This window comes from Saccostrea echinata, unplaced genomic scaffold, assembly GCF_033153115.1.
Source record: "Saccostrea echinata isolate AGI-Se365-2 ecotype Australia unplaced genomic scaffold, CSIRO_AGI_Sech_v1 ptg000049l, whole genome shotgun sequence".
Taxonomy (NCBI): domain Eukaryota; kingdom Metazoa; phylum Mollusca; class Bivalvia; order Ostreida; family Ostreidae; genus Saccostrea; species Saccostrea echinata.
This window is the reverse complement of record NW_026889798.1, coordinates 863,577-935,665: the sequence shown is the minus strand read 5'-3', so window position 1 is coordinate 935,665 and position 72,089 is coordinate 863,577. Positions and strand designations below refer to the sequence as shown.

The window sequence follows — 72,089 nt, the reverse complement described above, 5'->3', positions numbered from 1 at the left end:
CTTGACTTTCATTTCTTTCACACAGTCTAACTCAACGTTAATAGTTTGCACATTTTTTTCTAGATCATCTAGCCTGTTCTCAATTACACTAAGCTTATCTAGCTTTCGGTCCATTGTCTCTAATTGTTCTCTAATATCTTCCACATTTCAGAACGGATTTTGTTCAAATTTTCAGAGTTTGTGTATTTTTCTAAACTCTTTCAAAGTTATTCAACACATTACAAACCTTCTCTTCTGCTTACGAGTTATTCCCCTTTGATTGAAATTTTAGTGGCTTTGATTTCCAGACAAAGGCTCAGAAACTTTAAAAGCTGGAGCTCAAATACTATTGAATTTGAAAAGTAGAAACATTGTAGTTGTGCACATCGGTTTTTTTTTCTGATTTTGCATTCAAAATGGCGTAAGAGAGGGGTCAAAATTTAAAATGCAAAAAAGTCATATTTTTAAACATATTTTCCTTTATATCTTTAAAATTAAAAATATTTTCTTAAAACATGTAGAATGAAAGTTGTGCATATTTGCAAGAGCTTTCATTTGATATCACTCAAAAGGGCCGGCCCCTAAAATTTAATAATTTTCATCTGTAAAAGAAGTAGTGCTATCAAAAAATATTTTTATTATGCCTTTGAAAAAAATATTAAATTAAATTAGGTCTCGTGTCGGGGTAGGTGCTGGCATGAAAAGGATCCGTGGCTCCTGATTCCACCTCTGATTTTAAAAGGTCCGTGTTTGCACTGCTCCTGATTTGTATTGTTTGAATGGTCTTTTGAGTTTCAATATTGATCATTTTCTCCGTATTTACAATTTCACCCCTTATTGTTCAAAGGTCCTAAGTACCATGTACATTGTACATGTATAAATTTTCAGCCCTTCACCATTTATATCCTATTAAAATTTTAATTCCATCTTTTTTGTTAACATTAAATTGCTGGAAATATAGTCCAAAAAATCCGGAATGAAAAAAATGTTAGAAATGAAATTATTAATTGAAAATGCAATGCAAAATGCCGGAAATCAAATGAAGCGAAACTGGTACCACCCCCCCCCCCCCCCCCCCCCCCCAGCCACCCAAAGAAACTAAAAGTACACACTTCGACGCTCAATTGATCACTCCAATGAACAAATAAAATCGTTACTTTTTTTTAAGTTTTAGAAATAAAACGAAAGACCTTAAAAATCTTATAAAATAGGAATGCTTAGTCACGGATATTAATCGTTGCAGACCTTGTTTTTCATTTATTTGACGATTCGCGAATAAAAAATGTCGCGTATGATTATTGGTTTAAATCAAAATAGGTTGTGGATTTCTCTTGCAATTCTATACCAGCCCTCACCTACATGTATACGTACCTAAACAAACCAACCGATTGACATTCTCGACTCTAAAAGAAAACATTGTAGGGATGTGCGATTTTATCGGTATACCGGTATATCGTGATTTTTGATTGCGTGATACAGAGATTAAAATACCTGTATTTAGGTACACACTTAATAAGTCCAGAAAATTATTTATTTGTTTAAACTTTCAAATTACAATTACAAATTACAATTACAAAATGTTGAAAACGGTAAAAGAAAAGCATCCTAGCATACAAACAAGTTTTATGTAAATAAAAAATGAAAAAAAGGAAGTTACGTTTCTTAAGCATATTTATAGGAAAAATTAAGGATATTCATTTAAAAACATTTTAAAAATTGCGTGTAGAAATATCATGATATCAGCTTGATATTCTGGGAAAAATCATGATATATCGCGATACGAAATTTTTGGCGATACCCATCCCTAAAACATTATATTCATTTTAAACACCCAATTTTACGTTAACGTCTCCAAAATCTACCTGATTCAAGATCAATTATATACCGCCTTCTGATTTGATTGACAGGCCAGCTACCTGTGCGACCTGATAATCCGAGTTTGCATGTTTGGAAGACAATTGCCTGGTCACGCGTCAAACGCTTTCATGTACCGCGTAAATAGTCGCTTTGCATACACTCTGGTTAAAAAATCAAGACACTGATTAGTGTTGGTAATTTTATTTCAAAAAATAATTGAGAGAAGATAATTAAACCTTGCCTCTATAATTTTTTTTTTCAATTTCCACTTGTAAGCGATATGACGTCCAAGATATCTATAGAATTTTAAAACAAAGAAAATCTAGCGGCTCTTCAAAAGAGCCTTTTTTTCTTCAATGACGGGGATTGGGTTGTATTTAATGCTAATTTTCTTCTAAGTAAGGTTGCAAACGTGTTTTGTGGTTCACTAATAAATTATTTAATACAACTAGTCTTTCTTTTTCTTTTTTTCTTATTTAAGTTAAAGTTAAAGTTAACAGGTCTTCAAAAAAAAAAAAAAAAAAAACATTAAATGTATCTTCCTTCGTTTATTATTAGAACAAACTATAAGTACTTTTAAACTTTAAGCATCGAATAATTAACGATCATTAACTGTACACATTTTACGTTCTCCATGTTCACCTCGATGTTTACAGTTTTGTAACCCAACCCGTGATCCCACGTTGCCGAGGTCACCAGTGTACCAGCCACCTGCGGTCATAAACAAAACAAACATCTGAGATCACGATTTAAATCAATTGTGTATAAACAACGATAAATGGAAAATTATGCTTTTAATTTATATCGAATCTTTAAGATTACTTCATTTCATCTTTGATTAAATCTTAATTCCAAACTCATAAAATCATTTCGAATTTTAATCGCTTTCATTGGCCTGTTTATTGTCGACACAACCATACAATTACACTTGTTTCTTCATTTATTTTTCCATTTAATATTAGATAAACAATATACATAAAATAATAGTTTTAAGTATACAATAATTCACGCCTTCTTACAGCACACAATTTACATTCAGCTCTGTCCCTTTGTGTTTAAGATTTTGTAACCCAATCCTCGTTCACACATGGCCGCGAAGATCAGCGAGCCGCGGTCATATCGGTGTTACATGTAAAACGCATTGTGTGCTCATAGCGATTAATGGAAAATTGGGTTTGAAATCATTTCAAATCTTTCATATTATTTTATTTCACTCTATTTCACGCTTGTTTTAATCAATCCTGTGCATCTGTTCATTTCAAGTTTATATGAACCTACCCTCCCTGCACAAATTGTCGTCCACAGGTACGTATTTATTGATACCTGCGTCAATATGTGCCCAGGCGAGATTTTCTCTTTCTAACTTATACATGTTCTTTTTAAAAATTATATGCTAAGAAGATAGACGTATTTGGCGTTTAATCTGCTAGAATCAAATGTACGAATCATTCTTAGTATAAATGTCCAATTTAAGCAGACTTCTTGGTCGGAAGACTATACGACAACTAAGAAGAAAGGGAAATGTTACCTTACATTGAAATACTAGTACATTGTCAAAAATGAAATATTAAGTGTATCAGTCTTAACAGTTACAATAACATATGTAACATATCACTTAATTAATGAACAGCATTCAAGTTATAGAATAAAAGCAAATGTAAATAATCTAAGTGGATCAGAAAACATGTAATTGCTTTTGATTGCAACCGAGTCAAAATTTTACTTTATTTTATAATTCTAAAAAATAATCAGTGTCAAATAAAATCAAACTGACACATGAGTAGACTGTTTGTTTGAAAATAATAATACACGTCCCCGAGGATCGCACCAAAACATATGGACTCCTCATTGTCAATGACAGGTAGCGCACACCACTGTGTTATCACCGCTTCATACTGTTACTGGGTTTTGAAACGACAATGAAGCACAGCATTTACACAACTTGATTTTTTTTTTTGGGGGGGGGTTACGTTTTTATGGTCTGAGTCTTCTCTCCATTTTTTACAAATGTTCGTTCGTTTCTTAGAGTGAAAAATGCAAACAAATAACGTTTTAAAATAGTGGAGCGATAACCCAGGAATGGTTTTTTTTTTTTCAAAAAAACTGAGTCAAAAATATAGTAATTTGTACTAAATAACTCATCTAGCCGTATTTTAAAACATATTTTAGAAAATCAAGACAAATATCGGAAAAAATTCTTTTCCTACGAGGGGCATTCAATAAATAATGTCTCAATCAGATTCCATAATCCCTGGGTTCAATTGAAGATTTTTTTTACTCATATTTTAATTCAAAATTTATTAATGACCGTTTACCTGACCAGGTTTCATCATCGAATACTCCACTGAGAAACTTGGCATATAACCCCTATTCGAGACACTGTATGAAAACATGAATGGTAAGTCATCTTCCAATAAGACTAAAATTAGAAGCTACATCAAAGCGTGTGTCAGACTGGATAAAGACTCAAGACATTTCAAAAAGTTATGTGATGTGCATGGCAACATGTGCATGTCATTAAGACAAGTTTACAGATAGTTGAACAAATTCAAAAATGGACGAACAGACGTTAATAATAAGCTACGACCTGGACTTTCTCGAACGGCTTCGACTTATGCAATACTTGCCAAGGTAACCAAAATCGTCACTATTGATGGTCGATTGACTATTAAACAGATAGCAAAGTTAGGAGGTATTTCATCGGGGACAGGGTGTTTTTTTTTTTTTTTTTTTTTTTTTTTTTTTTTACACAATTTTGAAGAAATACTTGGCCTCAAAGGTTAGTGAGTGATGGATGCCCCATCTTTTAACAGAAAAATAAAAATGCTTGCGTCTTGAAATGTGTACGAAATTTCTTAAAATGTTGAAATATGGATACATCATCTTGAACCTCAGAGAAAAATTTATAATACATGTATGATATGGTTAACTGAAAAGGCAAAACGCCCTGTTACAGTGCAGGGAACTAATTTTGTTACATAAACCAGCATCAGCGTAAGCATTAGTAGCATCAGGATCGAGCTAGCATCAGCATCAGCATTTAAAAAACAGCATTACCAGGATCAACATCAGCAAGCAAAGGATAAAACAAGCATTGGCCTACATAAAATCAGCATTATCCTACTAGCATCAGAAAATCAATGAGTTTTAATTCAGTAAAAAATTAAAAAAGAAAGAAAGAATATTGGTTAAAGTATTCACATTATTAATAGATAGTGAGTTAATATGATCAAATAATTGTAAAAGGCACTTTTATTGCTTTAAACGGCAATGCTGAAATTCATTATCTACTTCCGGTAGCATGATGCTACTTCCGGTAACATTGACCTAATTATAAAACAGCATCAAGATAAGGATAACTAGCATTAAATCAGCAAGCAAAGGAAGCATTCAAATCAGCAAGCAAAGGAAGCATTCAAATCAGCATTGATGCTGTAACAAAATTAGTTTCCTGCACTGTATCGCAAAAAGATATGAAAGTACAAAAAAGAGTTTTATACGCAATTTTCTTTAACAAAGAAGGCCCTGTAGTTCAGATCGCTATTCTAATAGGCTGATCAATTACTGGACATAAAAACTATGTGCCGAAAAAAGTTAAGAAACATTACGAAAAGAAAGACCAAAGTCTGGAATCCGTTACATTCGAATTCTTCATGACAACTCCCCAGCACATGAATACTAAATCGTAAGATCATTTCTGGAAAAAAGAAGTTTCATGTTTTACCTTAATCTCCCTACTTACCAGAATTGTCTTCCTATGTCTTTTTATCTTTTCCCCAATTTGAAAAAAATCCTTGCCAGGAAGAAGAAATGATTTAATGAATGCATTGGGTTCTGCCATATATCAGTTCATGAATACCATACCCAGAAAACACTATATGAATGCATTCAAAGCATAGATAAAACGATTGAAATTATGTGTGTTTGTCAGAGGAGAGCATTTTGGAGGAAATCTTCGAATTTTTTTCAAACCGTCAGGGTAGCTCAGTCGGAAGAGCGCTAGCTCCGTGATCGGAAGTTCGTGTGTTAGAAACACGGCCGCGACTGACCTAAGTCGATAAAAAAAATAGGTAGCAACTGTTCTTTCCCTAAGTGCTCGACACTTTGAAGTGAGAGTTGAGGGTCATTTGGATGCGACCTTAAAAATCGAGGCTCCGTGTCACGGTAGGCGTTGGCACGAAAAAGATCCTCACTGTTCAATAGCCCTGAGTGCCGAGTAAAGGTCTAAATTTGAAGCTCTTCACCGGTGATGTGATGTAACATTTATGTCATTATTTATTGAACGCCCCTCGTATATCACAAGAAACCAAATTATCACCAGAATGCTAAAATACCATATACGTTCACTTTTCAAACGCGCCCAGATTCCTGCCGAATCCTAATCAAAAGCGCCCTCGTTCTTTCTGATTGCTCTTTACAGTTACGGAGGAAGATTGCGCAAAATTTTGAATGCGCTAATTTATGTACATTGACAGTATGTGCTGCGAATGTTTACACTCTTTGTCATCAGAACATTTTTTGATTATGTTTTACTCGGGAGAGAGAGAGAGAGAGAGCAATAGCAATTTTTCTCATAATAAGTCTCGTTATTTTTTGTATTTAATTGCACAATTCTCCATCTTCACAGTCTCACTGATAAAATTTAAAATTAAGCATTTTATTGAAGCTGCTTTATTGAAGCTTGAAAAAGGACAATTATGCGTTCAAATCGATTAATCTATATTTTAGTGAACATCTAATTTCATAAAATCGTCATTTCAATCATCAATATTGTTTTATTCACATTTCCGCTTTGTCTTACTGAACGACTGAATTGAAATTGTGTTGAATACATTATTTAACTTGTGCGCTTCATGACATGCATACTAAACAATTTTGTATTATTTACACATCAATAACATTTAAAAAAAACAAAAAGTAAACGTTCCTTAGGTAAGCCATAACTGTTGGACGATAATATGTGCAGTGGGGGTAGGAACATATTGCTGCCGATGTAAAAATGTACACATTTGTTTTTCAGCTGAGGAGAATATGCGAACGACAATATATGCAGTGAGGGAAGATGCAAGTTGTCTCCAACCGCAATATGTACAGAATGACAATATGAACCGTCACAAGGGACAATTGCATACTACATTTTCAGCAAAGCTCTATATTCAAGAAAGGCCCTCTCATCCATCTCCGGTATTAAGTGGGTTTCTCTCTTTCTACCTCATCTTTTACCACAAGTTGGGAGGTACATATGTACAAATTTTTATGACACTTAAAAGTCAGAAGACCCACTGATTCACAGTTAAATTGCTTCAAAAATAAATATTTATGCATATTGTATCGGGAAAAGCTATAAAATTACATGTACGAAAATGCAATAGAACATTCTTCACATTCAGTATCAAAAGGAAGTTTAAATCTACTAATATTGATTGATTGTTTATTGTTTAGCACCGAGTCGGCAATTTTTCGGTCATATTTCGGCGGAACTGTTCTTAAAAATGTAACTGTTGATATAACTCTTAAAAATGGGCTTCTAATTACATGTACATGTGCGTTATTGATACAAAGTCAATTCATTTTGGTAAAAAAATATCCACTCATACTCATCACAATTCTGTTTTCTAAGTAGAAGTCCTTAACAAATGAATAACACGATGATCATGATTTTTTTCGATGTAGATACAAGGTTGAGTGCTCGTAACAATCATGCAATCAGTTTGACTGCTAGATAAACATACGTAAAGAAGAGGTTTTTTAAAAAATGAAAACGGTGAAGATGAGGAACATGTGTAGTGATCAATATCAACAAAATCTACAAACAATACACTGTGGGACGTGGAGACCGGTCCTTCAAATGAGATCATATAAACAGAGGTCCCGTGTCGCAGTAGGTGTTAGCACGAAACGATCCCTCACTGCTCAATGGCTCTGAATGATGAGTATAGATCAAAATTTGCATCTCTCCACCGGCAACTGGTGGCGACTCCATATGAGTGAAAAATTCTAGAGAGGGACGTTAAACAACACACAAACAAACAAACAATACAAATTCATAAAACACGGACCCTGAAAAATTCCAGAGGTGGGATTAGGTGCCTATAGGAGGAGTTAACATCCCCTGTCGACCGGTCACACCTGTTGTGAGCGCTATGCATATTTATAAACAGTTTTACTTATCTCCACTTTGGAGTCTGGACACTGAACCGTCTTTTCATTTTACATCTTGTATATCATCATAAGACAAGTTAAACAGTCTATTTAAAAAGAAAACAGAAACATTCTCATTTACATGAATAACATATACAATATCTATATAGAAGATCAACATATATAAGAGCATGCAAATATTAACAATGTAAGCAACTGAAGACAGAACAAAAAATAATGAATATAAATGGAAAATTATAGTGTCTTTCTTGAAATTGTATATGATCTAAAAACTATCTAAAAAGCTGACATAGAAATAAATTACCTCACCTCATGTAAAAGTGTGCTCAATCTTATCATTGTCGCTTCCTGAATCTTGTGATGTGGTTTTTGCTGTAACGAATTTTGATAAGCCTCTAGAGACCCAAAGACATCCCCACAGATTTGTTGGCAAATTCCAATTATTTGCCATGATATATCTCTTAGAAAAATGGGTATATAAACCCCATCATCAAAGAACATCAGAGTTTGTAGATCCCGTAGATATTGCCGAGATCTGACTGTGTCACCAAGTTTGTGGTAACTCAGTATCAATAACATGTGTAACATTACTAGGGGTGGGATATCTAAATAAAATATGGTATTCCTTTTACTTATATTCTGCTCTAATACTAGTTCATCAATGTAAGTGTACACGCAGAGTAACCTAGTACATACTACTTGAATTTTTAATTTGTTATGCAATGATATCCCAAACATGTAGTGTCTGTACACATTTTCATTAACTGCACCAGTATGTATATTATAAGCCAATTGTATTGTACTCTGTGCTGTATTGAGTGAATTGAGTGAATGTTCATATCTACGTGTTCTGTACAAGTACATAGCAAGATACAGAATGTCTGACACGGTACCTGATGAACATGACAGCTTCAGCAATACATTTGCATTAGTTGATGCTCTGTAATACATCTTATTACAATGTTTATTCGGATATATAAATCTCTGTATCAAGTTGGTAGTGCCCCGTAACACCACTGATGTCATATTTTGCAATACAGCAACTTTATATTTTGTCAACATTCCGCTCATAAAACTCTCTATTTGTTTCATGTAAACGTAGAACTCCTCAATACAAGAAATACACAGGCTCAAGTCAAAATCATGAAAAAACCTACTATCTAAGTCAGTGCTAGATATGATACTGCTTTCCTCTATACGGACTGCCAATTCTCTGTTTAATATGGCTTTACAAAGGTAAGGTCTCAAGGTTTGACCTAATAGCAGACATGATATCCCCTTAAAATACAAATCATATAACTTATTGAACAATGAAGTTTGGACAAAACCAATGACTTTCAGTCGAAACATATTGTTCTGAGGAATAAAAAAGTTTGGACATTCTCCAATGTGTACCCAGTATATCAAAAGTTTAAAGCATTCCCAGAAACAAGGCAACAAGTTAGCTGGTGTCCAAGTCAAAACATTCTTATTCTGAATCCCCCAAAATAGACTTGTTTTTATGAAATATGAAGAAAGAACTGGTGTATTGTTCTGAAAATTAATTACCTCTTTAAGGAAAATTTTAAAGAACCATAGCACAAAATCTGATAATGATTCATTGAATAAACAAGCTTTTGTTCTGCTAGCGAGAATGAGATTCTCCATTCTTCTCCGTTTTCAGGTGTTCTACCGATGGGAACAACATGGAATCCTCCGCTCAATATATCCGATACAACATTCTCGGATGGCCAACCTTGTTGTCGACATCGCTGTATCCATGGTAGAGCTCCTGTCGGCCATTGCTGTGACTGCAAACAGTATGCATTGTCTACTTCTTTTTCGTGTTGAAGGATAACCGTAGAACAAGGTCCATGGGGGAAACGAGAGGCCCAGCCGTGGAATTGGGAATGGATTAAACGCAAATGGTTCTCGCGAAATAATATACTAGATATATAAACTTCGTTCATGCTCATTATACAGGAGGATATGACTTCTGGACTAGTTGATGGCGTCATTAGATTAAGTCTGGTAAATCCTGGTGGTAAATCCTCACACTCCATTAGAATCACGGTGTGCCGTGGGACACGATAGAAACTGATCTGTGAGAGATCACATATAACCTGGTGGACTGAATACCAATGCATGAAATCTGTATCTGAAGTAGGTAGTCTGAATCCTTCACGCCTGCTCCCACTCGTCATTTCGTCAAATCCCCTCATGATGTACACAGGTTTACACACCATCTCCTCAGTGTCCATCTTTTCCCTCCTGAACTTCACTTCTGTTGGACTCCCTACTTCACGACACAGCCCTACGTAAATCGATTCTGAGAGTCGAGGTATATGATGCATTCCGATGTATCATAAATTAGTTGAATAGCAGAAATCTGAAACGCAAACATTCCTTAATTTGGTTTACTTGTTTACACTGTATTAAATAAAATATCAATGTTTACTGAATATTTTTAGCGTTTTTTTTTCATTAATTAAGGCCACCATAAATAATAAATGTCAATCTGCGAAGGACTTCTTATGATAAACGTACTTTATATGCTCATATTTCTTCCTAGACATTATAAAAATCGTTTTCTATTAATAAATTCTGTAGCCCTTGCTCTTGGTCAAGAGTAATATCCTTTTGACGGCAGTTACGTAATAAACCGTGTATAAAAACCGGGTTCAAATAGCCAAGTGTGATTTCCTGGAAGATATCCTCAACGTAATAAAACGTATATAAAATTCCACTTTCATATAGCCAAAGGTGTTTTACCGTAGAACGGGCAGGATTTTGCAAAATATCTTACTATTCAATTACGTTTTTAGAATTATAAAAAATAACATAATTGAAAAATCAATTGATTTTTCTCGCAAATTTACATGGACGCAATGCTTATTAAAAAGAACAGATTTACATAGATTAATTTTCTTTAAAAAGTACGTACACTTATTGCAGTGCGGTATTTATTGAGAAAATTATAGCATTTGTCCACAAACTTAATGGAAAACCCCCGTACATTAAAAATTGCATAACCGATATTTTGCAAATATTTAGAAAACAGCATATTGCATAATCCAAAAAAAAAAAAAAAACAAACCTTTTTGATAACAAGTATGTTTATCTTCTTTTTTTAAAAAATCTCGATCCCTTATGTAACACACTAAGCTAATCGAAACAAGTTCAATCTATTCAAACATTATGTCACATGTATGTATTACGGAACACTATATCAAGAGAGAATATTATGTGACGTGTAACCGAGTGTTAGAAAAATATTTACAAGAAAAAAAATGTCATCCTCAATTTAAACTGAGCTACTTGCTCAAAAAGTGATTCGTGGGAAATTAGCTCAGATAGCTTCTGAGAACCTAACAACGAGAAGTTATCTACAAAAACTTTGGGACGGGGTAAAAATTTAAGTCTCAATTTAGCCCTATTTAGTTGTCTCAATTATGTCTCACTGCTGACGTACTTATTTATACTTACACTAAGTTTTACTTTAATCATTAAAAGTTTTACTTAATGTAAATAGGTAAGGAAAGACTTGCTCAGTCAAGGCTAATCCCTGTCTCACCTCATCCTAAGTTTACTTTAGCAGCTCAACTTCTATTGACCTGTCTGGCTGTGTGCTGACCATGTGTTACTGCACTGAGAAGACAGTGCTTTTATACTATCCAAATTAGCATACTTGATTCTCATTGGCTGATGGCTAAAAGTTATTTTCTCTCTACTGGAGAGTTCATAATTTCTAACAAGAGTTATCTCATCACAATTACGCAAGAATACGGTATCGTTTTTCTTTCTGTAACAGGGGTTTGTGTAAATAAACAAGCACGCCTCTGTCAGGTTCAGGTCTATTTTATTGACACAGTGAGCAGTATATATTAACATAGCCCTGAAATATAATAAAACAACAATATTATATCACATCAAATCAATCCTATTAATGCATCATTTATACATACATCTAGCTCTCATAGATAACATATTGATAATCATATATTATAGACAAGATGTATCTTTATGTACATTGACTCTCAATTAAGGGAGATAACTCTGACATCTGATACATAGACATTACATATTTTCTTCCATAAAAAGGCATAAAAAATATTACTAATTAAAATAAATAGTTCCTCACCATTCTGTGGGAAAAGGCTTTAATTACCACATGAATGTATGATGTCATAAACATGTATATGGATTCTGTAATTTAATACAGTATTCATTAAAATATATATTCCACTAAAATAAAAAAAATCATCTGTTCATTTTGAACAAAGTAACCAAATATCTTGGTCATAAAATATATAGTGTAATTTGAACATAACAATTTACACTTTCAATATATAACATTACTGATCTTCAAAATCAATAATTCCAATCATAAAAATAAATATCTTTCTCTCATGATCATTCATTCTATTAATATAAAGTGTAGATGGGATTTATTATAATTGCATATTTACAGACTACACAAGTTAATTAACTATTAGCAAAAAAGAAAAGTTAGTACTTACCAAAAAGTGGAAAAAGTCAGTCTCCAAGTCAAGGTCATGAGAGAGTCCATAAAATGAAGTCTTGGTAATCTCTCAACAAGACAAAGAATGAATATTTTGGCGGTAAAACCAATGACCAAAAGAATAAAACCAATGAGATCCAACTTTATAAACAAACTACCAATAAAAACCAAGAAAACACCAAAACCTCTGACCTGCCCTAAGGTAACTAATTATCTATATACAGGTGTACAAGTTTACAGGTAGGGCTAGGGAAATAAAGGGTAGGATCCAACATTTTATCTATTATGGTAGTTTAATTTATTTACATTTAATTTAAAACATTTATTAAATAAATATATTCCACACTACTACATTTCAATAACCAAAAAATGCGCTTAAATATGTCAGAGCTGTTTTTACAATTTTTCATAAGCGTACTGAAACGTAATTTAATTAATAGTTGACATGTGATTAATACGTCAGAATACATTAGAGCCGTTTTTCATGACTTTTCATTTCTATACCGTAGTGCACTTAAACGTTATCATTTAGAAAAAAATCTATCGACTCTAGAACATCTGTATTTATGCGTAAAATTATGAAAAGTTTATATGGAATATATAATGAAGTGAAAATATATAACTCGTTTTACGCCGTTGATATATATATATATATTTATAGATCCGGTTTATTAAGTTGCAGTTGTCCTCTTGGAAAACACCCTTGGCTATATATGAACCCGGAATTTTATACACGTTTTATTACGTTTATATAACGTTACGGCCGTGCGGTTCTAGAAGTGTCTGGACGTCGAAATGATAAATGAAACATTGTACTGTTAATAATAAAAAAAAGTAAATCTCGAAAAAAATTGTTATTTGGGGGGGGGGGGGGGAGGGGGGATTAAACATGTTAAATGCTATGAATGCTAGAAAAGTCAACAATTACACTTATGTTAAGGTAAAGACGGATAGCAATCACGTGATAGATAGAATCCGCATATTAGCACGTGCTGTTTTTCCGGATTCCGCAACGCCGCCAAATAATAATCTTCATTTACACATTATTGTCTATGCTACAAGATGGCCGACGAAGCAGTCGAGAAAATTTCCTCGTTTAAAAGACAAAGTTTCCATACATATTTAATCTTGACGGTCCTCGAAATTGAAGCACCTTAATAAGAATCGAAATAAAAATGAGACTGAAACCGACCATGAACATAATTTTGGTGAAACTACTCCTTGTCGACTGCAGCACCACGTGGGTGCCGGTATCTGATGTGGTTTTGAATATAGACATAAGCTGATTAAAGGCCATGACCCTGCAGATGTTAATTGGTATGATGGAGAAGTAAAAATTTTGCAGAACAAATGTTTTGTTTGCAGTGTCCGTTTCAGATACATCAGGTGAATATTACGACTATGGTGCATGTTTGTTTAACAGTTTAACGTACAGGTCTGGTACAATCACTAGATTTAGCTACGTAGCTTGAATTACCTACATAGGTTTATTTACCTAACTAAAGTAGTTTTATTTAGCTGCAAAGTCAAACTTATTTTATGACCAGACTCTTACTTCTTGAATGAAATAACAAGACCAGACATTTCTGGTGAACATGATAAAGGCCGGATTGGTAATTATTTAGCACAATGTGAAGTAATCATACTTTTCTGTGCCTAAACGCACACCAGGCTGTGTATAGTTACTCAAACAATAGAAATACATATTTTGCTTAAAGTGTTAAAACGCAGAAATGTGTAAACTTTCTCAGCTTTGGATCGCTTTTTAAATATTAATCCCTTGTATAAGTAATTGTGGATATTTACTTGCAATTCTAGATCTTTTGTCTTTTTGAAATAAAAAGCAAATTTGTAAAAAGTTGCATTGAAATAGCTAAATAAAGCTACCCAAAGTAGCTAAATAAAGTTACAGTAGCCGTCTGTAGGTAATTCAACCTATGCAGATAAATGTACTGATTGACTGGACCTGTTTAATACTTAACATTGTATATTATTTAAGTACATGTATTTTACATGTTATCTTATGAACAAAAATTTAATATGAAAAGTGTATTTGGATATGAAAAAGACAAACCTATTTGATAAAATATCTGTCTCTGATTGAAATTCCCTTCCCACGTGACATAAGATTTGTAAATAGTCAATTATACATTTCCACTTGAAAGACCAGTCAATTTCCTTATCATGGTAGAAGATTTGTAAATAAGGATTAGGTCCTATTCACATCACACTTTGATGGCTTATCATTCTCAAAATGTATTGTACATATTAAAACAAACTTACTGTATTCTTTCATTAAATACAGTGCAAAGATGAACTGATGAGGAATTGTTGGTGGATCCTCTTGCTAAAATGTACCAAGTCGTTTTATACCCACCCACCCCCCTCCCCATACACACATCTGTGAAGCGTGCCAAACGGGTACAGGGGTTAATGACTGTGTTAAAGTGGGAACTTCTTTATTTTCAGTATTTCATTGACTTTTGACCAAAAATATTAGTTATCCTATAATCCTGATGACAAATAAAATGAGAATATATTGATATCTTAAGTTTTAACCCAAGTACTTTTTACAGCACAAATGGGGACCTCATTGATATTCAAAGACCAGTACTTGATTTATCGAATCTAAGCGGGGACGTTCTTAAGAATAAGAATATATTTTAAAAAATCTCTTATGTGCTTTTTATTCACTAAATAAAACCGTTCTCATCAGTGATTAGGGTCGCTGTCTCTAAAGGCACTTGATTGTTTTATAATTTAAAGTGTATACATATCCTACACAAGAGTGGAACGTTTATCAATCGAGAATACGTGCGTTTGAATCATCACTATACAAATCAGGGGACATTGTGTGTATTAATTATCATAATACAATAACATTAATCTGTGTGTAAATAATTAGATTTGTTCAATACAGTTATTATATAGGGCATCTTGGTATAATCATCGTAAAACAGTAGGGACATTCATGTATTCATTATTATAATAAACTAGATGTCATATGGATAAAGAATATTAATAATCCATAGGGACATTATTAGATGAAATATAGAGATAACGACACTAGTCGACAAAAGTACATGTATATTGAATAAATACAGATCGGGAGCGTAGCAAACACAGACCTCTAAAAGCATCAGAGGTGGGATCAGGTGCCAGGGAGAGTAAGCATGTCGCATGCTCCTTGTAATAATCGGGCAAGGGAGAAATAATTCAGTGTATAAAAATAGCCTATAAATCAGTATGAAAAACTCTTGTCAGCATGCGACTCAATAATACATTGTATTTGCTGACAAGATCATTGTATCGACAATAGAATTTGTGGAATGTTGACTTCGAACGAGACTGTTGATATCCTTGTTTCAACTTGTTTGTCAATAGCTTGCCTCTTAGAAATGGTTTGAGAATAATAATAAACACCCCAGCGAAGATCGAACGAAAACATATCGACTCCTCGTCGTCATGGACAGGTAGCGTAAACCACTATGCAATCATCGTTACCTACTGTTACTGGGTTTTGAAAAGACAATGAAGCACAGCATTTACACAATGATATATATATATATATATATATATATATATATATATATATATATATATATATATATATATATATATATATATATATATATATATATATATATATATATATATATATATATATATATAAATTGTAACGTGATAATGTCCATGAATAAGGCAGATGTTCTATTTACAGTTTATTTACATATTTACACAATATTACACACAACACTTATGTTGTATAACATCATATACTCAATACATCAGTCCATCTGCTTAAACATTGATAAAGTGCAGAACTGACATCCGTCTGCGTTAAACTCTAATGCAGAACTCCCTTCTCATTTAATTCAAGGTTCCCAGCCAAAATCATAAAGCACCGATAGTGACCAACCTTAATCAGGAATATAAACAATGAACCCCCATATTCCTATGAGAACATCAGCGACCAGGCAGATCTGGACGCTGACAGACATATCCTGTTACCCATTAGAATAACAGCGTAGAGCAATAAATGCTCAGTATGCATGATTTAAAGATAACACAAATAAATCGAATTAGTGAAACTCTAAATTATGACAATATATATATGACTGCCGTCATGAAAAAAAGTGCCCTTAAGGTCCAAATTTCACAAATTGACTTTTTGTTAAATTTTGATAGCCTGACTCTTTCTGAATGCAAATATACATCAATTTTTAAAATATCTCACTTTTTCAGTATTTTATGAGCATTTTAGTAAGGCTGCTTCAAAACAATGTTGACGTTACTTACTGAAACGTAATGACGTCGCGTGCGTCAAATTCAGTTTCCAAACATTCTTTTAAAAACTACACTTTTTAAATAACCTTAATCGTTTTGACTCATATAAACTTGAGAATCTTTTTTTTTTCCTTCCAAGCAACTAGTATGTAATTATTCATGAGGGAAGTCGCATACTATTTTCATACTATATTAGAGCAAGTCTAGTAATTTCGTAAAGGGTGGGGTGGGGGTCTAGACAGGATATAGGAACGGTTTTTATTCAGTCGAAAAATTAAAACTTGTTGAATTTCACATCATAAGGTATTCTTTTTAAAATTCCTACTCTAGCTCAATTTATAAAAGATAAAAAGCACTTGTAATATTAAAATATGAAAAAATCTATATAGATGTTCCAGAAGGGCACTGTAGCAACCTCTAATGATAAAACGCCGCTTAATGATACCAAATGCAGAGCAACACCGACGCTTAATGAAACAAGCAAATGTCTACATAATCAACGGTTAATGATACACACTAGTAAATCATTAAGCGTTGCAGTCGCACCCTTTAATAATATAAAATTTAGAAATGGCTGTCAATAACTAAGAAAAACATACATCCACCTTTCCTTCCATCACTTGAAAAAACTTTTAATAATGCCCTTGTGCTATAGAATATAGTAATTATTGGAGTTTTTCCATGTTATCTAGTCAAGGGAACTTCTTCAAGCTCCGGATATCCAAATTTACATCTGCTACACAGGGTTCTAAATTAAGTGTTTCCACGCAAATGTAAATTAGCTGAATCTGATTCATTGAGAAACATTTGATAAAAACACTATATTCCAATGAGTGATTAAACCATGCCCATCCAATGCAACAGAATGTAGCAACAGTTAGCATTAAAAATGATGAGTCAGGTTCCCAAAAATTGCTGACTGCATGGAATCTATAAGCATGTATAATTATATTTCATGAACCATTCAGTAAAATACCCGGGTATAACAAATATTTTGGTCTTTCAGTTGAGAGTTGTATTGAAAAATTTCACCCTTCAAAAACCATTGTTAAGACTGGCTGAGCCTTGATTGGTGGTGGTTCTCTTGGGCTCAAAAGTCATAATGTTTGCCCTCAGAAATAGACAATAATTGTAAAATTTTAATACATTAAATGAAATAAATGTTTAATGATACAGGTCCATAGCAAGAGATATAGTTCGTCTTTTGGATGAAGATGGGATAAAGAGAAGGAAGCAGAGAAGACTGAGAAGAAGGCAATACTTTAGTAAGGTATAGACTAAAGACTGAAAGAAAATTTTTGAAACATTGATCATCTCAGTATTTATTAATGTATTAATTTCATAAATGTGACAAAATTCAACACTTCAAAGCTTGAAAAATAATTATGCAAGAAAAAAAGTGAAATATACCTTGTAAATGTACTGTACTGCAGGTTAAAATCGCAATTTTTTAAATTTGTAGTAAATCGGGGTTGTTTGAATTTGCAGAAAGGAAATGTTATTAATTCAGCACTGCAAGTATTTTCCTTGCGTATTATGTCATGTCGTTTCTGAACCCGATTAAATATAACGAAATATCAGATTAATACCAATTTGAAGTCAAAGCGTTGTCACGCATCCTGATGATTTTAATTTTTTCCCTTGTTTTTTTTTCCTTTCCCTTCTATTAGTAGTTATGTTGAACTGTTAGTATAACTAAATAAATGTGTAACCTTTGTTTTTACTACGTAAGTGCCTCGATTAAAGGTAATAAGAATAAGTAATAAGCACATGTAAAGGTTAACTCTGTGTGTTTCGTGGATAATTACCTTGCACGTCTTTTGGGTGGCACTATTAAATATAAGTTATAGAATTATATTTATTAATTAATTATTAATTAAATTAAGCTTCAAAATCACGAACAACTACATGTAAGTGATTAAATTGATCCATAAACCTTCATTATTAGCAAGACGGTCTACATCAGTTTCTCCGCTATATTACTTACTGCTTTTATGTTTGCAATGAAACACAGAGAGAATTAAAGAATCTAACCACAGATAATGGTAATATTTCAATTTATCATTTTTTTTTAAAGAATTATTCACTATATGATATTGAAGGGTTCTTATTTCTGCGAATATTATTTCCGCGAGCTAATTTCCTGCTGTACAGAATATGAAAGTCAGGGACAATTATTTATACCATATTTGTACAATGTGTATTTATAGGGTCCAAATTTTGTTTGGCATTTGGGTAAGTGTAATATTGCCTTCTTTTGGCTCATGAATGAAGAGTCAAAATCAATCCTGTTATTTATTTATTTATGTAACTTTTACAATTTGATAAGATGAAAAGTAGGTTGTGTAATTTATTTTTAGCTCACTCCGATGATGTCGAGATGAGCTTATGCTATACTGTTGGTGTGGGTGTTAGCGTCACATCCCTGTAAAAGTGTTTGAAATAGGTTTGAAATGCTTTAAAATTAAACAAATATATCAAATGTCTTAACTTCTTATGAGACACCTGCAAGCAGAAATTAAACTGTAATTCCAAACATGAAACTGCATTTATAGATGGATATGACAAACTAAAGCCATATGGTATAAGCATTCATGGTTGCATTGATGGGTATGATTTGTTGTTTTGTTTGATTAATTTAAACATTCCACACTAATGATCAATGTATTCAAATACAATATGTTAAGTTATTTTTTTTTAAAAAAAGTAATTTCATGTGATTTTCGTAGTTTCATGTCTAAAACTTTTTAATATTCTTTTGGACTGTATAATTGTGGACATACTGTTTTTGAAGCATTTCCTTTTCAATTAAAAAGATTTTTTGGCGTGGTTTGATTTAATGTTAGTTCTACATGGATTTCTCATAAAAGTATAATAATTTCTGAAATCAAATATTTTACTTAGATACAAAAAGAAACCATCAAAATTTTAAATATTTTTTTAAAAGCTCAAATGTGGTTTTCTAATTGAATTCTGTCCATCTGTCTGCTTGTCTGTCAGTATGCATTTAGCATTTCATATTTCTCAGAACCCTGGACCAATTTTAACCAGACTTGCCACAAAGCATCCTTGGGTGAGGGGTTTTTTTTTTCTTCCAGATGAACCATGCTCTTGTACAAGGATTAGTTGAAAATGTAGTGAATTAAAAAAAAAAAAAAACTTCCTCTCAAGAACCACTGGACCAGATGTAAAAGTTTCCGGACATAGTGTATATTCATTTTTTTTTCAATTATTATACCCCCATTCCAAAGGAGAGGGGGGTATACTGTTTTACCCTTGTGTGTGTGTGTGTGTCTGTCTGTCTGTTTGTCCGTAACAAATTTTGGTCGCAGTTTTCACAGCAACTACTCATTGCGGATGCTTGAAAATTTAGCACACTCTTTGTTTAGGCATGCCATGTGGTGGGATTCATTTTTATACGAATCTGATGTCAACTTCTTGTTTATCCGTGCGTCTGTCCGTACAATACATAAGAAATTTTGGTCGCAGTTTTCTCAGCAACTACTCATCACAGATGCTTGAAATTTTAACTCGCTCATTGTTTAGGCATGCTTTATGTTGCGAATCATTTTTGTACAAATCGATGTCAATTTCCTGATTATTACTGTGTCTGTCCATAACTGAACTTGTGTATTCACAACAGAGCGGGGGTATTATTAGTGAGCACTGGCTCACAGACTTCTTGTTATCTCTAGTTGTCTCTAGGGTTATGGTGGGACAACAATAGGGGATCATTCAAAGTTTTACATAGGAAAATATATGACCGTAGGTAAATATATAAAAAAAAATCTTTTGAAGGAAAGCAGCAGAGCCAATCAGTGGCAGATCCAGGTATCTTGGAAAAGGAGGGGGGGGGATGCTGACCAGTTTGGGGTTGGGGTAGAGGCCCACAGCCACACCCAAAACAATATGATTTCTTAAATCTTATGGATATTTTGACACAAAAGGGGGGCCCAGGCCCCCTCTAAATCTGCCACTGCCGATGATTAGTCTTGTTCAAATAGAAGCATTTCATATCTGACATTTTTATGCCCCACCATGAATATGGCCAAAACATATATCATTTGCCATGTCTGTCTTCCGTACTTTGCTCTTTCCAACTTCTGTCTTTCCATCCTTCCATTATGTTCTTCCATCACACTTTTTAATAGGTTAAGGGTTTTAAAAATCTGGTATATTTACTTTCATGAGAAAGACTTAAATTTATTTGTTTAATCTGCTGTATTGCAGATGTTGTTTTAAATTATTGATGGGATCAACAACATTCACATAAATGGAAAACTTTCAACTATAAAATCTGATTTCTTATTTTGCATATATATAAGAGAAAAATATAGTGTCTTTCTAAGATTGTACCACTTCTGTATTTTCAATTCATTTTGAAAGATTTTCCAGACAGTTGATATGGCTGGAAGCAGATGTGACTAATAAAAGACCGGAGGTTGTAGCAGAATACTTCCTGAATGCAGTTCATACTATGAAAGGTATAGTGACAGAATCACCGGGTACTATGTTTAATGACAAGTTACAATTGCAAGTGTGCTTCAAGAAATGTCAATTGATTTCTGAAATTAAGCCACCAAAATTTCAAAATACTTGTAATGAATTAGAAGGGAAGGCATATATTGATAACATCATAGTCTGTCTTTTAAGGTTGTCCTCAAAAGGTAAGAGCTGATCCTGGCACAGAAAATGGGATCATCGCAACATTCCAAACATTTCTTAAGACAGATCCAAGTGCAGTGTCTTTTGGAACTTCGACTGCAAATCAGGTTAGCATTGTACAGGTTTTAAACAGCTCCACACCCCCAAAACACACCCAGATAACATTTTCTGGAAAGAAAATCATGTGTCCAAGTTTTAATAACGTTTTTTACAAACATTAATTGTAGAGAATTGAAAGATTTTGGGGCATTTTAAGGCAAATGAAAGCAGATTTCTGGATGGATCATTTCAAAGTAAGTTATTGCCACATCTGAAATATTACAAAAATGTTTCTCTTAATTTATTTAGGAAAACAAGTATTTTACTGACAAAAGTTACATTTTACAGTGTGTTAAAGCTGAACACGACTCGTAAATAGGCATACGCCATTTTCGATATTACTATCTTAGATATCAGCACCAGGGTATACTCTTCGGATTCGTTACACGTGACTGCTTTATTGTCACGGGTATCGGTGTGGAATGGCGACCCGTGTTTGTGCTGGTTATCATGTATTCCCTTTGTTTACATTTTATTGCAGTTACGTATATTTGTGCTTGTTTGTATACTGCACTGACCTGTGTAACTGTTGTAAATCTCTTTGGTATCTTACTCTCCTGCATTAATTAGAAGAAGCACACAGTTATTTTGTCGCTACCAAGTGCTGTATAGCATACGTCCGTCTACACCGATGACGATTGATTACATTGAACAGTGACCAAGTGAGCGGCTCTATATATAGGGGCCCTCAGATACAGCCCGAGTCCAATCGAATATGTCGGACGCATTCTTTTTACGAAGCGTGTTCAGCTTTAACTATGCATGTACTTCGTTTATGGTAATATGCATGGCCATAGTAAATATAAAAAAATACGAAAATATATCTTGGGAATTTATTATTAGGGATTGGTGTATGAAGAACTGCTGGAAATAGGAAATCCTCTACATAAGTATGTATAGATTGAAAAGGAGTTCAGATGAACCTCCTTGAAAAGAAATATTAGATGTACATGTCTATTTATTTTGTCTTGGCTAAGAATGATACCCTGTCATTGATAATAAAGTGTCGTCTATATCTCTGTAAATGGTAACAAAATATAGACTGTAACATGGAGGATAAAAATATTATGTCATTTGTACTTACAAAAGAAATTATGGTAGCATTTTTTATGCTTTGAAAAGAAACTGCTATATTAAAGCATTCATTTATTATTTCTTGAAAGATGTAGTCTCCTAACTGCAACAGTGTGTTTAAACATGGTAAACAAATAGAGTAACTTGTAATTGTGGTAGCACATTATGAAAATTTGTTTGCACACACTGTTGGACTTATGAGACTTCATTTTTTAGAAAATAATGATTCAATTAATGCTTATATTTGCATTTTATAACTCCCAGTCTTGCCTGCAAACATGACTCATATTTCAAAACTATTATTCTTTGGGTATTAAGTAACAATTAATGGAAGAGCCATTGCAACAGCGACATTCAATGTGAACATGAAATTTTGATTTTCGCTTATTACATTGTGGGAATGTTAGAAGAACAACACTATAGTTTCTAAAATAACACTCTGACTTAGTGCACCTACATGTATGTTAGCATGTACATGCACCATGGTATATAGCCTTATAACTGAAATTGATCAAGTGTGGGAGGGAGTCTTTTTGAATATTCATGTGACAGCATGACTCAGATGAGAGGATTTGTCCAGGGCCACTTGCATACCTTATTATTTCAAACAAATGAATTGCAAATAAAGTTGTTGCTACTAACAGTCTAAATACCGGTATATTTACATATATCAACTGCATTTTTTAGATCCTGTATACAATTTGTTTATCTTCCACTGATAAAGAGAGATCTAAAAGATATAATGGACCAATGGAATACTCATTCCATACGAAGACAGAAGCTGGGAGATACCCTGCATGGAATTCCAGAAGTATTGTTTCAAAATCCTGAAGTTGTTGGTATGAGTAAATTATTAGCTAAACCAGTAAAATTATCTGTGGCATCAGTGTTTCACAAACACTTCTAGTTTATTATGTAAGTGTAGAATTAATTTAGCACATTCCAGGAAATGCTTATTTTAAATATATACATGAAAACATTTAGCTATATACATGATTTAGCAGATGCTACTCTCTGCTAAATGTTATAGAAAAGGAAACACATACATGACAGGTATTCATTGTATATTCATTGGTTTCTCGTCTTTATGTACCAAAAGCACACAAAAATGATTGAAAATGTATCATATGCATGTGTTGTAAAATATTTCACAACTGTTTTAGCTCCAACAATCTTAATTATTTTACTCATTTTTCAGGTGCTTCAAACTACTTACATCCTGTTCAGAGAAACGTTGTGACTGAGTTACAGAGACTTGTCAGAAATAATTTCAAGGAGATTGACGAGGATTTTGCTTCTGTAGCCTCATCTATATTGAGCCATTATAATTTGCCTTTCCCAGTCAACATAACTGACATGACTTGTGCTCGCCATCTGTACATTTTTCTAAGCGAGTTTATGTCTCTTTTATTGACTTGATATATGAAATATCATTATATGTATGAATGTATGTATGAAGGTAGATCATGTCACAATGTAATGTCACAACTGCAGTAAAAATTCCAGTTATGTAATAGTTTCTACTGTCAGATAATTACATGTACTGGCTTATAGCAGGAAGAAATACTTTGTTCAAAATCCAGAAATACTATAGATATATGCCCCCTTATCTTTTTTTTAAACTTTAGAATATCAGTTTCATTCATTGATATTTTCTCTTTATGTTAGCAATATTTTTTTGATACCTGATGTATTATGTTATACTTATTGTACTTTAAGGATGCTCTGTTTTCATTTCCATCAAGGATAAAAGAAGTGAATGTGCATAATTAACTGAATTTCTCAGCAATATTTTTAGAGGGGAGAGTTGAAATAAGCTTTTCACACCTCATCTATAGGCCCACTATAAAACACACTGAAATGTATTGATTAAAGCTTTTAGTATAATGAGGAAATTTAGAATGAACCACTCTTACTTCATATATATTTGAACAATATTGTATTTATTTGACTCTTTATGCCCCCAAAATCAAAAATTTCATATTTCACAGGTGTATTCCTTGTGACAAAATCTTTCTTTGGGTACCACCAAATTTGACCTCGTGACCTTGACCTTGTAGTGTGACCCACTTTACAAAAAATTGCCAAACTTTAACCTTGGCCATAACTTTTGAAGAGTTGATGCTAGGGCTTTCATACTTAATATGTGTTTTGTTATTTAAGTTTATAGTCTTCATCATGATTCTTTAGTAGTCTTGTGTATATACTTGTACATTATATATGTTTAATTAAATATATGAAGTAAATATGTAATGATATTTGTTTGTTTGAATCCTCATAGAAAGACTTGTATATTTGTGTTGCTTGAAAAAAAAAGAGGGCATGCCATTTTAAGCAGTCAGTTGGTCTGATCAGTATCAGGCCCGTAGGAAGCAATTTCACTTTGAGGGGCACAACCATACATTTTCAGTTGGGGGGCACTATCAACTACCAAAATTCCTTGACAAGCAAAAAAAAAAAAAAAAAAAAGGTCATCGGACGTTATTATTGAGGGGGCACAAGCATATAGTAGCTACATATATATTTTCTATAGTACAGTGTATTCTATATATTGGCAAAATTATTGGGGGGGGGGGGGACTGGCCCGGTTCTTACAGCCATGAGTATCTTGATAATCTTTTGATTGATCGTCATCAAACTTATACACTGGTCCCCCTCTTTGGATAAGTTAAGAGGTTGGAAGGTCGAGGGTCAAACTATAGTTATATGTTACTGTTATATGTACTGGCAAAACTTCAAGTAACAATGAAGGAAAGATTAAAGATAACTAGCTTTTATAAATTTATTGTACAATTACCTTACATTCATATGAATTTAACATCACTTCTATGTGTAATTCATGTACACGTTTTTTTCAGACACATTTGTTAGATCAGGCAATGAATCCTACTTTGTTTGTAAGTTCCTATAAACATCTACCGGGTAATCAGTGTATACACATTGTAAGATGAGGTCAAGGTGACTTTCCATTAACCATTGTGACCTAAGCATAGTCATTTTGTCTTAATATATGAAGCTATTTCGTATTTCAGACTACACAAATGTCAGTTCTTGGGAGAAAGTTAATACAAGCCTTCAGAAACCAGAGACTTTGTGACGTAAAGTTAAAGCTTCAAGATAATTCCATCATTGAAGCCCATAAAATTGTATTAATTCTTGGATCAAAATGGTTTGAGGCCCGGCTTTGTGGAAAGTGGAATCATCCCATTGATGAATCAAACATAATTCAGTGTGATGTTCATTCTATTCAACATACAAAGGAAATGTTGGAGTTCTTGTACACTATTGTAATACACATTACTTTAGATAATGTAGAAGAGATTTACCGGATTGCTGACTATTATAGTGTTACTGAACTTATGGAAAAATGTTGCATATTCTTAGAACAAAACATATCAAAAAATACTGTTCTTAAAATTTTAACTATTTCTCATGAAAACAGCATAACGGATATCAAAAACAAAGGCCTTGAATTTTTAGACAAACACATTGAAGAAGTATTATTAAGTATAACTACTGAAGAATTCCAAGAAATTCCTCTGGAATTACTCTTGAATATTGTTAAAAGAGACAGTCTATGCATACATGAGGAACTTCTATTTAATCACATCAATCTTTGGACTAAAAAAGTTAAAGAAGAAGACATTCCCCACACCTGGCATGACATAAGTCCCTTTCTAAGGTTCGGAATGATGTCAATGGACTTTTTTTTGGAAAATATTGTTAATAAAGGCATAATTGACAATGAATTATCTTTGAAGATCATGGTGTACTTATCAACAGTTGAACAACAACCAGTACCAGAACAGCACTCCAAGATAAGATGTCTAATAACAGACCAGGACATAATTATCAATCGCTTTTTACGTCACAGTCTACATCCTACATGGGTTGTTGATAATTCCCTAAATGGGGACAGGATATCATTCACTATAAACTTAGATATTTGTTTACGGTACAGAGACTGTATATGAAGCAGGTCTTTTTGTTTCCATGTATCTTTATACTGGAAATGGCCAGCTTTTAGGAAAAAGCCAAACTAAGCAGAAAACTCAGAACTACAAAGAAATTCCAGTAATATTTCCAAAACCATTGCTTCTTGTTAAAGACACCGTTTATACAGTAGTTGTGCGGATAAGTGGAGGGCCCACTTATAATGGTGTAGGTGGCTTGTCGACTATAAATGTTCAAATGGGGGAGACAAGCACTCTAAAAATTACTTTCCAAGATGCTTTTGGAGAAACAAATGTACAAACGGGGCAAATTAAGGACTCATTTTGAGAAAACGTTAAAATAATGAGTTTACAAGCTATTAAATCTTGAGGTCAAAGTTATGAGTGGCAATAGAAACATTATTAATTGTTCAATTCATACCTTTCTCTTTATATATTTCATTATTCACCATACAAAAATTATAATAAAACGTAACTTTTATTTCAAATCTTTTTATTTAGTGCACATGTATATCTGTATAATTATATAGCCTTACTTTGTAATAAGTACATGCGTTTAAAAAATCAACTACCCGGTAAAATGTTCTTCCCTCAACACACCTGTAATATTGCCTTGTATAACATCAATACATCACTAGACATATATCCACCAAAGGAATTTGGAGGTAATCTACTTCTGGACATTTCTCATACAATGACAAATTAAAGAAAGAGGACAAAGGGCCTTGAATCACTCTTCTGATAAATTGTACAACATACCTATCACTTGTATTTGAAGCCTCATAGTATTCTATTTATCTAGATAAAACCTTGAAATTCTGAAAGTAGGTCATTGTTACCTTCATTTTAATTAACACACTCTGAGAACCCAAGATGCATCAACTGACAAAGCTTGATGATTCAAAGCATTATATTAATTGAAATATTAAATATTACCTTGAAATTCCAAAAGTAGATCACTGTGACCTTCTTTTTAATTGAATCATTTTGAGGACCCAAGATGAAGCAACTGACAAAGTTTGCTGATTTTAAGCCAATTGGTATCTGAAAATATTCAAAAAAGTAAGTCACTGTGGCCTACTTTTGAGTCAACTTGATATGTAACCTAAGATGCATCAATTGACAAGACTTGATGACCCTTTGCCTTATAGGAAGCAAAATATCAAAGTTTTGACAAAACATAATCTACAACATATCCTCATTCTTGTATGCAAGTTTTGTGATAATCTGCCCCGTGCTTCTTGAGAAGGTTTTTTTAGCAACCTGTACTTTTTATATCATTTTCCCAATTATCTTCCCTTGCTTAAGGGTCACAACCCTGTTTTTAGTATAAATGAGAGCCAATATTGACCAGAGATACTCTGACAATTTGACAAAAATTGGTCAAGGGGTTCTTGAGTTATGGCCCATATTCCTAAAAGTTGATGCACACTGCACAAATTGCCATAGCATTAGCTCTGTTGTATAATTCCATATAATTTGTACAATTATTCTTACCAAGGGTAAGATGGCCTCAAACCCGAAAACACCGGACAGGACGGAGATACGTCTGCACTCTTCAGTGTCGGATAAAGGAAAGGCAATAAAAATAGGTGATCTGTAATCACATAGACCACAGACCAAACCCCGAACCCGATATAAATAAACGTACTTATACTACATTCCCCCCGTTCATGTAGAAAAGTATTTACATATAAAATGAGTCATTTTAGGTACAACTTGTTTAATCTAAAGTTTTTGTAACTCTTCTGCGAAGAAAGGACAGAAGAGTGTAACAACGTATACAAAACGTCAATGTGTCATAACCTGTCATACCATGCCATGTGGAAGTGAAAGGCAAAGTATAGTATTATTTACATTTAAAAAACAATGAAATAGATGCACATATTTAGTTGTTTTTTTTAACGAACCAGAAAAGATGTGTAAACATCCAAAATAGTTCGTAATTTCAAGTTTGGTTTTTTTTTTTTTTTTTTTTTGTTTGTTTGAATGGGTAAATGAAGAATGATAACGTTACATTTTACACTCGAGATGTGTAAACATCATAATGAGTGCATACATGTAAATGAAATGTCAGCATAAAAAAACAATATATACGCAGTTTAATCTTATAGAAATTTTTGGCATTTTGATTGCAGATAAGAATGAGAATATGTGCAGGAATGTTGAGGTATCGTGATGCTTGTTTAGCTACAGAGGAAACAGACCAGGGGCCACGAGTAGAAAGATACGGACTGTCAGATTCAAGGAGTAATTTGTCGAGAGGAATTTTCCTTATTGTAGATGATACAAATTTTGAAGTTATTCCAAATTTTACATTTGGTAGAGATGTCTTCCATTTCTCGAGTTCATCTAGAGTCCCAGTGAAGCAGTGTCTATGGATTGGAATGTGCAAAGCATCCAGATCTTTCAGAATATTCAAAATGATATCTGCAGCTTCACCATCAGATGAATCCCTTGAATGAATAATCAAAGGCTTTTCAGTGACTTTGGCCAAAGAAACACATTCTTGAAAGAACTGAATTTGGTTATGTTTGATTCTTTGTTTGCAGCTTTCATGTTGACAATGATGATGGATGGGACATTTTGAAGTTAAATCAATTCCTAATTCCCCTATGGCGACACAAGAAGAGACTGACACAAGATGAAGTAAAGGTTTCCAGTACTGAGGCCAGTTGGTCTGCACAAGATGTGGATGAATACCAAAAGAAAGGTAAATATTTGGTTGAAAATTTACTTGGTTGTTCAAAGTTTCCAGCTATTGGGGAACACATAATTAGCAACGGCTGCTTCTAAATCATGAATATTTTCATTATAATGATTGGCCAAAGCTTGAAAATTTGGTATTTTATTTCTTTTACATAGTTGATCAAGATGAAAGTGAGAATCTGCAATTGGTGGAACTGTTTGACTGGATGGAACTTGAAGAATAGGATGTCCATAAATATCACACAGTAAAGTTGAAGAGCAAAGGTGTGAACGTTGAGTAGAGGTGAAATTTTTAATTACATTACTAATAAGTTTCCAATGTAGTAAAGATAATAAATGATTTGGAGGTCGTATTGTGAGGTTATTTGGTAGATTCAGAATTCCAACTGTTTTACTGAACTGGTCGAAGATGAGAAGCTCTACATCAGAAAAAGGTGGTTCAGGACTTTTGAGTGGATGAAACTGCTGGTTCTGTTGGATATAGGGCAAAAGATCTTTGAACGGAATTTCCAAAAACTGTGCCACAGTATGTAGAAAACCTAGTATGAGGAAGCACCATTCTGAAAATTTCTGATTATCAAAATATGTAGAATTTGGAGGATGAATATTTATGTGTTCATGAAAGAGTTTACATGAAGTGGATAATTGTTGTTGACATTGCCAACATGCAGTAAGGGGATACAAAAACCAAGGAAGATGCATTAATGTGACATGCCTCTTCATAACTCCTGCATGGAAACTACATAAAGAACATTTTTTCTTATTGTTTTTGGATGTTACAGTAGTAGATGGAATGTTCTCTTGGTCTTCATTTGTGTCAGCTGAGTAATCAGGATCGAAGTTGCTTTCCTCAAAGTTAAGGTCATAGAGACGCTCTGCACATACCATTTTGAGTAGATGATTGCTAAAGAAATAATATCCAAGTGAGTTTCAATTAAACTAAAAGAAAAAAATGTAAGCTTTCTCACCATGCAAAGATAAATTATTGATGAAGTGTAAACTTCTTTCAACAATCAGATTAATATTTACAAGTGATGTTTTAAAAGAGCTTTCTGAAATGTACATTTAATCAAGCATAAAAATAGTACGTGTAGTCACAAATATCATCTATTTACAGTAATCTTTCAAGTATCTGGGGGCCTTGACTATTCTCCCCCCTCTTGTTCTTGTAGTACATGTATTTTCTGTTTTATAGGGTTAAAAAGCTGAAGAAACCTCTGGTGGAGGCCCAGAAGCCGGAGAAACCTCTGGTGGAGTGATGCCACTAGTTTCCCCAACAGACACATCAGTAACATGGGTTTCAGTGGATTCACCAGTGACATCACCCTGCTCGTCTTCAGAAAATAATTGATTTCTCATCTGTCTGAGGCTGAATGAAACTGGGCTATTACAAAGTTTTATTCTGTCATGATGTACCACATGTTCCCCTTTTTTGTCTTGAATTTTATACAATGGGGGGTTTGTATCAACCACTAAGTAAGGCCCTTTCCATGGAGATTTTAATTTTCTTAATTGACCCACTTTGCTTGCCGAATTATCTAATAGAACTATATCCCCAGTTTGAAAACTATTTTCAAAAACTCTTAAATCATAATTTTTCTTTTGCCTAAGTTTTGAGGATTTTATGTGAGACCTGCAAATTTCATGGGCTTCAGACAGATGTTTCTCCAACTCCTGAACCCAAACAGAAGGTTCACAGGGCTTTAGGATCTGATCCTGTGTACCCGACATGAGATGGAGTGGGCGGATGACTTCCCTACCTAACATTAACCTATTGGGAGTAAACCCTGTTTGTTTGTGAACTGTTGCTCTCAGGGCCACGCCTAATAGAGGAAGATGTTTATCCCAATCTCTGTTTTTATTTTCCACGAAACAGCGAATCATTTGAACGATTGTTCTGTTATATCTTTCCACTTGACCATTAGAACTAGGATGGTAAGGAGTAGTTCTTTTCTTTGCTATTTCCAATGATTGACATAGTGATTTGAACAATTTCGATTCAAACTGTCTACCTTGTTCTGTAAATATTTCTAATGGACAGCCAAAATTAACAATGAAATGTTCTACAAACATTTTTGCGATTTGTTCTGCATTTTGATCTGGTATAGGTACTATTTCTATCCATTTTGAAAATTGATCTACCATAACCAAAATATACATATTTCCAGCCTCGCTTGGGGGAAAAGGGCCAAGAATGTCAAGATGATCCCTTTCCATGGGATAACCAGCATGAAAGGTTTTTAAAGAAGCCCTAGCAGTTTTGGTAGATTTTTTGTTGGTATTGCATACAGAACAGGATTTTACATAATCGTGACAGTCAGTTGTCATATTGGGCCAAAATGCAGAAGATTTCAATGTTGCTAAAGTTTTTTCTATCCCTAAATGACCTGCAGATTTTGTATCATGGGACAGGGAAAGTACCTTTTGTCTCAAAGATGTGGGGACTACAATACAAACCATACTATCAGGACACTTCACCCATTCATAGAACAGTACACCATTTTGAATGAAAAGTCTATCTCTACATAACCAAAGTGCCTTAGTTTCAGGACTGGTTAGTCTGAGTTCAAATTCAGATGGTTCTATGTGTTTTTCTAACCAATGAAAAATGGGACTTATGCTTGCATCATCTTTTTGTTGCTGACCTAAATTTTGATCTGTGACTGTTTCTGACCAATTACAAAGAGTTGGCTGAATGTGCTGTTGCTGTGTTTGTGGGTAGGTTGTGTACAGTATTTTTGGTGAAGAGAGATTGTCCGATTTAATACTTAGTGGAATCACATCATCCACATCCAGTTGAAATCTTGACCATTGATTGTGAGTTCTAGTACAATAATGACATCCACCACAAGGAAGACTGTTAGGCGACTTTCCAGCGTCATAGCAGTCACAGTCTGGAATCGTTTCAGGAATCCTTGACAAAGAATCAGCATTGCCATGAGAGGATCCTGATCTGTGTTTGATGTGGAAGTCATAAGAAGATAATTCCTCCAGCCATCTAGCCAGTTGACCTTCAATGTGTTTGAACCTCAACAACCATGTGAGACTGTTGTGATCTGTTCTGATGATAAATGGCCTACTAATGAGGTAATGTCTGAAATGCCGACAGAACTTAACCACAGCAAGTAACTCTTTCCTTGTGGTACAGTATCTACGTTGTTCTTTCAGTAATGTGTGACTGGCATAACTGATGACCTCTTCCTTACCATCATTGATTTGATATAGAACTGCCCCAATGGAATGATGGGAGGCATCGGTGTCCAGTAAAAATGTACCATCTGGAGTTGGGAATTTGAGACATTCTGGACTGGTCAAAGCAGTTTTCAAGTCATTCATGGCATTCTGGTGATCTTGGGTCCATTTGAATTTAGCATTCTTTTGAAGTAAGTCATATAAGGGTATTGCTAATTTTGCAAAATTCTTAATGTGGTCTCTGTGGTAATTAACAAATCCTAAGAAAGCCTGGAGTTGGGTTTTGTCTTGAGGGGTGGGCCACTCACTAATAGTTTTAATTTTATCTGGGGAAATGTGTACACCTTCAGAATTGATTATTCTACCCAAAAATTCTACTTCTTGTCTGAATAGAGTGCATTTAGTTGGTTTTAATTTTAGGTTGTATTTTCTAAATCTTTCAAATGCTTTTCTGAGGTTTTCTAATGATTCAGAGAAATTTTTGCCTAAGACTATGATGTCATCTAGGTAAACTAAAAGTTCTTCCCGAGTCATACCTCTCAAGACTAGTCCCATTGCCCTTTGAAAGGTTGCGGGGCATTACACAACCCGAAAGCCATTCTTTGGTGTTCAAAGAGGCCATATTTAGTCAAAAAAGCTGTTTTCTGTTTGTATGATAATAGCCCATGGCTAAATCCAAAGTACTAAAGAATTTGGTGCCATACAGAACATCCATACAGTCAGAAATAAGGGGTAGTGGATAGCAATCTTTAACAGCCTTAGCATTTAGATCTCTAAAATCTACGCAATATCTGACACTACCATCTTTTTTCTTGATTAAAACTGGAGCAGATGCCCACTCAGAAGAAGATGGGGTAATGACTCCTGCATCTAATAATTTCTGTAAGTGCTCTTTTTCTTTATCTTGAAACCCTAGAGGTGTTCTTCTGAACTTTTGTTTTACAGGAGGGGCATTTCCTGTATCAATACTGTGTTTTACACCTTTTAGACACCCTAGATCTAATTCCCCTGTGGAAAATATGTCTGAGTATTCTTGTAACAAACAACTTAACTTTTTGACCTGCTCTCACTACTGTAACTAAAAAGCTCTGAGAATCTAACAAAACCCTGAGGAAGTACTGAGTTGTACTGAGAAAACCCTGAGTGGTACTGAGCCTGGTACTGAGAAAACTGAGGTAGTCCTGAGGAGCACTGAGGTTTTCACTGTGGATACTGAGGACATACTGAGAGGCACTGAGGTTTACTCTGTTGGTACTGAGGGGATACTGAGGGATACTGAGGTGGCTCTGAGGGCACTGAGCTGATACTGAGTAGTCCTGAGGTTTAATACTGTGGCTGCTGAGGTAATCCTGAGACACTCTGAGGTCTTAGTTTTTTTTAATAAGATTGTGTTGTAGTATTATTTCAATTTAAATTTAAGTAGACTATTGAAAACAATAATTTCCTTAAATAAAAGCATCAATTATTAAGAATCAAGTGATCTAACCATGTCTAGGTTTTGCATTTCTATGCAGAAATAAGTAGAGCTTATTGAAAGTAGAGGAATTGTATTACATGTGATTTGAATATCTATTCTTCAGAAGAGCCAGTAGTATCTGAAAATTTGAAGTGAAAAAATGGAATGAATCCTGTAAAATATTAATGGTTTCATTTCCGACATTTTAAAGTTAATTTCTACGACTTTAATTATAAAGTACCTTCCTGGCAATAAAAGCAGATTAAAAGACTTGATAGAATAAATCATCAATATCCAATATAATTTTGACACGTTATTCGGTTGACATTGAGTTTAGTTGGGGAAAAACACGTGTTTATTTAACTCAAGCAAAACCTTTAATTAGGCTGCATTTATATACAGTGTATTGTAATATTTTTATTCGGAAAACATGGTTTAAAATAAGTGTAAATTTTTTTTTTTTAAGGTAATATTTACTTTTGTTAAAGTTTATTCCCACATAAATTTCTGGAAAGGTAAAAATTGTCAGAAATGAAAATAACAATTGCCGTAAAAGCAGTGTAAAATCCCGGAAATAAAATGCAGCGAACAAATATTCAAGAAAATGTAGAGGATTATTATCATGAAATTTTAAATAAAATCTGAAATTGTGAAAAGGGATTCAATGTCAAGAAATAAAAGAAGTAAGCAGCTACCAAAAAACTAATGCACTTTTGTGCACACTTAAAAAATAATATTTTAACATGGCTTCTAATTTGAGTGGCCAGTGTTACAAAATATCTCAAGTGCATGGTATGTGAATGGTAATAACATGGCATCTACATATCACAATTATAGCATGAAAATTTTTTAACACTATCCAATATCATGTTTCAGTAAAGTTTTAATTTAAAAAATCTTTTTCCAGTAAGATTAATATATAGTAAAAGGCCTCGGTGGGGGGGGGTGGGGGGGTGGGGGCGGGATGTAAGTTATCGTAATTACAACAAATCTGATTTACTTTATAATTTGCATTCAAAGTTTGCGTAAAATTAAAATTTTTCTTCGGCATAAAATTATACTAATGATTTAAAAATACTTCTACTAAAATTCCTTTTTATAATGAAAACAATGATTTAAGCAGCTTCATTATAAGGGCGCTGAAAATTGGGAACAAAGATTAAAGTGAAGTAATGAGTTAACTAAAGTAGTTTAATTCTTTCCGGGTGCCGAACGCAGCCGGAAATAAGCTAACGGACAGTCAGTGATGCACGGTAGCAGGGAAAGGGCTATATAGGTGTCGCCTAAAATACACAAAGACAGAGGTTATTTACATGTAATTACGCAACATAGAAATTCAGAGTGTACACAGAATTTACAAGTTGACTTCCGAGGTAGCCATTTCTCTGAATTGATCCTACCTGTCAATTTTAGGCGATTTGAGGCATTGTGAAGTTCATAGTCGTTTTTAATTTTTCTACAATGATATTTTATAAGATGACTGCAATATTCAATAATTAAAAGATTAAATAGAGAAAAAAATCCACAATTAAACGAAATATTTGTGGGTATATAGAATTAGAATGCTTAGGAAGATTTTTTTTTTTATTAAAAATTACGCACGCAGACACGTACTTTAAATGTTCAAAACTGAAGTCAACTGAAACTACCCAAGAAAAAACAATCACACAGATAGCAAGGATCAATGCCCTGACAGAATATTTATAAATGATCAGTAAGTTTAAAATCAGTCTGATGGAATTATATTTAAATTCATCAATTCTTTTACTTAGTATAAATTAAAATGATTTTTCTCATGAGAGAAAGACGTGTGTGTGTGTGTGGGTGGGGGTGGGGGTGGGGGGGTTGCATGACTTGCAACTACGTCTGTGATCTTTGCCAAAATGTATTTAATCTATGTTTTTTTTTATTTCTCACATCTTGTATGAAATTGTTCTCACCTTTGCATGAAAAAGAAATACTGGAAATTAAAGCGTTGAATAGCTTTAGTAAAACTTATTATGGCATCTCTATCATAAGAGGCATGAAATATATGCATGTACATCAACGTAAAAATGATAATTCCAGCATGATTAACCAAAAAAAAAAAAAAAAAAAAAAAAATGAACAAATGTAAATTGACAGATACATGCACAGTGTACATCGCAATTCCGTACATGCAAGATTTAATTCCTTCATCACAGTTAAGAAAATGGGTTTCCAGTTTATGAACATTATCAGGAACATACCCCCCTTCCCCCTCCTTAGCACTACGTACACATTGGCTTGCATTAGATTGTCAAAATTATACATGTTTTTAATTAATCGAAGGGTAAACACTTGAATTAATGGCAAACTCCCATCGTCGTTAGTATTTCTGTGACAATTATGCATAAAACGGATAGAGACAGAATTTTTAATTTAAAGCATTCGCCAATTAAAGGAGCCTGTAAGTATATGACAGCGCGATGACCAAAAAGCTCTACATGTATTAAAGTCGGGCTGTGCATGTGAATGTACACGATAATTCGTCACTGTTTCTACTGGACTGTTACACGTTAAAATTGATACGTGTAACGTAAATTTTCTGTGAATAAGAAATATCTTTGTGCATTAAACTTTTATTAGGCCGCGCATGTTATACACTGTATGCAGACCCGTCAATCATGCAGTGCCTCCCCCCCCCCCCCCCCAGTTCACTGTATAATACCGGTATTCATTTTATTATGTTTTATGCGATATAATAAACAGCTTATACAACTTACATGTAAATGTATGCGCGTTACTTCTTACGGTCAATTAATTCATTTGTTACTTTGTAGAGATGTCACAGAATTTGAAAATTTTCCTTCTACCACTCTGTACAATGTAAAAATTGAAAGTGATACGGAAATCTATGGCAAGCCCTTTTACTATTTATTCGTTAACTAAATTTTCACTCAAAATTACAGAGATATCTCTTATTTTAGAGAGATATCTCTCAACATAAAGAGATATCTCTCAACTTAAAGAGATATCTCTCTAAGAAAGAGATATCTCTTTCACTTAGAGAGATATCTCTTACACTAAGAGAGATATCTCTTTCACTTAGAGAGATATCTCTTTCACTTAGAGAGATATCTCTTCCACTTAAAGAGATATCTCTTTTCCTTTGAGAGATATCTCTTTCGTTAAGAGAGATATCTCTTAGCATTTAAGAGATATCTCTTTCACTTAGAGAGATATCTCTTTCACCTAGAAAGATATCTCTTTTACTTTGAGAGATATCTTTCCAAGTTAAAGAGATATCTCTCAAAGTAAAAGAGATATCCCTCTAAGTTTATCTTAAGGGATATCTCTCAAAGTGAAAGAGATATCTTTCAAAAGTGTCCAAAAGAGATATCTCTCAAGCAAAAAGAGATATCTCTTTACTGTAAAGAGATATCTCTCTACATTATTTTTATTTAAAAAGCATTTTTAATGGCTTCTCCCTTTACCGGAAGTAAGCTTTATATTCACGGAAATGCATTAAATCAAAACGAAAGTAGAGACGAGAAAGTAGAACATGTGGTGTTTTATGGTATTTGTGAGCAAATTATTGACTTGTAGGTGTAACAATGACAGATACGACACAAAAAGGGAGCTGTCCTTCTACAAGTGCTTGATCAACTGATTTATGGAAAGAAGTTCAGAGTAAGAAACTAAGCCGATCATGAAACATCGTAAACGTATCACAGGGGCTTGCTCCCGAAATGTAAACAATATAATTTAAAAAATATAAATATTTTAAAACCCATTGTGATGATTGATACAATTTAGTAGATCTACAAATATTTCTTTCTCTTTATTAACATTGTTTACATTCCGGAAGCACCCCCTGTGATCGTTACCTGCATACGAGTTGGATACCTTATGTTATTAATATACTACATGTATCATACTATGGGTTAAAAAAGTATTATAGAAACAAGTGCCTGTGGAAAGCGAGTAGACCATTTGATTCTGAAAGGGGGAAGTGACTTGCAGATTTTGGAAATAAATAATTTGAACCTCAAAATGTTGAAAACAAATAATTTGTCCCCCCCCCCTCCCCATGTGTGTGTGTGTAAGGGGGGGGGGTGTTAAAATGTTAAAGTGGAGAAAAAATATATATAATTTTCTGTATTTATCATCTTGAAAATAGTTAGTTTGTCCCTCACTGGTATGGAAAGAAATAAGCTGAAATGAAATATAGCCCTCTATCCCCCCTTCTTAGAATGAAATGATTTTCCCTTAATTTTGAAACATATTTAGCTTTCCTGTGCTGAAGGCTCAATTGAGCTTTGAATTCAGGCTCCGGGGCCATAAAACTTAGACGAGCTCACTTTTGATCTCAATCTCACTTTTACGAAAGGAATTATACGTGGCAAAGTGAGTCTGAGATCAAAAGTGAGCTCGTCTAAGTTTTATGGCCCCCGGGCCTGATCTAAATTTGTGGATCAAATGAAAGATATTCAAATTAAAGGTCCCGCTCTCTTTCAGTATGAGATAATAGATAATTAGTGAAAATTTTATGACATTTTGATAAATATACATCTTTCTCAAGAACCACTGGGCCAGGTGAGATGAAACTTATGTGCAAGCTTTATGTCCAGCATATAATCATCAGGTTTGATGGAATGCTGTACTATGTAGATGTAGATATAGTGTAGATTCACGATCATTCATAGCTTAATTGACCCTCTAGGGTAGTACGGGGCAACATTGTGTGATCAAGTTTTACTTTAGAATATGTAGGAATTTTTTATAGAATATTCTCAATCAAGCTAAGGCATAATTGTTCATACAGTAAAATCTCATTATCTCAAACTCGATTGGACCAAGAAAAAACTTTGAGATATCTGAGGATTCAAGATATCAAGGGTATATTACTTAAACAATAAGCAATTGGGACTTCGACATATCCATGGTATTCAAGATATCAGTGTTCTCGATACTGAAGTTCAACTGTATTTACATGGAAGCATTAGGTTGTGTTTTGTACGTTCAATCAAATTTGTTCAAATTATGACATGGGGGGTATGGTGGGGTCAATATGAGCAATTAAAGTTTTACAAAGGAATGTATATGGAAACAAATCTTTAAAAATCTCTTCTCAAGAACAATAAAAAGATAAGTAATATTTCTAAGGAAGCTGGGATCCTCATGTCTCCAGGGGCTAGGGTTGAGCCAGCTAGAACAGGCAAAACAATCAAGTTTTACTTCAGAAGATGGGGGGGGGGGGGGGGGATCTGCTTATAAAGAACAACATGGCCATAGTGACTAAGGTGATCATTGTGACCATGGGCCTTTTGATTTCATGTTTTTCTAGTGCAGTTGCAGACCACTGTATTTAATTTGAAAAGATCAGTTACATGTAATGATTAATGAAACATCCCCTACAATTTTTTTCTGCCATTGTTTCAGATATGAAGTGCAACAAGGGTATGTCCAACACACTTTCTGTGACACTTGTCTTTGAATGCAAAGGATGTCCAAGATTCCAGTGATTGTAACAAGTCAATATGATTACCTGAAAAAGTGTGAGTTAATTTTTACATGTGTATGTATTTTTTTATTATAACTTAGAAATATGCTGTTAACAACATTGAAACGTGAAATAGATCAATTCAAAAAGACACTATGTTCTCTTAAAGTCTTAAAAGATTTTTCCTTGTGTATGTGTAGGTCACAAGTACAGTCTGCAGAGACAAGCACTTCTATCATTGAGGGAAAGTCTGCATTGTCAAGTTCTTTGCATAGACAGAAAAGAGATAAGCGATGGGGTGTATGGACCAGACCAGGATTCAAGTCAGGGCCCCCTGAATCAGTAGTCATTTGCTCTACCAATTTAACTATCTGGCCACCAGAAATTGAACCCACCTAAATGCCCTATATGGATCTGTGGAACTCTGAAATATCCAAGTTTTATCAATAAGAGAGGTTTTACTCCACCTATGTCAAGTGACCATAATTTAACAATTCACTGTATACACTTCAACAAAACTGCAACCCAAGAAGAAATTGTTGTCCTATTATTAATCTTCTGGCTACAGAAAAAAAAAATTACATGTGATGTTAGTTTAGTTTTTTATTATGTTTACTGATACTGTGGACCTTATTTAAACTTGTAGGATATCAATATCCTATGCAGAGTTGTCATTTGTTCCTCTCTCAGACATGTATGGGCCAGTGGTAGAGAGTGGTAGAATATTTCACATGTATAATATTTTTACACAATACATTCAATTTAATGGCAGTCAAGTTTATAACTTAAGATTTTTGTGTTGTTTTTTTTTCAATTCTAGCTCCCAATTCACAAGTATAAGTTTCATTTTTCATTCATCTACAAGTAATATAAAATTTTTGTCTTTTCTTTCATTTTCTTTTCTTTATGTTGTTCATATTTACCTTACACTTTTTTGAGTGAGGGCTGAATGAAAAAGCTGACTGTAGCCCAAACCCCGATTTCCTATTGAAGAAGCATTCGAAGTTTGTGCCCCATGCATAAATTGAATATATGTGTGTTGGCCTTGACCCAAGGTTATTTGATGAAGTGTGAGGTGATTTTATAAAATAAAAATTTATCAAAATCTAGAATTCCTGTTTGACTATATCTTGTAATTGAGAACATTTAGAGGCTCATACTTATTGCAAATATTGAGCATGACCTGCGGTTATGACTGATCTTAAATCAAGGTCATTTTTAAGCAAGTTTAAGGTAACTGGCAGAAAAAGTGTATTACCTTTGTCAAATGCATAATTTGCAAATGATACTTGACACAAAGATTGCTTATGACTAAATGGTGTTTCATGACCTTATCCAATGTCAAGATTATTGGCAGTAAATGTGTGAAATTTGTTTTCATTTCATTACTCCCTCATGGATAAGTATTGAAACTGGAAACTTCAAAGATTATTTGTAAGCAGAAAGTACATCATAACCTTTACCCATGATATTGTGGCAAGTTCAAGGTCATTGGCAAAAAAAAATTGCTCATGTCAGGTCCATAATGTCTTAATGGAGAAACAGTAAATATCTCCCTTTTATTTAAAGATTTATGATGAATAGAAGATGCATCTTTTCTTTCTTAACCAGTATATCATTTTGGCAAGTTCAAGGTCACATTTAGAAAAGTGATATTGGCATTATCAGAAAGAAAAAATGTATAGGGGATATAATGTTGGAGTTTGTTCACAGTTATTGAATTATATAGACATAGTTCAATTATAGTATACATGCAGGTAGAATCCATGACAATCCAGCCATAACTGGAAGATATTTTTGAATCCTTAATGATAGAATTTTTGCAGATTTAGATTTTACTGACTTAACTTGGGAAGACCTCTTAAATAAAAAAAAGTCACATAAGTATAAGCATCAGGGTGACTATACTTTATGATATTATGATTTTTCATAGCATGTATTACCAGTACAAAAAAAAAACAAGTATTGGTATGTACATGTAATAACCTTTTTATCTTGAATTCAAATAAAGATATTGAAAACACTGATACATTGTTTTATTGACTTGGGAATAAATTGCTTTTTCATTGTTGAAATGTGGATACATGCATATACAAGGTACCAGTAAGTAATTAAACTTTTTCAAACAATTTTAGACATTTAAAAACAAGTAAATGTGCAGAGAGTGTAGAAGTCTGTGCATCACTTTTCTTGGCTTGGAATTCTTCAAACAGGACAGGATAGGTTTGGTAGGACACCCTCAGATTCTCAACTTTGTTTAGGTACTTGCTTCTTGTGATTCACCTGTGAAATTATTATTTCAAAAATAAATATAACAAAATGTAGTAATGTAACTGATCATTCAATGTCAAGCTAAGCAAATAAAGGAATAGATAATATAAAATTTTAAAAAATATGAAAGTGAGAGAGGGCCAAACTAAGGATTTAATTATTAATTCATAATGGAAGCAAACAAGCTTGAAAGACACACAATTCAATCTTAGAACATGTACCTGGTATTTCTTAAATTTTAAGTTCATTTACAGTGTATGTAGGTGTCAACCTTTCATCATCTACTTCTGTATATAATATTGAAGGGTTTTAATTTGTAAGTTAGAGTGAATTAAAGTTATACATGTATTCATTTATGTGTATTTAACACATCACCATAAATGTGATGATGCAGAATGGTCTACAAACACACAAACTTATTTTGTGTGATCTCATAAACTACATGTGTCTTCCTTCTGTGGCCAAATATGTATAAAATTTGAAAGCTAAGGATATTATAAAAAAAACTAATATTGTTGACGGAGTTATATCCCATTCCCATATAAATGTTCAATGAAATCTATTCACAGTGATTGGACCCTTGTAACTATAGTTGTCTTTCTGTAATGGACAATTCCTCTGTGTAACATTTTTTTAAGTAATGAGGAAAATCAAAAATTGTTGAACAGATGGAATTCATTAAGATATGATTAATATATTTTATTAATATTTAGTCATGCAATCAGTAAGAATAAATACCTGTTGGCTCTCTATTCCCTTAGGAATACACCAGGTCTAGAGCACAGTCCTAAGTTAGCTTAGAGTACATTGATCAATCTCAGCTTTCCACTAGCTGGCATAATGACAAAGGAGGGGACACAACTCAGATTTCTCAACCTGCAACACACAAATTATTTGAAGTGACCTGTTTTACACTATATCAAAGATAAAAAAAAATCTCCCAGTCATGGTTACTTTATGGAAGGTATACTCAATGAGTTGTGCCATAGTCACTGAAACTGCTTTCTGTCAATACCAAACAGCCAATTTCTGGCATAAAATTATTTACACCTTTTGCATTTAAGTAAAATTAAATGAAAAGTGATTTGGAATATTACTGGTATGTACCCTAAATGACTGCACTGAACCGTAAACTTTGCTTAATTTCAGAAATATTTGATTTCAAAAATATTTAAAAAAAATTCTGAGGAATTGTCTGAGAATGTACATGTACCATGATAGATTAATTTTGCTGGGAAATGAAAACAAAGACCAAAGGGCAAGGATTTTATTTTACAAACTAGATGTGTGTGGTAACATCACAAATGCCCCCGCAGACAGCCAAAATTTCAAATTGCAAATTGTAAATTGAACATATGTAGCCAAGATAATGATTAGAAATTGAGAATTTTTAAATCTTTTCCAAGTTCAAGGGGGATAACTGTCAATACCATGACCAAATTTAAACTTGACCTGCATATTCCTATGATGTATCCATACATCAAATTTGAGTTGAATGTGTACAACTGTTGCCGAGATAATGAACGGAAATTCAATGATGACAGAATGACTGAACAGGGTAACACTAAATGCCCCCCCCCCCCCCGGACCATTTTATGGCGAGGGCATAAAAATTCTGAAGATTAAGGGGTACCTATATTCACCTACATTTCAGATGACAAGGAAAGTATTTCTATTCTGCTAAGGCAAATTTTTAAACTTCTGAAAAAAAAAAACAAGTTCAAGCTATAGATTTCCATAAAAGAAGTGTTGCAATTATGACTTGGCAATCCATTATTATAATTTTTATTTCCATTTCACACAATAGAATTTGCATCAAAATCAAAGAATGTCTTGATCCCTTTCCTTTAGTGAGAGCAGAAAAAATTAAAATTAGACCCAACTAGATCACAATGTGTAGCAATCTTGTTGGAGCGGAATAAAGATCTAATTTTAGTTAGACTGAATTTATTTAAATTTGTTAATTTTTTGTGCGATTTATTGAAAGATAATGACTAGCGCATATTATTGATCTTTGCAATCAATCAGAGTTCAGCTTATTGTATAAAAGACAAGAGACAAAATGTACATAATTAAACCACAGGTGCTTCAAGGGAACAGGAACACGACCCACCCCAACCCTCTAAAATTTTGGGCTTCCACAAGTTATTTTTTGATTTATTTTTTTTAAGCATATATGTTGATGTATAATGCACTATAAAAATTCACAATTAATGCATTAATAAGCTATGTATAAAAATATACCAATGATATAAATAGAGAGGTTATTTATATTTTTTGGGGGGGAATACATCAGATACCAGAGACATATATATCTCTGGATACATATACATGTATAGCTTATTCCATCAATTGTGAATTTTTATAGTGCATTATACATCAACAAAATGCTTTAAAAAATCATGAAAAATAATTCAGAGAGCCATCAATGTTTTTTGGAGAAATTGCTACCCCCCCCCCCCTTTGCCTTTTGAAATTGTTGTGTAACAGTTGAGGAAAAATATCGGCCAGACTGGGACTCGAACCCGGGACCTTCCTCTAACTGTGCGGGTGCTCTAACCACTGAGCTACCGGGCCGATGGACCCAGTCCCTGTTACACTCTTCCCCCCTTTTTCTTGAGTTTTCCATCCTGAAAACCTCACCGAGACTCTTTTAAACCACCCGTGGGTTTGTTGGGTGCCAAATGTAACAGGCGGGGAAAAATGTCGGCCAGACTGGGATTCGAACCCTGGACCTCCCACTAACTGTGCGGGTGCTCTAACCACTGAGCTTCCGGGCCGACGTACCCAGTACCCGTTAGAGTTGCAACGGGCCTGGGGGGGGGGGGGGGAGGTCCTGTTCCCAAGCACCTGTGCATTAAACCATGAGTATCAGAACCTAATGGGGCTAACTGTAGAATTGCTGGTGGTTGGCTGGGAGCAAATCTCCCCACTTTTTTTCCACAAAACAACATTAACTACGCCCAATAAAAATATTCAGCAAAAGTTCACTGTTCAACGGAATAGGCCCCCACCCGATTTCTCCAACTTGATTTTGACGAGGATGTTAATTAAAGTAGTCTTTAAATTTGACCTTTTTTTATAATAGAACTTAAATAAATATGACAAGCAATTCAGTGTTGTCTAGATTTAAAATTAGAAACAGCTGATTATTTCAAAAGCTGAGAAAATTCGGTCTATCGCAGTTGAGATTATTGCTAGCCTACTTTCGTTTTCCTAAATATAAAGACTTTGGCATTTTTATCAACAAAGTAGTCATTATCCTTTTGTTGTTTCAAACAAGGGATTTGGCATTTCTTTCTACATACTTCGTTCTGGGATTGGGCATGCTGAATCTATTCCAGAGGCAGAGATCTACCGTATATATGATCATCAAACATTACACTTCCTGCCATGTGGTGTCTAGCCTCGCTTTCGTATTGTAAGGGAGGAATAATTATTTCATTTTAAGGATAGCTTGAAAAGAGATATCTCTTTCATTAAGAAAGATATCTCTTTTACTTAGAAAGATATCTCTTTTTGAAAATCTAAAGAGATATCTCTCTAACTTAGAAAGATATCTCTTTTAACGTTGTTAAAGAGATATCTCTCTAACTTCAAGAGATATCTCTCTCGCTTTAAGAGATATCTCTCTAGCTTAAAAAGATACCTCTCTAAGTAAAAGAGATATCTCTCTTGCAAAAAGAGATATCTCTTTTGTTTATAGAGATATCTCTCTAGGTTATAAAGATATCTCTCTTAGTCAAAGAGATATCTCTCTTGGTGAAAGAGATATCTCTTTTAGTTAAAGAGATATCTCTATAAGCTAAAGAGATATCTCTCTAAGCTAAAGAGATATCTCTCTTATTGAAAGAAAAAATTATTTTACGAATAAATAGTAAAAGGGCTTGCCATAGAAATCAAATATAACAGTGTGGTTTCTAGATACCTGTTAATAACGCCAGTTACGGTGTAGATAATAGGGAACTGTCAAAAATAAAACAATATATTTATGCTTTACATCCATGTACATGATTTTCTTTACTTATTTCATCGGCATGAATTAGAACAGTCATGTCAAGGTCACATGCATACCTGGCTTTAACATGTTTAACACGTGGTTGTCTGCAAGCATGGAATTAGGTGCTTGTTTACTTACTAACTGAAATATACAGATGTACAGGGACATTTTTATTTTAAATTACCACTTATTATTCATTTATTTTCGAGAACCATTTTATCTAAATAAATAAATACTATTTTAAAAAGCAGCAATATTTGCTTGTCAATAACCTGGCCATAAAAAAAATTACTTTTACGGTGACATGCTTATTTCCTTTCCAGTCTTTCAGTGAAAAGTGTCGTGAATCCCAGGTAGTTATACATGTAGGACTGCATGAAACTACTATGTAATTTGTATTTTCTAATTGTTTTGTCATTCTTATACTACATGGTTTTCTATTTCCATTAAACTGTCCATATACCGATATTACATACTAGTTCAAGAATAAGTACTACTATCTGTGACAGTAACCACTTAGAAAAAAAAGTTGATGTGCCATTAACTGTCGCCTGTTAACATTCTAAACAAAACCATTGCTGAAAATAAAGTATTTTGATGCTCGTTCCCGATGTCTGAAATTTACGGAGACATCCGACCGTGTAGAACAGCGAATCACATTACCTTTCCTGAATGGAGAGAAAATAAATTTACTAAAATTTTGCCGTATTTTTTAAGTACACCGCACATGTAAACGATGTTGAAGAGAAATTCATAAATACAACACATTAATTCCAAACACTTAATTATACTGTATACTTGATTTAACATGAAAGGCAATACAAGCCTCGTGTTCTTTTTTTCTTCTTCTTTTTTCTTTATGGTGACATGTTTATTATTATGACTATTGCAATAACAGGATATTTAGAAAGCTCTGTTAAGAAAACGGAAACATTGCAGCTGTCATATTAACAAAAGTGTAAAGTATGTATAGAAATTATTGCAGATCAGATCAGAAGAGATTGAATTTTACATATTATCTGACTAAGAAAACTGGTACTTAATTCTTGCTTTATGAAAATCAAAGTTAAACATGAAATATTCTCCATTTTCATCAAAAAGAATTTTCAAATATATTTAGTTTTTCTTTCTTTCCGATTATTTCAGTTGATTTCTTTATTCTGAAAGGGGACCCTGATCATGAGAGGTTGGATAATATGTATCGCTTACTGAAAACTTCTAATTAATCAAGCACACTGTATTTTAGATATTTGTTTATAACTGATCGGATTAGTAGAGATAAACTAAAACTAAACCAGTAGTTCAAAAAAAAAAAAAAAATAATAATAATAATAAAAAAATTAATAAAAATTAGATTTTATCTTGAAACTCCCAACTTGAATTATCAAGAAAAAAAAATTAATGTATCGCAAATTTAATTTAGATTTTTTGTGTTTTGAAATGATTTTCTGTAATGTCTGAGGGAAAATTTAAAAAGAGGGGGTTGTTCTGAGTCTACCTGTCACGTCAACATTGCGTAACTGACTGCTTGTGATATCCGGCAAGTGCTCTTCTGTATATATACAGCAGTGACACCTATTGTCTTATTTTCTCGCTACCGCATTGTGTAATTCACAGCGCTTCCGTTTGTATAATACTTCACAGCGCTTCCGTTTGTCAGCGTCTGCGTAGAACTTCAATGGGCTTCCGTTTGTGTACAATATCCATATTCATGGTATTTGAATACCCTGCTGTGTTAAATAAAAATCATCTTTTAAAGAAACACTTTTAATTGTACACAATTATACATTAAACAATATTTCCGATAAAGCTATATTTTTTAATAGCGTTCATAGTATGGCTTGATTTTTTTTTAATCCGAAGGTATTAGTTATTTTTCAAAATGAAAGGATACAAGATTCTAAAGTTTAGAATGTCTACTGAATCATTCGTGACTATTATATGTACTGTACAGTATTATAACAGATGGGCAGTAAGACCTAATTACAGTTGAAAAAATACTGTAGGATAATTAGAACTAGTCAAAATAAAACAAAAATTGGATTTTAAACGGAGTAATAATTTATTTTCATTTACTGTATTTAATGTCTTATTTTTGCGTTATCACCAAGAAAACATGTATACGCAGCTATGACAATGATAAGTTCCTGGTAAATCAAGCGAGGGTTATATAATTTAAGTATACTTGCCATCAGTCTGATTAACAGATCAATTGTTTTCCAAACAACGAAGATTGCTTGATTTGATATTATATAACTACATGTTATTACAATTTTAGCGCATTGTGTTTTACATATAGATCCAAAATTTTAAACTTTGAATATCTTAATTCCTTTAACGATTCTTTCTTCTGCTTTCATTTGCGTGTGTGCTGAAATAATCGGCAAACTTTTTCTTACAAAATATCACCTGAGCATAAAACAAAACCTACCGGTATTATTTACTGCTGTCGGTGTTCATTTTAATTAATAACAAGCACATATAACAAAACTTTCAGTTATCCCCCATGTTCATTTTCAAAATAATTTTCATAATTCGCGATAGGTAAAGAAAAACTTTTTTCAAATGCTTTCATGCAAGTTGTAAAATTTTGAATTAACCGAGTGACAGTAAATACAAAATTTACAAAGTGACAGCTACTTTTACTTATTGACCCGGTAAATTTACATGACAATGCAATGAGATATGGGATATGATTTTGGAATTCGAAATATTTCTTTTTAAGATGTCGCACCAACAGCTTAAGGAGGTTGGATCCTGACATTAAAAGTAATGAGAATTTTTTATCAAGTATATTTTTAGAATTTATACACATAGCTTAATTAAAAATCAAAACAAAAAACTGGGGTCAATGCGCTTCTTTTGGCGCTACAGAGCATATAGTTTGACCTTTTTGCACTGTAAAAACGTCTTACACATAAATCAACTTTTTAAGTTTTTCCTCCGATATTTTTTATTCAAATAAGTTATGGGAACAAACACAGTTTTATTTCATCTTGAATAGACCCATTAAAATTTTTGACAACGAAAAAAATTTTTAAATTACTCCGCACATTCAATTATTTGACCTTTTTGCACTCAAAAAATTTCATTTTGCTAGCATTACAAATTTAACAAGCAAAAAACTCATTTAAAAGTAATGACATTTTACTGAATTTAAGAAGAATGGTTAAAAGTATCTTGTATATTCAGAAAAGAAAGTTAAAAGTGGGGTCTGTGATGTTAATTTTTAGATATTACTAAAATAGTGCTAATTTTGAGCTTAAATTAGGGCTATTTTTTTTCTTGATTTTCACAATATATTTGATTTACTTATCAAATATGATGATTGAATTCATGACAGTTTATTAAATATATAATTTAGGACCAGTATAAAACAGTTCACTGCACAAAATAACTCTGTGTGCAGACTGCATGTAAAAATAGGAATCCAAACTTAACATACTTTAAATACTTCAAAAGAGAAAAAATGATCATTTTCTTCTAAAAAACCTTCCGCCACAAAATATAGTTCCTCACTTAATGCTTTTGGTATGGAATTTAATCATGGAGTTTTAACTGAATATAGTTTATTTGGCACTGTAGAATCCAAATTTATTGTAAGAATTAAAGCATTACTCAAATTTTTTTTTAATATAAGTTAAAATAAAAATCTGCTCAAAAGCTCAGGAGCGAACCTCGTTAAATATTGATAAAAGTAATAGCATTAAAAATATGCAATAAATGATTAATATCAGTCAAAATACATCTATTTCATATAATTTTAATATACAGTAAAATTTATTTTAATAAGTTGTTAAGTTAAGTTGTGACACATCACCGCTTTATTTCTCTATATATATCTGCTTTAATTCATTAAAGATCATCTAAAAAGTTTTTGCTTTAATTATTTATTTATTCATTTAATAATATTTTATCTATTTATCATTTATTTTTATGATATTGATCATCAGAAACGAACAACTTTCAAGTAAAAGATGTTTCAGAATCGTTGTAACTTTTAACTGATATTATCTTTTACAAGGAAAGGTTGCAACATGTTCATCAAAATTTTTATGTGTGCCGTGCAATAGAATATGTTTGAAACATTACCATTATCCTGACATTAAGGACTCCTGTATTTGCATAGAAGAATCGTAACTCACTCTAAACATTCAGGTGTGGATCGAGAATTATTGGACAATATAAACTATTTATCATGATGTTTAATATTGGTTAAATAAATTTAAAAAAAAAAAAAAAGAAATTTCACAAATAATTAAGTAATTGGTTGATATCAAAGACAAATAAATCAGATATCATATTTCAAAAAATATATGCATAGAACACTCAATTAAATATCCCTTTAAAATTCCAAATGCAAATAATTTATTTAATTCAATGAATGAGAAGCAAAAACAATTCCAGTTTAATTGTTGACGTTAGGTTTCAAAATACTTGTACCTACACATTTTGATTTGAGGAGAGTTTAAAATAAAGAAATTTGACCATTATATTACAATAAAACTCATAAGAAAATAGTAATTTTTGAAACAAATAGCCTCAGTGTCACTCAGGATTACCTCAGTAGCCACGGTTTTAAACCTCAGGGCTACTTAGTATCAGCTTAGTGCCCTCAGAGCCACCTCAGTATCCCTCAGTACCCCCTCAGTACCAACAGAGTAAACCTCAGTGCCTCTCAGTATGTCCTCAGTGTCCACAGTGAAAACCTCAGTGCTCCTCAGGACTACCTCAGTTTTCTCAGTACCAGGCTCAGTACCACTCAGGGTTTTCTCAGTACAACTCAGTACTTCCTCAGGGTTTTGTTAGATTCTCAGTGCTTTTTAGTTACAGTAGTGTCTTGATCTAATCCTACACTTGACCTATCAAAGAGATCTTGAATATGAATAGGTAGTGCAAGATTTGTGGGTGTGCTATTGTCAATGGATGTTCTTTTAATGACAGGTTGAAGATCTATTTCATTTGTCAATTTCTACTGACTCTGCATTTCCAATGTGTTGACCTACTTTTAATTTCACAGTTTTGTTTTGTTTCTGATTGTTTTCTGTCAGATGGTTTTCTTGTGTATATGCTATCTGCTGGCATTGCACTTAACCATTTTCTCTGTTGGGCTTCTTGTTCTAATGCAAACTCTGCTTTCTTTCTTCTCTCTCTCTCAGCTTGCAATTCCTCTTCCTGTCTCTTTAATTTCACATTCAACTCTCTCATGCTAGTATCAAGATCTCTCATATCATAGAACAAATCTGACTGTAAGCTAGTAGCTCCCCCAAAGGAAACCATTTGATTTTCTTCCCACTTTTTCCATTGTTTTTCTGGTACATCTGTATATTTACCAAGGATATTTGCATTTAACTCGTATCTTTTCCTAACCTCTATTACATCAGTAATGGTGCGATGATCTAGGATCTTTGACATTTCAAATTCAGAAGCTGTTTGCATGTTGATTGGAGCCATTGTGAAATCGGTAATTTATCAAAAGGGAAAAAAATACCACCAAGGAAAAGGAAACTAGTTGTGTAAACAACCAGTGATTGTAAAATGAAATAAATTGTTAAAGCAAATATTTAGTAAAGAAAAATAATAAATCGAATTGTGTTTTGTTTTGAATTTGGCGCCAAACGCTCAGTGACTACGGTAAACAATGTAAATTTCACTTGATCAGAAAAAAAAATATAATCAGTTTATCCTCGTCGCCAATGTTGTATAATTCTATATAATTTGTACAATTATTCTTACCAAGGGTAAGATGGCCTCAAACCCGAAAACACCGGACAGGACGGAGATACGTCTGCACTCTTCAGTGTCGGATAAAGGAAAGGCACTAAAAATAGGTGATCTGTAATCACATAGACCACAGACCAAACCCCGAACCCGATATAAATAAACGTACTTATACTACAGCTCTTTGAAGCCTTCTGCTCAGAAGAGCTAACAATATCATGATCCAATAAACTTAAGATACCACATCTAAGGGCAAATGATGAAAAGTCGAAGAGAATGGTCACTTTAAAGTGCTTGTCTTAAACAATTCATTGAAAAGAATTTGCTTCCATGTAAAATTGATTTCCGTTTTGTAAGATTTTTCTTATTTATACCCATGTAAAACTTTGATCAAGCATAGTGGCCACGCCCTACCCCAGGGTCATGTTTTAAATAAACTTGAATCCACATTACCTGTGGATGCTGCAATATAAATGACTAATCTTTTGTTCTTGAGAAGATTATTGATTTTTCCTATATATACCATGCAAGACTTTAACCACCCATGGAGGCCCCATCCTATCCCAGGGGGTCATGATTTGAACAATTTAGAATTTACACTATCCCAGTATGCTTCCATTTAAGTTTCGGCTTTTCTGGCCCCCTGGTTCTTGAGAATTGTTAATGACCCCACCCTATTTTTGTCTTCTCTTGATTATCTCCCCTTGTAAGGGGGCTTGGCTCTTCATTTTAACAATTTAAACTTCAGTTTACCCAAGAATGCTTTGTACCAACTCTGCTTAAAATCAGCCTAGTAGTTCTTGGGAAGTTAGAAATGTGAAATGTTTACAGACGGATGGATGGACAGCTAAATGGTCGGACGGACAATTGGTGATCAGAAAAGCTCAATTGAGCTTTCAGCTGAGATGAACTAAAAACAAAATCATCAAGTCTTTATTTCTCAATCAGCAAAATAAAGACACATATTACAAAGCAACTCATTTGTATACCCAACAAAAAAGCTTACTGTGATGGAATGAAAACAAAATGATATACACTATATGCCTGACCATTTCATGGTTTGGGGCATAAAAATACTGAATAGTCTTCTGATAGAAATTGTTTACGATAGACAGGCATTCTGATTTCAGTAAACTTTGGTTAAGAGTTTAATCAAAAGATGAACACAAATAAACCGGACAGTTATGTAGAACCCGCCAGTCTAGTTTTTCTTTAAAAGCACAGTTCCATAAAATGTCATGGTTTCATCCACCAGATAATTCTGAAATGTATACATATAAAAGAATTAAAATTGTTCATTAACATCAGTAACTGTCGAATTGTAGATTTATGATTTTACACAACCTTTGACCATGGTCTTTGACCATTACGCTGCAGATCTCAGTGCAATTTATGTCACAAGATTTTCTGCGCATGGTATCGGAGAATTGTCCACTTTCCAGCATTGGTCAACCTTTCTTTTCATAATTCCAGGCACATTCTTTAACCAACCTGTATATTTTATTCATTTTGTAACCCTTGTTACAGTCATCTCTACCAACGAATAAACTCAATTGTTTTGAATTTTCTGCCATCCTACAAGAAATTCAAAACAATTGAGTATATTGGTCATCCCCCCCCCCCCCCCCCCACCATGCGCAGTAAATCTTGCGATGTAAATTTGACCATATTTGCATCACAGGATCTGTAGTGTTATGGTCAAAGACTAAAATATAAAACCTTAATGCAACAGTTCTGAAGCTATGACATCAGTTATCAGCAAAAAAAGCTGATGAAAAATATTCTAAAACCTTTTTGTCTGAGAAAGAAATTAAGTAAAATATATGAAGTAAGTTTTGTTTCACTGCAAGCATCAAGACTCAAGTTTTTCTTTTATGTAAGTACAGAGTAAAGAAATAAAACATGTTTAAAAGATGTATGTATAATTTTCTTACCCCCTCTTTCAATACCAACAATGATGGCAATTTATCAATTGGCATTTCAAAACACTCTGTGAGCTCGAAACAATGAATGCATTCTCTTTCTGTACAGGTGGTTGGTGAAATGCATTCCAAATGGAATACAGAAGGGAGAATTTCTGGGTCAATAATCTGACAAATAAATGTGTACATACTCTGAAAAAAAGAACCATCAATATACAAAGGTGCAAGACTTCTTTCTGGAAGAAAAAATTTCAATTATTATCTTTTATGTGAGATCCATTTTTCTGTTGCTCCACTGTGATGTTAAATAATTGTCCAATTACTGTTGTTTTGTGTGAATAAGACAGCTTAATATGTGCATTAAAAGTACATTAAATTCAGAGGAAAATATATTTCTATTCATTTAATATGCTATGAGATGTATACATTCAAAACACCATTCACTCCAAAATTGCAGATGGTGACCTACATGTACATACCACAGCTGCTTGAACATTTTTTTAATGCCATATTATATCCAAAATTTGTAGACATTTTAAAAAATTAAATTCGAATTCTTTCAATTTGAAATTTAGAATTGCCAAAAATTTATTACTCTACTATCAAATGCTCACTTATAGTGAGAAAATCATTCTCAAATTTGCTGGCTACTAGAGTATCCCATTGATGACTTTTCATCATATAATGTATCATTTCAATTTATTTCTTACATGTAACAACTCATGATGGCCAAGTTAGCATCTATCTTAAAAGAAGAAAATTGATTCACTAGTAATAACTCTTGTTAAATACATATACAAGGATTACTGTCTTCATTATGTTTATGATATGATAATGTGCACTTTTCATGCATCATATGTATCATACCTGTACTGTGTCTGTATGATGAAAGACCCTAGAAAATGACATTCCCCCATGATTTTCATACACCACAGTCACCATCTTTCCATTGTCTGGGAATGTCAAGGCTATTCCGTCTGCCATCTTGAAGTTGAAAAGCAATTTAAAATTATGATTAAGGATATGTGACGTGAATGATGTAAATCCCGGTTAGTAAGAAAATGAATGTCGATGATGCTATAATGATATTAATTACAACCAAAGAATAAGTATATAAGGTGTGAAGTTATCATTCTGTTTGGTGCATGTTTATTCTGCTGTTTATTTTTACCAACCTGAAACCATGTAGTGCATCGTGATACTGTATTCAGAAGTGACATCGCTTTGGAAGTTGTTGCACGAAACCTAACAGCATCAATCTCTATATTTCTTGCCTAAATATAACCGTTTACTGGAATATATACTGTGTTTTCCGTGGAAATCGAAATGTATCGTTGCGTCCCTCTCTACCGACATGGTGTCGCAAAACGGCAAGGGTATGTCGTAAATGCTCCGAGGTCGGAAGAACAAGCAGAAAGCAAATATTTATGAAAAAAACATGCAATATTAATTTAATTTGGCTTTATTTCACAAGGAATTGAGTGTTTATGATCCTTTAGAATAGTTTAATAGAAATACCAAACGCTCTACGTATGATCACGACATTGACCTGATCTTCAGCAGTTCAAGTTGCGCGGTAGGTTCAAAATCGTCAGGTTCACATATCCTTAATAGGCCTTTCAGTTCCTAATATGACCCCCAAATACTTTTGAAAACAAGAGCCCATAAGCCATAAAATTCATCCAAGAGATGGTTGCCTTGTTGATCTTTAGAAGATTTTGCATTTTTCCCCTTTCCACTCCCATAAAAATTTTAATCCTATATTTGGCCCAAATCTAGCCCCAAGAGAATGTGATTCACTAAGTTTGATTCAACATGTTGGATGCTTTAATTCCAAAATAACTAACATGGTCTTAATGTTCAGGAGGAGATTTTTTTTTTTTTTTTAACATTTCTTTTTTTCTTCTATATCTTCACCTGTGAACCTTTGATCTTCTATTCTGGCATCTCCTTACTTACCCTTGAAGGCCTAATATGAATTTGGTTGAAATTAGCCTATTGGTTCTGGAGATCGAATATAGGTTTAGAGACATACCAGGTACAAAACTTACCCTTCTAGACAGAATTAACAATTCCAAGCATTAACATAATACTTTATGTACATGTAAGTCCAATTAATTTTTTTTCCAACGGCCCTTGATCATTCAAGGGCAAATAAAGTAGTTTACATTGTACTATGTGTGCAAGTACATGTACTGGGAAATAGGGTTTACTAAGGATTACTGAGAAGTAAGTTATGAGCAGTGAACTTCTTCAAGTGAACACTTCAAGACAATGTACCGTATAGCGGGGTGCTAATTTTGGCTTATTTTAGTGCTTTGGTAGTAGCCCGCCAAAATTTTAATCACTAAAATATTCAGTATTCTTCTTAGTGTTCTTTTGCAATGTGTTCAAACCCTGTGTCCGCTAAAATTAAATACGCCAAAATGATTGGCATACATTTGAACAAGCAAAACGCCAAATTTTACACCCGCCAAGAAATCCCGCTATATGATAACTGTATCATAATGTCAAACCTCCTTTCTCTTTATCTTCTTTCCCAAGACCTACAATAAAGAAACATTTGCTGATGTATCCATACTTGTATAAAAAAGTATTCTTGGGAAAAACTGCTAAAATCCAATTTGAAAAATAAATAGTACTTTTTAAAGATATTTAATATGGTATACACTTACATCACAAAATGCTGCTACTTCACTGTCCATTAGCTGAAAATAATCAAAGAATCTGATATACATGTATACATGTACATGTATGTTGAGAAACTGCCACTTTTATGATTTCTCATTTGATTGATTACTTTTTGATATTAAGAACAAGATAGCAGTAAACATATATAATACATGTATTCAATATTGACAACTTACTGGCAAATCCTCCAATACTGGTACATCCTCCTTCGAAAGCTGAAAGAAAGAACAGTAAATACATTTATGCCCTGTTAACACCGAGAATTTACTAGTAATCTGAATCAAATGTAAGTTACAGCAAATTAAATTTGAATCCCATTTACGTGGAGATTAGAAATTAATTTAATTTGAATTAAATTACTGTGCATCAAATTACTCCGCATTAGCTCTTTAGATAATTAGAATTAAAATTCTGACATGTGCGTAATGGCAAAAACAAGTCGCATGCCACCTGTCAGTGGTCAGATATAGGTACTTATGCTATTTTTTTTTAGTGAAAAACAAAGTGAAATTATGCTTATCACTGAAATGATTACAGACACCATGACATTATGTCTAATGGATCTGCTCTGCACAATGTGAAGTGATTTGCAAATGACATCATGATAGCATTATACAACATGTGCGAATCTAGGGGGTGGGGTGGGGTCGGGGTCCCTAAAAGGACCTTGGACGCCTCACTAGCAAAGCGCAGACCCCTGTTTAGTAAAGTGGGTATGAAAAGTCATACAAATAAAGCTTAAGAAATGAATGGGAACACACATTATTTCACTTCTCATTAATTTACTGCAAATTAAAACTCCCTGTGTGAACAGGTCATTACATTAACTATCTCATTCCAAATCATTGTTGAGGAAAACTAGACTAGTGAAGTTTTAAGAAAAAAAGTAGATTGCTTGATGTTAAATTGTTGCTTATTTCAATATCATAATCATTTCTATACACATATGTATAAATGTATTGTTTAAAGATAACAAATATGTGTACTTAGTATACATTATCTTTTACATACAGCATCAGACTTAGGATCTGTATTAATGTCTGAAGAAAGAGAGGGTACCTCAATGTCTGGTAGCTCATCAGAATTCTAATATATATATATATATATATATATATATATATATATATATATATATATATATATATATATATATATATATATATATATATATATATATATATATACAATGAAAAAAGTCAAGATTCTCAAGACCTGAAAATTCATTTTATCTGTAAGAGCTTCCTGCTTTTTAACCTTTAATGGCTCTTCAGATCGACAGTTACAAAATGAATCACTAATTGCTTAGTAACATTCCACAGGCATCGGAAATGGGGGGGGGGGGGGGCTTAGCCCCCACCACTTTTTTCAAGAGATGGACATAATATAGGCATTGAAAATTGGGGCTTACCTTTTTCTGTTGGTTTAGCTCCCCATTTCAGTTAGCCCCCCCCCCCCTTTCAATTTGCTTCTGATGCCTATAGATGTGTTCATAAGCACAACATCAATTATGAAGAAAAAAAATACTTCTACCAACAAGATTGATAACTGTTGTGTCTAACAATGCTGCCTATCATTAATAAGGAATACATATAACACATGAAGTTTATGACAAACAGACCCAAAATTATGCACAGACTGAGTAACCAATTTTAGTCCTTTATTGAATTACAATTTAAAGGCAATGGATTGGTAAAATGTTTGCACAATTAAACTGTTATTTTTCCTGGACTCATAAATAGCCATAAGCTAGTTTTCATCTTTCAAATATCAGCAATAGAATATATATTATTAAACCAGAATGCACACCTGGAACTCATGATCGATGTTGACTAATTCTAAAGTTTTCTTTGTTTTTATATTTATGTGCATTTGTGTTTGTAATAAATCATACGTGCAATTGATGTTACTTTCCCCCTGACATGCTATAGCTGCATAAACTTGACAATTTTATGGAGACTGAGCATCAATAGCAATATAATTTAGATACTAGTTTATATATATGTCTATACAAGTAAGATCTGTACAGCAAAATCTTCAGACTGTGAAGAAGTCTGTGGTTTATAATAGTGCTCAAGAAAAAGATTAAAATGAGAGAAAAAAGGGAGGAAATTTTTTTCTTCTTCAATGAGGCCAAACAAAAAAATATTTGGATTTAACACTATTAAACACTTGCACTATGTTTTGCAAGGAGGCCGTCGTTGCTGAAACTAAAACTTAATTAAACCAGAGCCATTGATGGAAATCGGGGAAAAATATGAAAATTGTCAAAAAAAAAGTTTAGGGTCGGGGGTATACAATAGGGACGGCCGGGTAACCGGAACCACACGTTTTTTTTATTTGGCCTGAGTCATATTTAGCTTTAAGTTTATGACCATGAACAATATCCCCCATTGAAAAGTATTTAAAATACAATTGAAAATATTCACATGGATTCATTAGGAAAGTAGCAATCTACTTGTACTAAAACATACTAACATACCTCATTTTCAACAATGATTGGAGACAACTTTCTTTTTCTTTGTGGTTGTTCCTCTGCATTACTGCCTAGTGGTGACCCTTTCCCATCTAATTCCTTTGATATTGATGGCTCCAAATCCTGCACATAACCATTATACAGCTTGCTAGAATAATACTAACATAATACAAGTCATATGTGATTACATGTAATTATAAAAAAGGGCAGACAACTTTTTTGTGGATGCTTTCATGTCTCGTTTTCTCTTTTCCTTTTGGGTCTGCAAATGAAATATCTTGTGACTATTAAAGGTGACCAAAAATCATAATGAATCCTGTTACCTTGTGTTTTAATAAAATTATGACTAAGTTAATAGCGAAATGTTTGTTATTTGATAGATTATCCAAATTTACTAAAAGTTTATTTAAATTAATAACTATAATTACTAAAAAAAAAAAAAAGAAAGAAAATGGAGGAACTGTTGGCAACAGGCTAGCAAAATGACATCTAGTTATTTAATAGAGTTTTCAATAGCAAAAAATTGATTTTGCCATTATACCCATATGGCAGTGGGGGGGGGGGGGGATAAAAACTTTTTGTGAGTCTCCTTAAATTTTATTCAGTGGTATTGTTTTGGAAAGGGTATATGGGTATGCCCAACTATTACAAATGTACCAATGGACATTCCAATCACTATTAGGAAAGTTTAAGCTGTAGAATGAAACAAAACCCAAACAACTAGAAAGTCATGAAAAATAAACACTTACTGATCTTGATAATTCCATTTTCAGGAGTTTATAATCATCATCAGAACCCTACATTTAAAAAAATGCACAGTTTCTAAGTAAGTTCATCACAAAAGTTTCTAAAAATGTTGACTGCTTTATATGGAATTTGTACCCAGTATGATCTTTCTGATCAATTTGTCAGTTTACTGCATGTGGCCATCACTAATAAAAATCAAATATTACATGTAAGTTCAAATTTAAGAGAAACAATCTCTAGCTTTCATATAATCACTTATATTAAACAGAGCACATTATTAATTGGTACAGTGATAAATTATATTTTGATGCCTAAAAATACATCCAAATGCATGCATTTTCTTTCAAATTCTGGTCAATTTTAGAAATGTTGTTGACTTTCCCCAGTGAAGTTTCAGACTAATTTCTTCAATTGTGAAGCCACAAGAAACTTTTAAAATTTTTGTTTAAAATACTTTCATAAACAACAATGGCAATTTACTTGTACTAAACATACCTCATTTTCAATAATGATTGGAGACAATTTTATTTTTCTATGTGGTTGTTCCTCTACATTACTGCCTAGTGGTGACCCTTTCCCATCTAATTCCTTTGATGTTGATGGCTCCAAATCCTGCACATAACCATTATACAGCTTGCTTGAAAAATAATTAATACAAGTCATGCAAAATTCATTTTAAACAGGGTCAGATCACTTACATAACATTCTGTGGATGCTTTCATTCCATGTTTTCTCTCATTCTTTGGGGTCTGCAAAGGAAAAATATACATGTATCTGTGTTCTAAATTCCTTGAACTACATGTATTTTAAAATTACTTACTGCATAATCTTTAATTTTTAATTTCAAAATTGCACTTAGGTGCACTAAGGCATATCAGTGATGAAAGCAAGTGGAGCAGGAGTCACAATGCTCACCATAGTCACATCCTCTCTGCTTATAAGCTATAGATTTAAATTTAAAAAAAAAAAGCTTTTTATTCCCTGAACAATTTAACCAACCCAACTTAGCACATGTGGATCATGATTAAACTGAACTTGAATCCACACAGAGGGAGGGGGGGGGGGTTACATCATGCTGCCATAACAAAATAATTGAAACAGCCTTGCTGTTCAGAAGAAATTTTTAGCATTTTACTTCCATATGCATGCATTTTGTGAAAATTGATACCCTATTTAAGCCAAATCCTATCCCTATGATCAATGTTTTTTTGTTTTTGTTTTTTAATTGGAAACTTAAATCCAATGGAAGGGAAGGTTGCATTGCAATGTGAATTAGTGTGGCACTGCAACTATTGAAAACATTTTTTTTTATAATTTCTTTGCTTTCACATGTACCGGTAAATGGGTTTTTAACCCTCAATGTGACCCCATCCTACCTCCAGGTACCATTCAGTTCTTTAAATCTGCACTACAAAAGTCTCCATACATGCATATTAATGTCACATCATATTCCTGCTGCACTCATATTCCTGCTGCACTTGAGGAGGAGATTTCCAAACATTTTTTTTCTATTTATTCAATTTCATGTAAAATTTGGATCCCATATTTTAATTCACCACAACCAATCCTAGGGAAAAGGGTATGGGGATTTGAACAAATATTTTGATGACATCCATCATATTTCTGTTTATTTTATACTCTCCCCTTCCAAGAGGGTGTGGTTCTTTGTTAAATAAATTTTCTCTTCATCAAAGTATGCTTTGTGCCAAGTTTGGTTGATATTGATCCAATGCTTTTGGAGAAGTCAAAATATTAAATGTTTACTATGACAAAAACAATGAAGATTGACAATGGACATACTCCTATCATAAAAAGCTCACTTTAACCTTAAATTTGGCCCACGTGTTAAAAGTTAAAAAAATTGGTTATTATGATGAAACTACCTCAAGATCCAGCTCTTCAAAATCTTCAAATTCATCAGATATCTTAATTAAAAAAAAAAAAAAAATGATTTTTAACAAGAGGCCCAGGGGCCACATCGCTCACCTGAGCACTATGGCTAGGAAAAAGCAGAAATCAGTTCAGTCTTGAAAGGTTGAAAAGTTTGAATTAAAAAGTGGTTCGGGGGAGGGGGGGGGTGTCATAAATTGAACAAACTTGAATCTACATTATCTGAGGATGCTTCCATTTAAAAATGGCCAATCATGGCTTTGCTGTTCTTGAGAAGAAGATTTTTAAAGATTATTCCTATATATTCCTATGTAAAACTTTGATTGCCCATTGTGGCCCACCCAACCCCGGGGGTCATGATTTGAACAAACTTGAATCTACATTATCTGAGGATGCTTCCATGTAAATATGACCAATCATGGCTTTGCTGTTCTTGAGAAGAAGATTTTTAAAGATTTTTCCTATATATTCCAATGTAAAACTTTGATCGCCCATTGTGGCCCCACCCGACCCCCGGGGGTCATGATTTAAACAAATTTGAATCTACACTATCTGAGGATGCTACCATATAAATATGACCAATCATGGTTTTGCTGTTCTTGAGAAGAAGATTTTTAAAGATTATTCCTATATATTCCTATGTAAAACGTTGATCGCCCATTGTGGCCCCACCCGAAACCCCGGGGGTCATGATTTGAACAAACTTGAATCTACACTACCTGAAGATGCTTTCATGTAAATATGACCAATCATGGCTTTGCTGTTCTTGAGAAGAAGATTTTTTAAAGATTTTTCCCATATATTCCTATGTAAAACTTTGATCGCCCATTGTGGCCTCACACAACCCCCGGGGGTCATGATTTGAACAAACTTGAATCTAAACTACCTGAGGATGCTTCCATGTAAATATGACCAATCATGGCTTTGCTGTTCTTGAGAAGAAGATTTTTAAAGATTTTTCCTATATATTCCTATGTAAAACTTTGATCGCCCATTGTGGCCCTTCCCGACCCGCGGGGGTCATGATTTGAACAAACTTGAATCTACACTATCTGAGGATGCTTTCATATAAATATGACCAATCATGGTTTTGCTGTTCTTGAGAAGAAGATTTTTAAAGATTATTCCTATATATTCCTATGTAAAACTTTGATTGCCCATTGTGGCCCCACCCAACCCCGGGGGTCATGATTTGAACAAACTTGAATCTACACTATCTGAGGATGCTACCATATAAATATGACCAATCATGGCTTTGCTGTTCTTGAGAAGAAGATTTTTAAAGATTTTTACTATATATTCATATGTAAAACTTTGATCGCCCGTTGTGGCCCCACCTGACCCCCGGGGGTCATGATTTGAACAAACTTGAATCTACACTATCTGAGGATGCTGCCATGTAAATATGACCAATCATGGCTTTGCTGTTCTTGAGAAGAAGATTTTTAAAATTATTCCTATATATTCCTATGTAAATCTTTGATCGCCCATTGTGGCACCACCCAACCCCGGGGGTCATGATTTGAACAAACTTGAATCTACACTATCTGAGGATGCTACCATATAAATATGACCAATCATGGCTTTGCTGTTCTTGAGAAGAAGATTTTTAAAGATTATTCCTATATATTCCTATGTAAAACTTTGATCGCCCATTGTGGCCCCACCCGAAACCCCGGGGGTCATGATTTGAACAAACTTGAATCTACACTACCTGAAGATGCTTTCATGTAAATATGACCAATCATGGTTTTGCTGTTCTTGAGAAGAAGATTTTAAAAGATTTAACCTATGTATTCCTATGTAAAACTTTAATCGCCCATTGTGGCCCCACCCGACCCCCGGGGGTCATGATTTGAACAAACTTGAATCTACACTATCTGAGGATGCTACCATATAAATATGACCAATCATGGTTTTGCTGTTCTTGAGAAGAAGATTTTTAAAGATTATTCCTATATATTCCTATGTAAAACTTTGATCGCCTATTGTGGTCCCACCCGAAACTCCGGGGGTCATGATTTAAACAAACTTGAATTTACACTACCTGAAGATGCTTTCATGTAAATATGACCAATCATGGCTTTGCTGTTCTTGAGAAGAAGATTTTTAAAGATTTAACCTATGTATTCCTATGTAAAACTTTGATCGCCCATTGTGGCCCCCCCCGACCCCCGGGGGTCATGATTTGAACAAACTTGAATCTACACTACCTGAGGATGCTTCCATGTAAATATGACCAATCATGGCTTTGCTGTTCTTGAGAAGAAGATTTTTAAAGATTTTTCCTATATATTCCTATGTAAAACTTTGATCGCCCATTGTGGCCCTTCCCGACCCCCGGGGGTCATGATTTGAACAAACTTGAATCTACACTATCTGAGGATGCTACCATATAAATATGACCAATCATGGTTTTGCTGTTCTTGAGAAGAAGATTTTTAAAGATTATTCCTATATATTCCTATGTAAAACTTTGATTGCCCATTGTGGCCCCACCCAACCCCGGGGTTCATGATTTGAACAAACTTGAATCTACACTATCTGAGGATGCTACCATATAAATATGACCAATCATGGCTTTGCTGTTCTTGAGAAGAAGATTTTTAAAATTATTCCTATATATTCCTATGTAAACCTTTGATCGCTCATTGTGGCCCCACCCGACCCCCGGGGGTCATGATTTGAACAAACTTGAATCTACACTACCTGAGGATGCTTCCATGTAAATATGACCAATCATGGCTTTGCTGTTCTTGAGAAGAAGATTTTTTAAAGATTTTTCCTATATATTCCTATGTAAAACTTTGATCGCCCATTGTGGCCCCACCCAAACCCCGGGGGTCATGATTTGAACAAACTTGAATCTACACTACCTGAGGATGTTTCCATGTAAATATGACCAATCATGGCTTTGCTGTTCTTGAGAAGAAGGTTTTTAAAGATTTTTCCCATATATTCCTATGTAAAACTTTGATCGCTCATTGTGGCCCCACCCGACCCCCGGGGGTCATGATTTGAACAAACTTGAATCTACACTATCTGAGGATGCTACCATATAAATATGACTAATCATGGCTTTGCTGTTCTTGAGAAGAAGATTTTTAAAGATTATTCCTATATATTCCTATGTAAATCTTTGATCGCTCATTGTGGCCCCACCCGACCCCCGGGGGTCATGATTTGAACAAACTTGAATCTACACTATCTGAGGATGCTACCATATAAATATGACTAATCGTGGCTTTGCTGTTCTTGAGAAGAAGATTTTTAAAGATTTTTCCTATATATTCCTATGTAAAACTTTGATCGCCCATTGTGGCCCCACCCAACCCCCGGGGGTCATGATTTGAACAAACTTGAATCTACACTACCTGAGGATGCTTCCACATAAGTTTCATATTTTCAAGCACAGTGGTTCTTGAGAAGATTTTTCTAATGATGCCATTAATTTTTCACGAATTCTTAATTATCTCCCCTTGGAAGAAGGCGCGGCCCTTCATTTGAACAAACTTGAATTCCCTTTACCCAAGGATACTTTGTGGCAAGTTTGGTTGAAATTGGCCCAGTAGTTCTGGAGAAGAAGATGAAAATGTGAAAAGTTTACAACAACGACGACGCCAACGCCAACGACAACGACGACGACGACGACAGACAACGGACAAATTTTGATCAGAAAAGCTCACTTGAGCCTTTGGCTCAGGTGAGCTAAAAAGCTCATAATTGTACAAAGATGTAAAAAATATTTGCTATCAGTTCACCTAATCCATTATCTAGACTACCTCCAGTTATTAAATGAAGTGAACTGATCTAAATGCACATGCAAGTCTAAGTAGGATTGTTGTTTGAGTTTCATAATTAAGGATAAATAATACTTACAAAATTTAAATATCTTTGTTTAAATAGGAGCCTCTCTAACTAAAGAAGTGATATTTGTTTAGTTGAACAACTTTATTTCTGACCAAGCTACAAAATTTGGTGAAAAGTGGGAAAATGTAACTTTATAGCTAAAAAAATTATTTTTGAAAATTTAAGAAATATATGAATTTTTGTTACTGAAAAGTTTCTAGGAACATTTTCTAGAGTCTATTTTTACATTTTACATAATTAAAATTTTCTAATTAGATCTTGATTGAAAGAAATAATGAAAAAATAGCAATGTAACTCTTCTGTATGGGAGATAAGAAAAATTGATGTGGTATTGTACCTTTAATTCATTCATATAGACAGATTCCTTACTGTTTACCTTATTCTTTGCATTTAAAGATTCGACAAGTCTATTAATTTAATCATGAACATACGTCAAACAATATCATATATACATGTATAAGCTTTAAGATACAAAGTATGTGTTTAAAAATATCATTTTTTTTTCTTTACAGAATATATTTTGTGACAATTTTACATTATTTTTGTGTCAGATCACAGAAATTGCACTTGCATGAATTTATGATCTAACACAACCAACAGTGAGAAATTAAACAAAACAAATAAAGAGAAAGTTACTATATGCTACATGGAAAGTAAGAAATGCTGTAAAAATTATCTGAGTTTATCTATGGTTATTTATTTAAATCTTAACAAGACTATTTCTTTCTTAATCAATTAGAAAAAATGAAAAATTTACTTCATGCAAGCATATTCAATTCCCTTTATGCCCTAAAGAAGGAAAAAGTTATCTTCCCTCACACAATCTAAAACATCATTGAAAACACAGAATTTGTTGTCCCTTACATAAAATCTTTATTTTTAAGCTAAATTAAAATCATGATAAATCATTTTGTGAAAATAAATAACACTACCACAAAGTAATGCTAACTTTATGACCTTCCTTGAAGTCATATCTGCATGTCATTCTGCCCACCATATTATAATTCTTTTGAAAATTACTTCAAGATGCTTTTTTAATACAATAGGAAAAGATTAAAGTTATTATTGTTATCCTATAAGCACTTTACTCTAACATTACTATTTTCAACATTCTTCATTTCTTTGGAACTGTCAATTTACTTTATAAAAGATAAAAGGAAGTACATGTGCATGCTGGCACAATTAACTTTGAAAGCATTATATTCTTATTTATACATGTAGGTTCAAATATATTAATTTTACAAGGGGAACATGGACTTAGATATGAGCAGACTGACAGAAAAACAAAATCATGAAACGAAAAGACCCTTAGCAAAAACAAATGCTTTATTTGCATTGATTTTTAATTTTATTTGTCTTGAAAATACATTGAACATTGATTATGCATTCATTTTTGATTGAATACATTTCAACAATCTTCAAACCATTGATTTTGGAATGATTGAAATGTGATTTATTTATTTAATGCTGTTTCAATGCATTTATTATGCATTTATTTTGAATTGATATGATGTCATACCAATAACAATCTAAACATCAAGTGTTCTCTTTGGTAAATCCATGATTGAATTTGTATTTATTTTCTGAAGCATTGATTCAGAAATAAATGGTAAAGTATAACAGAATTTACTTCAAGTTTTCCAACTATACAGTACACATTATATAAAAAGTAACGTACATTTAATCACGATCATAGCGATTTGGTGATGGACACACATACTTTTGGTCATTAATAACTACAAAATTGTTAACATTTAATATAGACTGAATAGGTATAAAATCTACATCATCACTTGTATCAACTTGCCAGACACATCCAACGGATTGTATTTTGGGGAGTAGTTTTACTTTTGCTAAGTTTACTACTCTATTCTGTTCCTCAGACTGAATGAAAAACAAAACGCTTCCAAATTTTATGCTATCCCCAGTAATGTATGTAATGACATTTTGTTGACGTTTCTTTAAGCGGTCATATGCCTGTCCATAGACATAAAATCCCTTCTTATACATATTTATTCTAATAAAACATTTGACTAACTCATTATGCACACCAAATTTAAGAGCACACTGTCTGAATCTGTTAATTGTTTATTAGATGCATTTCCAATAGGTCTAATGCCACTTTCTATTTCTGTAATATATTTATAGCGACCTGCTACAGAGTCAGTCAGTTCATTATACAATGAAACAATTTCTTCTTCATCATCATACTCTTTCAGAAACAATTCACGAAGGACAGGTGGTACCTTTAACATACAAACAATATTTGTTATTTGAGTTTCAACCCCCTGCGTTCCATGTATGTGTTTCACAATAAAACCATTCAAATCTTCAAAAATAAAACAATTATTTACATATAATGGTCCGGTGTGTCGAACACAATCTGTTAAATGTACTAATTGATGAACATTCAAGGTCATAAACCTTTCACCATAGAGAACTTGATAGTTCTCAACAAATAATAAGAGAGCAGATTCTACTACTAGCAATTCTTCTTTGCTTATACCTTCTTTTGACAATATAAAAAAAGATCTAGCTAATAAGCAAAAATGCACAAAATATTCTTGAGTCAAAACATTTCTCAAGATTGGTATTCCCCAATATAATATAAAATTTCTGAATTCTGATGACTTCCAGTGAGTGAGTTCATCCAATGTCTTTGGAATTCTTGTTACATACAGTGTTGGCTTTATTTTGTTCAAGAAAGAATTGACATCATTGCATTTCACAAAGAAAGAAAAAATTTCAGTTTTGTTTTTCTTATGAAACCATAATATTAATAATTGTTTACAAACTCCTAAACAAATGCCATGCATATAGTCTATAACACAACTGTAAATAGGATTAAAATTATTTAAATACATAAACCAAAATTTTCCTTTGTGGCCATTTACTGTAGTTTTGGATTCACGATTTCTAATTTTTGCTGATGCTAACTGAACATCTCGTTTCACAGTTTCTGGTGTTCGGGGAGGGTACTTGGGTTGTTCCTTAAATGGATACACATGTGAAATCCCTCCTGATTCATGTTTAAATGTTTCACCTTTCTGTAGGCAAAACCAGCAGCTATAATCTCCATTAAACTGGTTACAGTTGTAAACTATTGCTAGTGCTGGAAGATCACATGTGCATGTTAACAAGAAACATTTACAGTCAAATGTGTTTTCATAATAATCACAAAATGTGTGACCTTTACTTCCAAGGTCATTCAGTTCCTCATATAGTGGTTTTAGAAAATACCACATCTGTGGCTTTCGACAGGAGATCCAAACACAATAAAACAGAGCATAATTTTTTTTCTTTCTTTGTGCAATGGGAAGCTCATTAATAAGCATATACACAGGCCAGATGCTAATGTTGGATGATTTGAACAAAGGAGCACCATCAGTATTAAGTGAAAAAGATAAATTGTTTGGAGACGATAAAACACCATCATTTTGAAATAAGTGTTTGTACAATAACCCATCATAAATATCAGAAAGTTTATCTGCTTTATTGCTTTCAAAATGCTCAAATTTATGTTTTCGCACCATGTCACAAAATTCCTTATTCTTCCATAATGCTTGCAGTTGGGATAAAAGTTTGAGTTGCATAAAGTATGCCCTAGCCCCAGATTCCGTCAATGATTTATTACACAACGGACAGTTTTTCTCATTCTTGCCAACTATTTCATAACAAGAGTTGCAGTGATATGTCAATGTTGGTATCAAACAATCTGTGAACAATCTGATTGTCTTCCTGAAATGGTATAGACTCCCAGATAAAGTATGTCCTAAAGGTAAAATACAAGCCAAAAGTCGAAGTAAGTACGATATTGCTTCATCAGGCAATCGAAATCTAATCACAAAGCAGCATATCAGCAAAATTACAACACCAAGAGTATAGGGTGATCCTTCAAACAGGGGATCTGTAAAGCGGTCTTCTTTGGACTTGGAATCATCAGGTTTGGGTACAGAATTTTCTATATCATTGAATATGAAATTTGTAAATTCATCGACAAATCCTACATCGTCTTCAATATCAATCTCATTTTCATCACACAATAAGTCACTGTCCCTTAATTTTGCCTCCTCAAGAAGTTCATCAAGTACTTTGTCACTTTTAGGGTCAAACACTTCATTAGGTATATCAGGAACATTGTTGGATACCGAAGTTTCTCTTTCCTCTTCATATGGTTCATTTTGATGCAAAAATTCAGCATTTTCTTCAGATTCATCTAATTCTGCTGCAGTATTTTTGATTTCATCACCGTTGTTAACATTTTCCACAAAATCATCCACTGCAGTAATTTCATGACTTTTATCATTAGGGCGAAGTTCATTTAAATTATAACCCACATTTGAATCTACACTTTCAAGTCTCTCTTTTTTAATATGAAGTGCCATTGGAACATCTTGATCACATAAAACATCCTCAGTTTTCTCAATGTAGGTCTTATTGTATGCACTGGTACTTGTGTCTTCAATGTCATGAATCTATATGGATAATAATAACAGTCACTTGAAAAAAATACATCTTATAATATATACATGTACACATTAAAAAAAACCATACCATACATTTAGATATTATTTTTTACATATAGATATATTTGAGGGAGAGCAATTAAAACAATGTAAAAGAAAATGTTTAAAGTCCCTACTTTAATGTATTCATCAATGTCATATAATAAATAATATAGTCATGCATGTGGAGAGAGGGGTTAATTTATTATGATAAATACCTTAAGACCCCCCCCCCTTTCTCTCTCTCTCTTCCGCTATTAAAAGTATCAATTCATTTATTTAAGTTCTTTGAAATTTTAGTTTTGATGCCCAGTGGAAAGTAAATATTTGTTTAACTCTTTTATTTTTTTCCCCTTTATTTTTCTTGACATTCATGCGTTTTAAATTTAATTCTTTATTGCATAATACACCCATATGGGTCAAGCAATACAATTCATGATTTAAAAAAAACAAAGAACAATGAGTGTATTTATACAATAGCCGCAATTTAAGTAATTTACTCCTTATATGTTACACCAATGTGGATCTTTTATTTCTTAATTCTAATGATTGTTTTATAAAAGTGCAAATTAACAGCCGTACGTAAATTAATAAGGTGTGTAACCCCCCCCCCCCCCCCTCCATATATAAATATGATTACGCCACTGAAATATGCAATATACATATAAAGGAAATAAGTAACCGAAATACCTTTCTTTTATGATATGGACCTCTTTTCTTCTTACACGATTCTTCCATTTTTACCACTGCTGTTTAGGATTAAGATAATTCATCCCAGATGCTCTGTGTGCACTTAATGTCCGTTGAATGGTTTTATTGTTTCCATAATTTTTACGATGTTTTCTAAGGTTTGTAATGTCTTTATAGTTAAAAAGGAAAAAGTTTTCATTACAAAAAAAAAAATTTCAAAAAGCTGACATTAACTCAAAATAATAATCTATATGTATATATTTTAACGGCAGTCTTATATTGCTGGTTATTTAGTGTTGCCCGTTTGTAAAGCATGCAGCGGGAGGCTGATAAAAATCACGTGATTACTTTACGTCACTTTATCAGCCATTTCAAATTCTGCTGGCGCTGCATGCAGGCTAGAAGCCATGGCGTACTTTGATGGAAATGATCTACATTTTGTTGTGTTCTTCCCTGTGGACAAAACTGTTCATATTATGGCAAAAAGTCGTGTAGAATTTAAGAATGAAGAAGAAGGCAGTGTTGTTGTTCTGTGGCAGACAAGTGATATTGAAGATGATGGAAAGATGGTGTTCAAGGAAATGCCATACAATGGATACATTGTTTCTCTCAGGAAGTAAGTTTCGTGTTATTTCTTTTTTTCAAAATTTATTCTAAATCACTAATGATTTACACAAAGGGTCTACATCAAAATTTATTATTATATGTCTTGGAAATCGTGTATTACGACATAAAATAACTGTCATCAGTTCAGTGCAAAGGTACAGCAGCGGATCATATTACATTGAAAATGGCAGGCATAAACAAAATACGTGCCAGATGTAAAAATGACATCAATAAATTTTTATATGTGTATTATATTTTTATGGGTATTTGCATGTTTATGTACATCATTTGTTAATAATAAACAAAATTAATGATGTACATGAACATGCAAACACCCATGAAAGTTTATAAACAAAGTGGAGAACTATCTGACACCAAGCTTATATACAGGGATAACTTGAATGCAACGCTTGGATTTGACCAATGTTGTGTTTACAGCATTATTTTACCCACCACTGCGCATTCTGTGGAATTTCAGAGAGAGGGAACATGCCAAGTATTAAATTTCACTCTCGAAGCAAGTCTTAATAATATACAAAGAGGTAGAAAATGCTTGCCACCACATGCTATCTGATCTAAGTTTATCTATGCTGTTTGTGTAAGCAACACTGCTGGTGTCCACTGCTGGGCAGATAGTGTAACTATAAACTAATAAATATTCAGACAGACACAGATGTTAATGTGAATAAATTAATATCTTACTTCAAGCTGAAATTAGCACCACATGGCATATCTGTTAGGCGGATCCAAGATAAGCCCTGTCAGGCTCCCCTTGATAGTGTTTTAATTATCTCAGGTTTATGCTGCTGTTTGTAAATTTATGCAACTCTTTTTGTTTGAAAATACATATGTAATATTTAGTTAAATTATTTATGATTAAAATATTTTCAAAATTAAGACATTTCAATTCTCACAAAAGGGTGTTTTAATAACAAATGTAGATTTGAAAACTGTTAAATGAATATCACTATAACAAATTCAATGAATCTGTTTGCTATATTTTTTTTGGGGGGGGATATCAGTAAGAATATTGTCAGGCCTCTAAGTGGCCTCTAAACTTTAGGCCCCAGCTGGCACCTTATAAAAAAAAATATAGTTGCCAATGCAAATTTTTAGTCGCCAGGCAATATTTCTGAGGTGCTGACTCTAAAAGTAAATAGAATATAGAGATCCATGACATGCCTAAGAAAACATGACATGTCCATTGCTAAAAATATTTTTCTCTAGTTTTAAATTTCTTTATGCTTTTTCAGAAAAATTGTTAAAAATGTGAAAATTTCCGGGACTCGACGATCACCAAGTCAA

At 33.3% G+C, this 72,089-nt stretch overlaps 3 protein-coding genes and 1 long non-coding RNA gene across 5 annotated transcripts; 2 read left to right on the top strand and 2 right to left on the bottom strand.

Annotated features, from left to right (window-relative positions):
* Window positions 1–9,542: 9,542 nt before the first annotated feature.
* On the bottom strand, window positions 9,543–10,331 carry LOC133203246 (uncharacterized). The gene has a single exon (XM_061339065.1). The coding sequence runs from the start codon at window positions 10,329–10,331 to the stop codon at window positions 9,543–9,545; it is 789 nt and encodes a 262-aa protein (XP_061195049.1).
* An 11,133-nt stretch (window positions 10,332–21,464) lies between these two features.
* On the top strand, window positions 21,465–24,248 carry LOC133203282 (uncharacterized). Its single transcript, XM_061339100.1, has 5 exons — window positions 21,465–21,558; window positions 21,679–21,744; window positions 22,394–22,440; window positions 23,312–23,463; window positions 23,823–24,248. The coding sequence occupies exons 2-5, from the start codon at window positions 21,712–21,714 to the stop codon at window positions 24,041–24,043; spliced, it is 453 nt and encodes a 150-aa protein (XP_061195084.1). The 5' UTR covers window positions 21,465–21,558; window positions 21,679–21,711; the 3' UTR covers window positions 24,044–24,248.
* Window positions 24,249–37,516: 13,268 nt separating this feature from the next.
* On the top strand, window positions 37,517–39,684 carry LOC133203305 (uncharacterized). 2 transcript variants are annotated; one of them, XR_009723387.1, is made up of 3 exons: window positions 37,517–37,585; window positions 39,338–39,453; window positions 39,599–39,684. It is a non-coding gene; the product is annotated as an uncharacterized LOC133203305 (long non-coding RNA). The 2 variants fall into 2 exon arrangements; XR_009723388.1 differs by having other exon boundaries at window positions 39,338–39,473.
* A 27,332-nt stretch (window positions 39,685–67,016) lies between these two features.
* Window positions 67,017–70,226, bottom strand: LOC133203244 (uncharacterized). Its single transcript, XM_061339064.1, has 2 exons — window positions 70,179–70,226; window positions 67,017–69,458 (listed from the first exon to the last, which is right to left on the bottom strand). Exons 1-2 carry the CDS (start codon window positions 70,224–70,226, stop codon window positions 67,017–67,019), a joined length of 2,490 nt encoding a protein of 829 aa, XP_061195048.1.
* Window positions 70,227–72,089: the final 1,863 nt, after the last annotated feature.

Excerpts from the sequence above, each read along its gene's own strand:
- LOC133203282 (XM_061339100.1), top strand. The coding sequence starts at position 21,712 with ATGAAAGCAGATTTCTGGATGGATCATTTCAAA. Across the intron at positions 21,745-22,393 it reads TCTGGATGGATCATTTCAAA|GGATTGGTGTATGAAGAACT; the intron begins GTAAGTTATTGC and ends ATTTATTATTAG. Across the intron at positions 22,441-23,311 it reads ATAGGAAATCCTCTACATAA|ATCCTGTATACAATTTGTTT; the intron begins GTATGTATAGAT and ends TGCATTTTTTAG.
- LOC133203244 (XM_061339064.1), bottom strand. The coding sequence starts at position 70,226 with ATGGAAGAATCGTGTAAGAAGAAAAGAGGTCCATATCATAAAAGAAAG. Across the intron at positions 69,459-70,178 it reads GTCCATATCATAAAAGAAAG|ATTCATGACATTGAAGACAC; the intron begins GTATTTCGGTTA and ends TTATCCATATAG.
- LOC133203246 (XM_061339065.1), bottom strand. The coding sequence starts at position 10,331 with ATGCATCATATACCTCGACTCTCAGAATCGATTTACGTAGGGCTGTGT.